This window comes from Bos mutus, chromosome 20, assembly GCF_027580195.1.
Source record: "Bos mutus isolate GX-2022 chromosome 20, NWIPB_WYAK_1.1, whole genome shotgun sequence".
NCBI lineage: Eukaryota > Metazoa > Chordata > Mammalia > Artiodactyla > Bovidae > Bos > Bos mutus.
Genome location: NC_091636.1, coordinates 57,850,175 through 57,922,263, shown reverse-complemented (window position 1 = coordinate 57,922,263; position 72,089 = coordinate 57,850,175).

The following is a 72,089-nucleotide window of genomic DNA, read 5'->3' as shown; positions in this document are numbered from 1 at the left end:
TTGCATAATATCCTCTAAGTCCACCCCTGTTATTGAAAATGGCATCAATTCTTTTTCTTTTAATTTTTGAGGAGTATTCCATATTCCATAGTGTGTAATATATGTGTATATACATATATATCACATCTTCTTTATCCAATCTTCTGTTGATGGACACATAGATTGCTTCCATATCTTGGTTATTATAAATAATGCTGCTAAGAACATGGGGGTGCATGTATCTTTTTGAATTAATTAAGCTTCCCTGATAGCTCAGTTGGTAAGAATCTGCCTGCAATGCAGGAGACCCCAGTTCAATTCCTGAGTCAGGAAGATCCGCTGGGGAAGGGATAGGCTACCCACTCCAGTATTCTTGGGCTTCCCTTGTGGCTCAGCTGGTAAAGAATCCACCTGCTATGTGGGAGACCTGGGTTCAATCCCTGGGTTGGAAAGACCCCCTGGAGAAGGGAAAGGCTACCCACTCCAGTATTCAGACCTGGAGAATTCCACAGACTGCATAGACCATGGGGTCACAAAGAATCAGACACGACTGTGTGACTTTCACTTTCACATATATTTTTAGTATATCTCAGGAGTAGAATTGCTCGGTCCTTGTGGCTCAGATGACAAAGCGTCTGCCTACAATGCGGGAGACCTGGGTTCGATCCCTGGGTTGGGAAGTTCTCCTGGAGAAGGAAATGGCAACCCACCCCAGTATTCTTGCCTGGAAAATCCCATGGATGGAGGAGCCTGGTAGGCTACAGTCCATGGGGTCGCAAAGAGTCGGACACGATTGAGCAACTTTGGTAATTCTACTTTTAGTTTTCTGAGAAACCTTCATAATGTTTTCCACAGGGGGTGCACCAATTTACAATCCCACCAACAGTGTATGAGGATTCCCTTTTCTCCATCCACATCCTTGCCAACACTTGTTATTTCTGTTCATTTTGATGATAGCCATTCTGACCGGTGTGAGGTGTATTTCATCGTGGCTTTGATTTGCATTTCCTTGATGATTAGCTATGTTGAGCATCTTTTCTTGTGCCTGTTGGCCATGTGGATTTCCTCTTTGAAAAAAATGTCTATTCTGCCCTGCTCATTTTTCAATTGGGTTGTCTGAGTTTTTTGATGTTTAGTTGTATGAGTTGTTTATATATGTTGGATATTAACTCCTTATTGGGCATATCATTTGCAGATATATTCTCCCATTCAATAGGTTGGTTTTTTTGTTTGTTTTCCTTTGTTGTGCAAAGCTAACTTTAATTATGCCTCATTTGCATATTTTTGCATTTACTTCCTTTGTTTTAAGAGACAAAAAATATTGCTATTATTTATTAATATGTCAAAGAGTGTTTTGTCTGTTTCCCTCTAGGAGTTTTACCGTATCCAGTCTTACACTTCGGTCTTTAGTCTATTTTATTTTTGTTAGATTTAGGTAAACTGAATTTTGACACATAAAATTTTTCATGACTTTCTTCAAAATTTATTTATAATCAGTATATATTGTTGTGTGAAAAGGATTTCTCGTTACTTTAAAGAAGCTTGTTATCATGGGTGAAATAAGACTGGACCCAACTCTTATTTATATGTAAATTTGTTTCCAAATCCTTTTCTACAGTCAAGCTATGAGTAAACTTTACTCCAAATCAATAATTCTGAATTAACAGCATGTGAATTAATGAAGATTTTGCCAACAGCCCTTTAGAGTTAATACACACACAAACTGAAATCAAGCCATGCATCATAACTCAAAATAAGCGACACTCATTTTTGAAAATGTTTCCACTAAAAAAAGGAATAAATATACAATTCTATCGAATGATTAACTATTGCCTCAAGTAAAAGAGCTATGCTGTTCTCAGATACTGTGGACTATGTTTATAAAAATAGCTATTTATTGGCCTAAGATGCCATTAATTCTGCTTTGGGTAGAGTACATGGGAAGAATCGACTAATGAGTTTTGCACAGGTTGGATGTACATAAACTTTCTTGAACTCTTGTTTTATCTAAACCTCAAAGTTTTTTACTTCTAAATCCTGTTTACTTTCAGCAGAACGTGACTCCTTTGCTTCAAAGTAAACAGGCTATAAAAAGCCTCATAAGTCATCTTGGGATTTAGAAAGCCCTTACCAAACAAAAATCTTAATGGGTTCAGCGTCTATGATTCAGAAACATACGGATTGAATTTCCCTTTAAAATACACATAAGCTTGAAAGTAAAGGGTGAAAGTGGTTGGCCAATTGCACTTGGGGTTTTCTGGGAGCCAAGACCTTCAGAAATGCACTTGAGATACTTTTCTATATCCTCAGATTCAACCAGGTTTTCCAACTCCGAGGGAGCTCCTTGTAATTACAAATTATGTGTGTATGCAGCTGAAAACGTTCCCATGGAAGTTGTGCAGCCTCTGTAAAGGCCAGAACATATGGCACATTATGTAATCAAGATAATGTGCTTCCTTTCTATAAAGATATCAACATACACCACTCACTATTTTTTATCTCCTAGATGAAACAGCTTTGCCTTGGATGCTCCAAGCACAATAAAATTATGATCCCTGGTAAGTAATTTAATGTAGGTGATAGGTATCACTAGTTCAGACAATTTTGTGAGTTGCTGTGACATCGTGATATCTATTCTTTTCTCCTTTGAAGAAGGGGCATATATAAAGTCCTTTGTTTTCCTGGAGTGCAGGCACAACCAGTCTTTGATTATGTGTGTATATGAGAGATTTCTCAATATATGACAGCATTCCTCAATATTATATGTACAAAATATTGAGACAAATTTTGAAAAGTGATTTGAGCACTTGATGCATTTTTTAGCCATTCTTGGTCATCTTTGAATTGATGAAAATAATTGTCTAGCACCAACAGCCAGCATCTCTCTATCTATCTATGTAACTTTGTGAGGTTTTAGGTTCTTTGGAATCTGGTGGGTGGTTTCTTCACTGCTAGGAAAGGGGAAATGCTAATTATGTTTTCTAGTTTAAGATGAGATCATTTATTTAAATGAAAATTTTAATGTGGTGGTGCTTTGCAATTGTTTTGGCTTGGTAAGCTTTGCTTGCAAGTTGATACTTAGTTTGGTATGGAATCACTTAAAGAATGCATTTTAAAAACCTGTGAATGTGATATGACTTGATACATATATAATCTGATAAGATACCATGCAAATGAAGAAGAGCTTTGCCTGTGACTCCCAGCTGGTCAGTGGACAAGGCCCAGAAACATTTACTCTTTCCAAATGAGCCAAGATGGTCCAATCTTTCTTCTTCAGTGTAAAGAGCCAAAAGGTGCTCTTTACACACAAAGGTTAGAAAGTTTTAGGTTATCCCACCTAAATGAGGTATTGTTCTGATACACATGTTCTCTCATTGGAAATTAAACTGTAAGATGAGATATGTTCTTTTCCAAGAGTATTTTCTTGGAAATCTTTTCTGTGTATTTTTTGAATACACAGAAAGCAGGCTAAGTGAAATCACTTCTTTAAAATCTCCTTTATTAAATTCTTATGGCTTCAAACACTTCAGAAAAGAGAAGATTTATGTGAGGGGTCTGGACAGAGACAGGAAATATTTTCACACAAAATGTTTCTCTATCACTTCTATAGATAACCATGTGAATGAGATAAAAAGCAACCCCTAAATCTCAGTGACTTAAAATAACAAAGGTTTATTTCCTGCCCCATTGAGGGATGTCTGATGGTCCTGCCTCCACCCTGACACTGACTTTCCCCTGTGAGTCAGTCTGGACTTGCACAAGCCAATTCTTCTGCTCAGATCAAATCACAAGGCTGTACTTCAAGTAACTGGTACAATTGTGCATGTGCCTGAAGGCAAGAGCTAGGATAATGGTGCAAAGCCCCAGTGGCTCTGACACTATTTTATATACTTACAGTCTACAGAATATCCTAGGTTGCAGGTTTTGTTTCCCTTTCAGTACTTTAAATAGATTATGCCACTCCTTTCTGGCCTGAAAATTTCTACAAAAAAATTAACTGATAGCCTTGCGGGAATTCCCTTGTATATGACTCTTTGCTTTTCTTTCCTCACCTCTAGAATTCTCTTTTTATCTTTAACTTTTACCATTTTAATTATGATATGTCTTGGCGTGGACCTGTTTCAGTTCATGTTGTCTGGGAACCTCTGTTATTCCTCCACCTGGATATCTGCTTCCTCACTCAGGTTCAGAAAGTTTTCAGCCATAATTTTATAAAATACATTTTCAGTACGTTTCTGTCTTCTCCTTCTGGTAACCTTATAATGTGAATGTTGATACAACTGATGTTGTTCCAGAGACCCCTTAAACTGCTCTCATTTTAAAAAAGTGTTTTTCTTTCTGCTATTCTGTTTCAGTGATTTCTATTTCTCTATATTTCAGGCTACTTATGTACCTTTCTGTATCATCTTGTTTACTGTTAATTCTTTCCAGTGTGTTTTTCATGTAAGTTTTTGTATTCTTCAGTTCTTCTTCTTCTTTTTATATATTTTTTAGTTCTGTGTGAAAATTCTCACTGTGTTTACCTTTTTTTTCCCTAATTCAATTAGCATTCTTATTACTAATGCTTGGAACTCTTTATTTGTAAATTGTTTCTATTTCATTAATATTTTTTCAGGAGTTTTCTCTTATTCTTTCAATAGAAATGTATTCTTCTTCCCCCTTTTTTTTCTTTTAACTTTCCCTGTCTCAATGAAATTAGGTGAACCAGTGACCTAATGTGGTCTTGAAGGGGTGTCACTTTGTAGGAGCATCGCTACATTGTCTGCTTTGGTGGGAGAGCTAGATCTGGTGTGAGTGTGATTCACACATTTCCCAGGGTATGCTGACAGCTGTTGCCTTGGTGAGAGGTGGGGTTGGAGATGAAGAGGCTGGGACCAGTTGTGAACTGGGCCTTCTCCTCTGTTCAGTGGCCAATATCACCATATTTGGAGTAAGGTCAGGTCCCAATCTGCTGAAGCAGAAGTCCTGAGGTTGGGTCTGAGCTAGTTCTGTTCTATTTAAGGGTGTGCTCTCCCCGCATGACAAAGAATGTTCAAACCACCCTACAATTACACACATGTCACATGCTAGTAAGTTTATGCTCAAAATCCTTCAAGCCGGGCTTCAACAGTATGTGAATCAAGAACTCCCAGATGTATAAGCTGGATTTAGAAGGCAGAGGAACCAGAGATTAAATTGCCAACATCCATTGGATCATTAAAAAAGCTAGAGAATTCCAGAAAAACATCTACTTCTGCTTCACTGACTACACTAAAGCCTTTGACCATGTGGATCACAACAAACTGGAAAATTCTTCAAGAGATGGGAATATCAGACCACCTTACCTGCCTCCTGAGAAATCTGTATGCAGGTCAAGAAGCAACAGTTAGAACTGGACATGGAATAGTGGACTGGGGTCGCTGAGAGTCGGACACGACTGAGCGACTTCACTTTCACTTTCAAAATTGGAAAAGGAGTACATCAAGGCTGTATATTGTCATCCTGCTTATTTAACTTATATGCAAAGTACATCATGTGAAATGCTGGGCTGGATGAAACACAAGCTGGAATCAAGATTGCCAGGAGAAGTATTAACACCATCAGATACGCAGATGATACCACCCATATGGCAGAAAGTGAAGAGGAACTAAAGAGCCTCTTGATGAAAGTGAAAAAGGAGAGTGAAAAAAACTGGCTTAAAACTCAACATTCACAAAACTAAGATCGTGGCATCCGGTCCCATCACTTCATGGCAAATAGATGGGGAAACAATGGAAACAGTGACAGACTTTATTTTCTTGGGCTCCAAAATCATTGCCAATGGTGACTACAGCCATGAAGTTAAAAGATGCTTGCTCCTTGGCAGAAAAGCTGTACAAACCGAGACTATATAGTAAAAAGCAGAGACATTACTTTGCCAACAAAGTTACATATAGTCAGAGTTATGGTTTTTCCAATAGTCATGTACAGACATGAGAGTTGGATTCTAAAGAAGGCTGAGCACCAAAGAATTTATGCTTTTGAATTATGGTGCTGGAGAAGACTCTTGAGAGTCCTTTGGACAGCAAGGATATCAAGCCAGTCAATCCTAAAGGAAACCAACCCTGAATATTCATTGGAAGGACTGATGCTGAAGCTGAAGCTCTAATACTTGGGCCACCTGATGCCAAGAGCCAACTTTTGGAAAAGATCCTGGTGCTGGGAAAGATTGGACATGAGTTTGAGATAGTGAAGGACAGGGAAGACTACTGTGCTGCAGTCCATGGGGTGGCAAAGAGCTGGACATAACTTAGTGACTGAACAACAACAATGATTTCAGAGACCTGAATAGCATACTAGGGAATTTTAGATAAAATGATAAGCCCCAGAGTGTGCTGTAGGGACTTTTGTACATCTCAAGGTTTTGAATTAAATGATTATGCATAATCATGGGTATTTACACGGCTCTTTCCTTTGATTCCAAGTTTCTGTGATAGATTGCAAATTAATGTTCCCTCCAAATGGTTTGACAGAGATCTAGGGGAAGAGGAAGGCGGTGTGCCAACATAATGGTTTGGGCTGCCTTTTTGGGTGGAAGCCTGCCTTGTTCCTACCAGCCTCAAGACACATCATGTGTCCAGGCTGTCATAATATTTATTCACAACAGCTGGCATGTGACAGAGTGAGGTCTGTGCCGTCATTCAAATTAGACCCATGACTTGGTTTATTTGAACTGGTACAGAAGAAGAACAATTTTTATACAAAATGACATCTGGGAAAAGAGGTACTTGCTTTTCAAAACACCAATGGCATCGTAAATTCATGAGTTTTGGGGGCCGCTGCAGATGTCTGAATGGGAAATAACACAAAGAGACTAAAACGAAAGAGGAATGGATTCAAAGGGTATTGTACCCTGGTTCCCTTGTTGTTTCCTGCAAAAACCTGAACTAACGACCGATTTTCTCTCATTCGAGCAGGGCCAGAGGAGAGCGTGTGGTATAATGAATCTAATGCTGTAGTGTCACCACTTAATGACTGTGGTCATTGATGAGAGAGTTGAGCTTTTGGAAAGTGGCTGGCTGGACAGGGAAGGCAGGAAGGGGACATCTCCCATCAGAATTCAAGACTCTTGTGTTGGGGGGTGCCATGACAGAAGTGTGATCGTTTGTGGACTGGATTCTGCTGGGGGGGTGGCTGGGTGTCCCTATGTTATCCACTTGAGGTCCCTGATGTCTATAATGTATATAATGTTGTGGAAGCCATAGATTCTTTCCTGTCCCTGCCCAACCTCATTGGTCAGACACAGCAGCTTTTCAGTTGAGACTAGACTAGGAGGGACATGGGTCACAGGAAGAATCAATCTCTGGTTCTTTCGAGTGCCAAGGAACCTTCCTGTCCTTCACTACTGAGCACTTTTAGGCAAATAATATTCCCTGATGCTAAACAATACACTTATCCATATTTCATAATACCTGGTCCTCTCCCAGTTCATCCAGAGACTTCCACTGCACAGGGGAGGTTATGATTATAGCAAAAATGCAAAGAGAATGAGTTAAGAGTTTTACCATTCCAAAGTAGACTCTTAATGTAAATTTCAGAGACAATAGTTATGAAAGAGAAAGGCAAAACCTGTTTTTAAGAGCTTTTTGAGAGAACTGTTAGAGGCGGTTTGTCTGATTTTAGTATATAAAGTGAGGATATTTAACTCTTTTTTTTTAATACCCTGGAACCTCCTTAGCAGTTTGGAGGAGCCTGTGGATAACTTCTAAGAATATATGTAGAGCATAAAATATAACACATTAGTTATAAAATTATAACTTTCTTGAAATACAGTTAGAGAAGAAAAATAAAAGCCTAGGGAGCGTAGTTACAGGGGATGGAGTGGTCAAATGCTGCTCAACTGTCAAGCAAACCGAGCTTTGAGGAGGGAACATTTCACCAAGAACAGAGGTCTTTAGGGAATTTGACAACTGTAGTTTCTTTGGAGTGGTAGGGAAGGCCTCAGACCACAGTTAGCTAAGAATGCCCGAAAGGGTAGGAGAATGGAGCAAAGTGTTCAAGTCACTGGCTGTGAAAGGAAATCAAGAGAGATAGGATAATGGCTGGAAGAGATTTGTTCAGAAGGAATCTTTAATTCCAAGAAACAGAAAACCTAAATCAAAGTGGCATAAACACAAATGGAACTTATTGCTCCATGTGGCTGGAATTAGATGGTGATGTCATCTGAAACTGAAGGGAACATGGCGAGACCATGTTTGCGAGGGAGTTGGGGGGCTCCTAGGGAGGGTGGGAGGGAAGGCCACCAGTGGAGAGGGAGTCACAGTTGACAGAAGGGCCCACTGGAGGTAGGAGGTCAGGGGTATGACTTAACAACTATTGCTTCCTCTAGTGCTTGAAGGTATAAATCATTCATTGCTGAAGGGTTTCTGTAATTTTGATAAATACTGCCATGCCCTTCCCACTGAGTTCATAATATTTTTTTATATTAATGTTATATCACTGCATAATGAATTATTGCCAATTTAGCAGCTTTAAAAACACCCATTTATGGTGTCACAGTTTCCATGCATCAGGACGCTGGGTGCAGGCTAACTGGGTCCTCTGCTCAGTGTCTGAACAGGCTGACATCAAGGTGCTGTCTGGGGCTGCAAACACGTGAGGTGTGGGTTCTTCTTCTAAGCTCATGAGTTGTTGGAAGAATTTAGTTTCCTGCTGTTGTAGGGTTGACTTCTGATTTTTCAGCTGGTTGTTGGATAGGGACTACTTTCCAGTCATTGCCATGTGGCTGATTCTCCCATGTAACCATTTACTTCTTAAAGGCCAGCAGGACAATCTCTTTGACTTCCTCTTGTTAGGGCTTACTTGATCAAGGCAGGCCCATCTAGGATAATCTGCCCGTCAATTAACTCAAAGTCAGCTGATTAGCAACCTAGTCATAGAAATGAAATCCCATCACATTCAAAAGTCTAGACAATACTTGAGGGGAGTGGATGATTCAGGGTATCAGGTGATAATCTTGAGGGTATTTTAGGATTCTGCCTATAGCATTTCTATAATTGCTTTTCTTTTTCTAAGGTAGTAGTGAAAGTGTTAGTCCCTCAGTCATGTCCAACTCTTTGCAACACCATGGACTGTACCCTGCCAGGTTGCTCTGTCCATGGAATTTTCCAGGCAAGAATATTGGAATGAGTATCCATTCTGTTCTTCAGGGGATCTTCCTGACTCAGGGATCGAAGTCAGATCTCCCACATTGCAGGCAGATTCTTAACAGAGCATGGCACCTTCATTTTACTACTGTTGTAAATTGAACAGTTGGTTCCCATGTTTCATTCCCCTGTCAGAGCATTATACATCTGCGTACCTGACATGACTTTAATGTGGGGAGAGGATAATTATCCACCCTTGGTTTTGACATTGACCAGGTGACTTGCTTGGAACAATTAAGGATATGGAACTAAGAAGGTGGCAAGTTTTCAGATCCAAGTGCAGACCTGGAAGGAACAGGAGAAGGAGAAGAAAGAAGGCTGGAGAAGAGACAGACTGCAGGGCAGTCCAAACAAAGTTTTGTCCAGATTCAAAAGCAGTCCTTGAGCCAAAGTCACCCAGTTAAGGGGCCCTGTATCTTTCAGGAATGGATCTGCATCGCAACATTTATTCCCGATCTCAGTCATTGGCCAGGAGTAACCAAAGGGAAGTGTGTCCCCATTATGAATGTGGAGGTCGACACACAACAGCAACAATGGACTCCTTCAGTCAGTTCATTTCCCTGCAGCAAGAAATCTGAGTGGTGCATTCTCATAACTCCCCTGGGCAGAGACATGTTACTAGATGTGATGTGGACAGGGGTTTTACAAAATGCTTCCTTGGTGAACCTGCCATCTGATATTGCTCTTGTTGCCACCTCTCCAGTAGCTAACATGAGATGCATGTAGCAGTGACACCCCTTCGAATCTGCAGAGTCATGACTGTATACCTCTGAGACTTTGTGGTTGTTATACAGCAATAGCTGACTAATACAATGGCTTAATGAAAAATGTCTTATAAAACATTCTTCAGCATGATAAACTAAAAAACGGTTAGATTTTATATTCTTAAGGCAAGAGAGGGAAGTAAAATGTGTGTAGAATCACACAATTAAAAGAACTCTGTATTTCTTTTTTTAATTAATTAATTTTAATTGGAGGCTAATTACTTTACAATATTGTAGTGGTTTTTGCCATACATTGACATGAATCAGCCATGGGTGTACATGTGTTCCCCATCCTGAACCCCCCTCCCATCTCCCTCCCCATTCCATCACTCAGGGTCATCCCCATGCACCAGCCCTGAGCGCCCTGTCTCATGCACTGAACCTGGAATGGCAATATATTTCACATATGGTAATATACATGTTTCAATGCTATTTTTTCAAATCATCCCACCCTTGCCTTCTCCCACAGAGTCCAAAAGTCTGTTCTTTACATCTGTGTCTCTTTTGCTGTCTCTCATATAGGGTCATCATTACCATCTTTCTAAATTCCATATATATGCATTAATATACTCTATTGGTGTTTTTCTCTTTGACTTACTTCACTCTGTATAATAGGCTCCAGTTTCATCCACCTCATTAGAATGGATTCAAATGCATTCTTTTTAATAGCTGAGTAATACTCCATTGTGTATATGTACCACAGCTTTCATATCCATTTGCCTGCTGATGGACATCTAGGTTGTTTCTATGTCCTAGCTATTATAAACAGTGCTGCGATGAACACTGGGGTACATGTGTCTCTTTCAATTCTGGTTTCCTCAGTGTGTATGCCCAGCAGTGGGATTGCTGGGTTGTATGGTAGTTCTATTTCCAGTTTTTTAAAGGAATCTCCACACTGTTCTCCATAGTGGCTGTACTAGTTTGCATTCCCACCAACAGTGTAAGAGGGTTCCCTTTTCTCTGCACCATCTCCAGCATTTATTGTTTGTAGACTTTTTGATAGGAGCCATTCTGACTAGTGTGAGATAGTACCTCATTGTGGTTTTGATTTGCATTTCTCTGATAATGAGTGATGTTGAGCATCTTTCCATGTGTTTGTTAGCCATCTGTATGTCTTCTTTGGAGAAATGTCTGTTTAGTTCTTTGGCCCATTTTTTTGATTGGGTTGTTTATTTTTCTGGTATTGAGCTCCATGAGCTGCTTGTATATTTTTGAGATTAATTTTTTGTCAGTTGCTTCGTTTGCTATTATTTTCTCCCATTATGAAGGCTGTCTTTTCACCTTGCTTAAGTTTCCTTCGTTGTGCAAAAGCTTTTAAGTTTAATTAGGTCTCATTTGTTTATTTTTGCTTTTATTTCCGTTACTCTGGGAGGTGGGTCATAGAGGATCCTGCTGTGATTTATGTGATTTATGACAGAGAGTGTCTTGCCTATGTTTTCCTCTAGGAGTTTTATTGTTTCTGGTCTTACGTTTAGATCTTTAATTCATTTTGAGTTTATTTTTGTGTATGGTGTTAGAAAGTGTTCTAGTTTCATTCTTTTACAAGTGGTTGGCCAGTTTTCCCAGCACCACTTGTTAAAGAGATTGTCATTTCTCCAGTGTATATTCTTGCCTCCTTTGTCAAAGATAAGTTGTCCATAGGTTCTTGGGTTTCTATTTTGTTCCATTGATCTATATTTCTGTCTTTATATCAGTACCATACTGTCTTGATGACTGTGGCTTTGTAGTAGAGCCTGAAGTCAGGCAGGTTGATTCCTCCAGTTCCATTCTTCTTTCTCAAGATTGCTTTGGCTATTCGAGGTTTTTTGTATTTCCATACAAATTGTGAAGTTATTTGTTCTAGTTCTGTGAAAAATACCATTGGTAACTTGATATTGAATCTATAGATTGCTTTAGTAGTATACTCATTTTCACTATATTGATTCTTCCGATCCATGAACACGGTATATTTCCCCATCTATTTGTGTCGTCTTTGATTTCTTTCATCAGTGTTTTATAGTTTTCTATATTTGGGTCTTCTGTTTCTTTAGGTAGATTTATTCCTAAGTATTTTATTCTTTTCTTCACAATGGTGAATGAAATTGTTTCTTTAATTTCTCTTTCTGTTTTCTCATTTTTAGTGTATAGGAATGCAAGGGATTTCTGTGTGTTAATTTTATATCCTGCAACTTTACTATATTCATTGATTAGCTCTAGAAATTTTCTGGTAGTGTCATTAGGGTTTTCTATGTAGAAGATCATGTCATCTGCAAACAGGAGAGTTTTACTTCTTTTCCAATATCGATTCCTTTTATTTCTTTTTCTTTTCTGATTGCTGTGGCTAAAACTTCCAAAACTATGTTGAATAGTAGTGGTGAGAGTGGGCACCCTTGTCTTGTTCCTGACTTTAGGAGAAATGCTTTTAATTTTTCACCATTGAGGATAATGTTTGCTGTGGGTTTATCATATATAGCTTTTATTATGTTGAGGTATGTTCCTTCTATGCCTGCTTTCTGGAGGATTTTTATCATAAATGGATGTTGAATTTTGTCAAAGGCTTTCTCTGCATCTATTGAGATAATCCTATGGTTTTATCTTTCAATTTGTTAACATGGTGTATTACATTGATTGACTTGTGAATATTGAAGAATCCTTGCATCCCTGGGATAAAGCCCACTTGGTCATGATGTATGATTCTTTTAATAAGTTGTTGGATTCTTTTGCTAGAATTTTCTTAAGGATTTTTTCATCAATATTCATCAGTGATATTGGCCTGTAGTTTTATTTTTTTTGTGGCATCTTTGTCTTGTTTTGGTATTAGGGTAATGGTGGCCTCATAGAATGAGTTTGGAAGTTTACCTTCCTCTGCAATTTTCTGGAAGAGTTTGAGTGGGATAGGTGTTAGCTCTTCTCTAAATTTTTGGTAGAATTCACCTGTGAAGCCATCTGGTCCTGGGCTTTTGTTTGTTGGAAGATTTTTAATTACAGTTTCAATTTCCATGCTTGTGCTGGTTTTGTTAGGATTTTCTATTTCTTCCTGGTTCAGTTTTGGAAGGTTATAGTTTTCTAAAAATTTGTCCATTTCTTCCAAGTTGTCCATTTTATTGGCATATAGTGGCTGATAGTAGTTTCTTATGATCCTTTGTATTTCTGTGTTGTCTGTTGTGATTTCTCCAATTTCATTTCTAATTTTGTTGATTTGATTCTTCTCCCTTTTTTTCTTGATGAGTCTGGCCAATGGTTTGTCTATTTTATTTATCTTCTCAAAGAATTAGCTTTTAGTTTTGTTAATTTTTGCTATAGTCTCCTTTGTTTCTTTTTCATTTATTTCTGCCCTAATTTTTATGATTTTTTTCCTTTTACTAACCCTGGGTTTCTTCATTTCTTCTTTTTCTAGTTGCTTTAGGTGTAAAGTTATCTTATTTATTTGATTTTTCTCTTGTTTCTTGAGGTAAGCTTGTATTGCTATGAACCTTTCCCTTAGCACTGCTTTTACTGAATCCCATAGGTTTTGGGTTGCTGTGTTTTCATTATCATTCATTTCTATGCATATTTTGATTTCTTTTTTGATTTCTTCTGTGATTTGTTGGTTATTCAGAAGCATGTTGTTTAGCCTCCAAATGTTTGTATTTTTAATAGTTTTTTTATTTTCCTGTAGTTGACATCTAATCTTACTGCATTGTGATCAGAAAAGATACTTGAGATGACTTCAAATTTTTTGAATTTACCAAGGCTAGATTTACGGCCCAGGATGTGATCTATCCTGGAGAATAAGAACTCAGTATTTCTTATATAGATGAGTAAACTAGGCTCTACAGAGGTTAAATGGTTCACACATTAATTTACAAATGAAAAATGAAGTTAGACTAGACTGAGTCTCCAGGTATACATCCATTGTCAATAAAGCAGATACTGGGAACTATTGTTTCCTACACATGAAATAGATTTTAAATCTCTTGAATAACACTTGATCATAACTGTTTTTAATTAGAACCTGAAATGGAATTACTTTAAAATGGAATGTCAATTTTATTAGAGTTGAGTCTAATTTTATAGTATTTTGACTTTCTGAGATAGGAAGATTGGAAAGAATTAAAAGCAGGAGGGAGAAAATATGGGTGTGTTGGAAAAGACATAGGATTACAGAGATCATCATGTGGAAGTTCAGAGCCTCTATGTGTGTTTTGTTTGGCAGAGAACTTCTCTAAATTGAACGTGATGCCTTAGTAAGGGTGGGTATTCTCCTGGTCCTCTCAATTCCAGCATCTTCTATTATTTTATATCTGGCCTACTTCACTCGTTGATTGCATGTCCCTGGACCCTGAGGGTATTTGAGTTCACAATGATCTAATATGATGTTATCCTTGTATCCATAGTGCCTCAATTAGTGGCTGCTACATTGTAATGCCTCAATTCACTAATTCATTTATATATTCATTCAAGAATATCTAGTCAGTGTCGATTTGGACAGATGCTACTCTAGGTTCTTGAACAAAATTAACAAGGATTCCTTTTCTCATGGAGTTTTCTTTAAATAGATAATATGCACAATAAGCAAATTATATACAGTATTAGAAGGCAACAAATAGTGTAGCAAAAGAGAGAGCATGGTGAAGGAGAAGAATCGATTTTGTACTTCTCAATCAGATGGTCTGTGTAGACCTCATTGAAAACATAACCCTTGGATATTTGAGCAAACACTTGATGGAAATGGGGGAGAGGATTTTAAAGAAATTTTTATTTGGGTACAGTTGATTTACAATATTGGGTTAATTTTAGTGGCACAGCAAAGTGAATCAGTTATACATACACATGTATCCACTCTTTTTAGGTTCTTTCCCATATAGGCCATTACAGAGTATTGTATAGCGTTCCCCATGCTGTACAGTAGGTCTTTATTAGTTATCTACATTCTCCATAGTAGAGGTAGAGGATTTTGGAAGTGAGAAAATGAGGAGATGAGTCATTCCTATGAATTGAAACACTTTTATATAAAACATCTCACAAAGATGATAGCTTTTCTGCTTCTGAAACAATAGAACATACATGATGCTTGTTTCTTACATTTTCAAAGTCCAAGTCTTCCCTGTTCCTACACTTTTCCTAATACTTCAGGCACCATCATAAGAAGTCAGCTTGCATCTGCCTCTTCCTAGAGTTTTGGTGTCACCCAGGCTTATCCTAGCATTCTGGAGTGACGTGTGGACTTTCTTTGGTAGAGAGAAAGTGGAATGAAGTGTTTTTTTTTTTTTTTTTAAGAGGAATCTGCAGGTAGAAAGAGGGAGATGGGCACCACGCCATCCAGAAGGCAGGATTGCTTCTGTTGTGCAAGGGGCATATTTTACCCATATGGATGGTTTCCATTAAACAGAGCTGGAGCTGAGCCACAGACAGTAAACAATTTATGTTGAAGGTGGTAGAATAAACCACGGACTATCTATTGAATCACAATCTCAGGCTTTGACCTGTGTAACCAAGTCCAATAGAAGCTTCCAATTCATTACTGGGAAGAACTTTCTTGGAGAAGCTGAGGTATGTATTATCAAAACAAACCTGATCCAGAACTCAGAATTTCAGAGCTGCAGAATTTGTTACGTTGGGGAAAGAAGGAAAAAAAAAAGCTTCTCCTTCAGACAGCTATATTGTAGTAAAAGACCCCAGGGATTAGAGATGATATCTGATCTGGCATTCAACACTGGAACACAGTATTTGTACCCAGACCCTGTGGCCTAATTCTTGAGATTCAAGGAGGTGGTTGCAATGTTTATGCTTCAGAGAAGGAGGCTATGAGAATGGGCACCATTTCAAAAATGTTGATTTTGGTAAGTAATCCTCAGTAAAAAGGCTTTTTGTTTCTGTCCCTTAAGAAGAAATGGCAATCTCCAGCCTCAGCGAGCCTGAGGCTGTATCGAGAGGACTGTTTTGTGTACATTTGCTCTCAGTTGTCAACACCAACACAAAATATAAAGAAAGTCTTGTCACTCCTCAGGAATTTCTGGGGTAGAGCTCGCATTTAACTTTTCTGGGCATGTTCATGTGCTTTGGGTAATATTTTGGTCATTTCTATCTAACGAATTGCTTTCTTTAAATCTGGTGGTGGGTGGAAAAGGAGGAGGGGGGATTGACAACTGGGTGTGGAGTGACGCTAAGCATTAAATTTTGTCTCTTTTGTGAATAAATCATGGCCCTCATCCATCAGGGTGAGGGGACCTAAGAGAGAAGGACCCACATCCAACCGAACGTTAGAGGAATGAAGTGATGGTTGAAGCCAAGGTACTGGTTTGAGTTTCGCCTGAAGCAGACCCGGCTTAAGGATCCTAGTGCATGTAATTTTCTTGGAACAGAGTAAAGATGTGGCTAATGAAAGGAAGGTGGCCAAGAAGACAAGCTACCCCTTTGGGTGATGGGTTTACATTTTGTGGGCGATTCTGGGAAATGACATAAAACAGAGCCAATCCATCTCCACACACTAAAATCTCATTGATCCATTTATTCAATGATTTTTTAAAGATTTTTTTTTTTTTTCTGATCTGGACCATTAAAAAAGAATCTTTATTGAATTTGTTACAATATTATTTCTGATTTATGTTTTTTTTTTGTTGTTGTTGTTTGTTTGTTTTCACTGAAAGGCACATGGGATCTAGCTCCTTGATTAGCAACTGAACCAGCACGCCCTGCATTGGAAGATAAAGTCTTAATCACTGGACCACCAGCGGAAAGTCCCATCAACAAATATTTTTGAGGGTTGCTCAGGCCAGACACTCTTCCAGGCACAGAGTGGATACATTAGTAAGCAAACCAAAAATCTATGTCCTTAGGTAGCTTTCATTCTGGAAGAAGAGAAAGACAAACAGGAAAATTTAGTGAAGTCTAGACCTGTGTTGTTCAACATGGTAGCATGTAGCCAAATGTGCCAGTCGAGCCTTTTAGATGCAGCCAGTCTAAACTGAGATGAAATGATAATAATTAAGATATATGGGGCTAGCTAAAATATGGTACCAAAATTAATGTCACTGATTTATTTTTGAAATGCAGCTACTAAGAATTTTGAACTGATGCTTTTGAACTGTGGTGTTGGAGTAGACTCTCGAGAGTCCTTTGGACTACTAGGATACCAAAGCAGTCCATCCTAAAGGAAATCAGTCCTGAATATTCGTTGGAAGGACTGATGCTGAAGCTGAAACTCCAATACTTTGGCCAGCTGATGTGAAGAGCTGACTCATTTGAAAAGACCCTGATGCTGGGAAAGATTGAGGGCAGGAGGAGAAGGGAACCACAGAGGATGAGATGGTTGGATGGCACCACCAACTCGATGGACATGGGTTTGGGTAGACTCCAGGAGTTGGTGATGGACAGGGAGGCCTGGTGTGCTGCCGTTCATGGGGTCATAAAGAGTTGGACACGCCTGAGTAACTGAACTGAACTAAAAATTTTAAATTTACACTATGTGGCCTATTCTAGCAGCATTAGCTTCAGCTGGAAGCTTGTTAGAAGTGCAGATTCTCTGGTTCCAGCCAGACCTGCCGAATTAAAGTCTAGTTTAGCAAGATCCCCAGGCAAGATGTAGGTATATCAATATTTGCAAATTAATGATCTATAGCGTATACCCGTTAAGCATTAAGGTGAAGAGAAGAACAGAGAAAGAGGATGGTAGCTAATGGTTTTGTTTCATCCGATTTTAGATGTGGTGAGAGTGTCCTTTCTCAGTCTAGGGTAAGTCCTCACTAGGAACATAATGCATCTAGAGGAAGGGATGGAGCAGTCATGCAAATATATTTGGAAATAGAAAGCCATGGGTGGATTTTGAGCAGAGGTATGGCATGATTTGACTCTCATTTCAATAGGAAGGCTCTGGCTGCATGTTGATAAGAGATCATAGTGGGTCAAGAGTTAAAAACAAAATTGACAGATTTTGATTGATATTGATACTACAATAGTCAAGAGATCATGGTGGCTTTAAAACAAGTGGGGTGGACATTCCTGGTAGTCTAGTGGCTAAGATTTAGGGGGCCTGGGTTCAATCCCTGGTCAGAGAACTAGATCCCACATGCTGTAACTAAAGACCCTGAGTGCTGCAACTAAGATGGAAGATCCTATGTGCTGCAACTAAGACCCGGTGCAGCCAAAATAAATAAATAAATGTTTTTAAAAAAGACATCACGATGGCTTGAACTCAATTAGTAGCAATAGAGATAATGAAAAGTGAACAGATATATTGATTATTTTGAAAGCAGATTCAGCAGAATTCTTAAAGTGTGTGCCAAGTCACTTCAGTTGTGTCTGACTCTTTGCGACTCTATGGACTGTAGCCCCAGCTCCCTCTGTCCATGAGGACTCTCCATGTAATCAATGGTAATTAAGATATTTTGGCCTGAACAAACGGAAGAACGCAGCTGTCACTTCATGGGATAGTAGGTAGTAGGGAAAGAGCAGATATAGGGGAAATACTAGAAGCCTGGTTTCAACAAAGGAAGATTGAAACAGTTACTGATGTTTAAGTAGAGTTTAGGTAAGATGGTAGATGTATGAATCTGGGATTCAAAGGAGTGATCTAAGCTACAGATATAAATTAGAAAGATTTTGCATATAGGTAATAATTCCACAAGACTGGAAGAGATCACAAGAGACTGAGAATAGATAGAAATAAGAAAAGGTGAAGGACTCAACTCCAGGCATTGAAATATTTGGATGACAGGTGGAAGAGAAGAACCAGTAATGGGTGGTCCAAGAGGTGGTAGGAAAACTGTCAGTCAAAACACTCTCTCACTTTCTTCCATAATCACAGAGTACGTAGGGAGATCATCCTGGCGTTGGGACTCCCTGTCTGAGGCTTCAGGAGACAGAGATGAGACATGCCTGCCACCCTGCCCAAATCACAGATTCAGGATGACAATGAATGACCATTGTTGTTCGAAGTCAGTGACTTGTTTTCCAGCCATAAAGAACTGAAACTTGATTATGTTAATATATTACATTGCTTGCTTTTGTGCTTGCTTCTACTGCTGCTTTTCAGCAGCCATCTGTCAATTTAGATTATGTTCTTATTCTCTTTCTTTGTGCTTTTATTTTGTATTCTTCATCTTTTGTGTTTTCCAGTTGCATTCTGTTGTATCTAGGTGTCAATTTATTTATATCCACTCTACTTGGGATTCATATGGCTTCTTAAAACTACACTTAGATCTTTCACTATATCTGGGAAAAGTTCAAATATTGCCTGAATTCCATCCTCTGCTCTCTCCTGGGACTCTGCATATTTGGATGTCAGTGAATATTTGCTAGTTCTAGAAATTAAACATTTAGAGTTTCAGGAACAGATAAAAATGGAGCATAAGCACTATTTCAAGTGACAATGGCTGAAAAATCTACAGATATATTCATGCTAATTTTCATGTTTCCTCCATTGCATACAATATGCTATTAAACCTGTCCACTTCCATTTTAATTTTCATTTATTCTTTGCATTTCTATATCAAAATTTATTTGCTTTCTGCACAAGTGTACATTGAAATTCTTTGTTGTTTCCTTTACTCTGCAGATATTCTCAAGCTTCCCTTTTAATTTTTCCTTTAAGCTGTTGGTTATTGTTCATGGTTCCTTATTCTTTGGAGAATTAATTATGAGAATCTTTGAGGTCTAGAATGAGGGCAAGTTCCTCTAAACAGAATTTGCCAGGTCCCTGTGAGCCATCCCCATTGGAACACTCTTTAAACTAAATAATGCACTGCTTGAATTTGCTTACGTGAATCTGGGCAAAAATTCTGCACAATCAGCTTGACATTGCTGTTTCTCCCTTCCTCTCCTCCTCTCTCCCTCCCACCCTCCATCCTTTTCTCCCTTTCTCTCTCTCTCTCTCCCTCCCTCACTTCCTCCCTTTCTTTTTCTCCCTTCTGCTTTTCTTATTGCCAAAGCAATAATGCACCTTGCCTTGAAGTCTTCACTGAGGAGGGTGATAAATATTCTTCCAATTAGTCCACAAATCAAAACTGGAATCCTTTGGGGTTCTAGCTTTACAAGAAGGCTTGTTACTAAACCACCCACTTTGTTTCTGTTCTAGATGCCCAAATGAGATCTTGAAAAGCACCTCTCAAGCTTTTCCTTTGGAAAATGCCCTTGTAGCAGTTAAGAAGCTGCTTTCCTGTTGGAGCTTCTAGCTTTCACTTAGATTTTGGCCTCGGACTTTCTAATTACCTCACCAATGCTTTTAGGAAGATGCCTTTTTTTTTTGGGGGGTTTATTTCTACCTGCATTTTAAATGATTTTTCATGAGAAATACCAAGCCATCATATTACCAGGAATGCCTCTCACCCTGTATGGCTTGGCCAGGCCTTCTCCCTGCTTTCAGGCATGATTAGGCCTTGTTCCATGTTCCATGTGGATTTTACAAACATGAATTTAGTCCAATGGCCAGATACTTAGTATGGACTAAAGACTCCCTCGTCCCTTTGACAGAACAGATGGGGTCTGCTTCACTTACCACCTCACCATGGGGGGAAATGGAAATAGCAAAATTAATTTTGGGAATTGAGGGAATTTCTAGAAAAGTAACCAACATATGTTACCTTCTTTTATGCACATGGTATGTTTAATCAGAAAGTAGAATTTAAATGCCATATGAATAGCCTGCAATAGTCTTCAGCTTTTGATTAGAGATTGAAAAAAAGGTTCCCAGTTGTGACCATTTGTTCATTCACTGGCACAGAGTTTCTAAGTGCCATCTCTGGCAATTGTGCACTTGTGGTCGGGTGGCCCAGTAGGAGTGCAGATGGCTTGTTAGATGGCCTTCATCTGTTAAATTTAAACCGATAAGGAATTGCCAACAGATAAGAAAATTAGATGGTAATTTAAAATGCCATAAAGAAAATTAGATTTGTTTTAGAGTATAAGTGTTTAAAGAGTATTTAAAAACATAGCCAGGCACAAATTTACCTAATTCTTTTTTTTTAACTTCTCACAATTGTGCATCTCACTCTGGAATCAATATTCATGATTGTGAATGCTTATGGATATTTTGCAGTCTTAAGAAATATGCAACATTTCCCAAGGGTATAATTTCACAAGAAAAAATACTACCCACAAAATTAGAATTTACTAATAGATGAAAGGAATCCTGTAATGATATTTGCAAAAAACCTTCAATTACCATGAATGTAATTGTAGATGCTTTGGGCTAGGGACAGAAAGGACTTAGCCTAGCTCCATACTGCATGGTGTATGCTTTTCCAGGTGCCTGCCACACTCACTCTGTTTCTGAGCAAAGAAACAAGAGTCTTTCAAAAAAACTTCTCCTTTTGTATTGGGATATAGCTGATTAACAAGGTTGTGATAGTTTCAGGTGAACAGCAAAGGGACTCAGCCATACATACACATGTACCTATTCTTCCCCCAATCTCCCCACCCATCCAGGCTGCCACATAACTTTGAGCAGAGTTCCCTGTGCTGTACAGTAGGTCCTTGTTGATTACCCATTTTAAATATGGCAGTGTGTACATGTCTATCCCAACTTCCTAAATATTCCTTCCCCTCATCCTCCCCCACTCCTCTCCCGGCAACCATAAGTTCGTTCTCTTAAGTCTGTGAGTCTCTTTCTGTTTTGCAAGTAAGTTCATTTGTATTGTTTCTTTTTAGATTCAACATGTAAGGAATGTCATATGACATTTCTCCTACTCTGTCTGACTTCACTCAGTGTAATTATCTCTAGGTCCATTCATGTTGCTGCGAATGGCATTATTTCATCCTTTTTAATAATAACCTATTTTTTAAAATGTAGATGTTCATAATTTAGACTAAAAAAACCCCATAAATTTGGTTACTACTGTTGGAACCAGGGATGATGTCTAGGCATGAGAAGTGTGGGTGGCTTACACAATGTAGTTTTGCATGAGTTGTACCTCGTAAGAAAGGTCATTCTGCTTCTCTTGGCGGTAACTTTCACAAATTAATAAGATCTTCTCTTTTGAGAAATTTGAAAGTAATACAAGAAAGACCAAAAGAGGCAGTAGAATAAAACAGAATTCAAGAGATGTAGAAAGAGTAGATTACAAGCAGAAAGTGATGAGGGCAGTAGAAACTATGAATTGGCAGAAACCATGAGGTAGAGCAGCAAGTAGAGAAAGGAAATTACAGAGGCCCCAAGGAAAAGAGGAAGGGGAAGCCAAGAGAAAAGTTGCTGGGTAACAGTGCATGGTAGGGATGCTGGTCTTGCTTTATCTTAAACTGCCTATGTATCATTTCAATAAGCTCTCATTGTACTAAGAAAATATGTTTCTGTGTCTTAATAATGGAAGGCTATTCATCAAACCAACTCTGATGGAAAACAATTCTTGTTCAGTCACTCAGTTGTATTCAACCCTTTGTGACCCCATGGACTGCAGCATGCCAGGCTTCCCTGTCCTTCACCATCTTCCAGAGCTTGCTCAAACTCATGTCCATCAAGTCAGTGATGCCATCCAACCATCTCATCCTCTGTTGTCCCTTTCTCCTCCTGCCTTCAATCTTTCACAGCATCAGGGTCTTTTCTAATGAGTTGGCTCTTTGCATCAGGTGGCCAAAGAATTGGAGCATCAGTTTCAGCATCAGTCCTTCTACTAATGGAAGGAAATGGCAATCCACTCTGGTATTCTTACTTGGGAAATCCAATGGAGAGAAAAGTCTGGTGGGCTCTAGTCCATGTGGTTGCAAAGAGTCAGACACTACTGAGTGACTGAGCATGCACACACGTAATATACATAGACACACACACATATGTGTGTGTGTGTGTATCTATCTATCTATCTATATATGTTTAGCTCCTTAGAAAGAAAGCTATGAAAAACCTAGACAGCATATAAAAAACAGAGACATTACTTTGCAGACAAAGGTCCATATAGTCAAAGCTATATTTTTTTCCAGTAGTCTTGTATGAATGTGAGAGTTGGACCATAAAGAAGACTGAGCACCCAAGAACTGATGCCTTTTATTTGTAGTGTTGGAGAAGATTCTTGAGAGTCCCTTGGACTGCAGCCCCCATAATACTGTGAGTCAATTTCTTAAAATAAATCAGCCAACCCTCAAGGAAATCAACTCTGTATATTCATTGGAAGGACTGATGCTGAAGCTGAAGCTCCAATCCTTTGGCCACCTGTGAAAAGCCAACTCATTGGAAAAGGCCTTGATGCTGGGAAAGATTGAAGACAAAAGGAGAAGAGGGCTGTAGAGGATAAGATGGTTAGAAGGCATCACTGACACAATGGACATGAATTTAAGCAAACTCTGGGAGATAGTGAAGGACAAGGAAGCCTAGCATGCTGCAGCTCATGGAGTTGCAAAGAGTCAGACATGACTTAGTGACTGAATAACAACAACATATATATAATATATATATTCTTTTAAAAATTCTTTCCATAATAGGTTATTACACCATAGCCTTGACTAGATGGACCTTTGTTGGCAAAGTAATGTCTTTGCTTTTTAACATGCTGTCTAGGTTGGTGATAACTTTCCTTCCAAGGAGTAAGCGTCTTTTAATTTCATGGCTGCAATCACCATCTGCAGTGATTCTGGAGCCCAAAAAAATTAAGTCTGACACTGTTTCCACTGTTTCCCCATCTATTTCCCATGAAGTGATGGGACCAGATGCCATGATCTTAGTTTTCTGAATGCTGAGCTTTAAGCCAACTTTTTCACTCTCCTCTTTCACTTTCATCAAGTGAAGTTCTTCTCCACTTTCTGCCATAAGGGTGGTAAGTAACTCAGAAGGAAGGAGCAGGAGACAAAGCAAAATAAAATCTCATGAACACAGGTTTCTAGGTCAATAAAATTTTGGTTGCAAAAACTAATTTTTATGTATAAAAAAGAGACAGTAAAGAATTCTATACAAAATAAAAGATGGCAGCCATCAATAAATGGGTGAATTGTGTTTAATTTTCTTGATTTTCATTGGAGAGTTATAGAGATACCAATTAACTTGAAAGGAAACTGAATTACACTGAAATTTTATATATTTAATTATACTCATTTACATATGAGTATATTATGCTCATTTAGAGCCATGCTAAATAAAAAAGCATACAGATGCTTGCACCTGTATGCCAACTTCCATGAGTGCCACTGCTACTAGTGCTGAATGTTATTTGTGTGTGTTTCTGGTGACTCAGGTATCATTAGCAGTGTTGCCTTCAGTAACCTGAGTTCCAAATATTGACCAACTTTTGACAAAGTCCTGAGTCAAAGGATAACTTTCCCTTGGTTTTCATTGTGTGTTTCTGAAAAATTCAGTGCAAATTAAAACTGTGCAAAAATGCTTTATGTATACTGTCAATTCTCATTATTCACAGATTCTATGTTTGCTAATTTTGCTATTTGCCAAAATTTATCTGTAACCTCACTGACACTTGAGTGCTTTTTCAGTCTTTGCTGGGTGTGGGCAGAGCAGTGAAAAATCTGAGTCACTAAAGCGCATGTCCCCCGTGGAGGTGTTACAACACAGCTCTGATTTTTTCCTTCAGCTCTCATGTTGAAATCCGGTGTGGCCATTTTGTGGTCTATTTGGTGCCATGCTTTTCACATTTTTGCGCTTTTTATTGATGATTGTGCTGTTTAAAATGCACTCAAAGCACAGTGCTGAAGTATGGTCTAGTGCTCTTAAGCACACTTGTGGAGAAAATATGTGAGTTAGCTAAACGTTGATCAGGCATGACTTACAGTGCAGTTGGCTGTAAGTTTGATGTTAACAAATCAACAATAAATGTCTTTAAACAGAAACAGACATAAAACAAGGTTAATATTGATGGGTTGATGAAAATATTGTGGTCAGAGGACTGTAGGAACCTAACTCTGTATTTCCCTTAGGAGCAATGACTTGTTGCAGTTGTTCAGTTATCCAGTCGTGTCCAACTCTTTATAACCCCATGGACTGCTGCACGCCAGGCCTCACTGTCCTTCACCATCTCCCAAAGTTTGCCCAAGTTCTTGTTCATTGCATCAGTGATGCCATCCAGCCATCTCATCCTCTGATGCCCTCTTCTCCTACTTCCCTCAAACTTTCCCAGCATCAGGGACTTTTCCAATGAGTCAGCTATTCGCATCAGATGACCAAAATACTGGAGTTTCAGTTTTAGCATCAGTCCTTCCAATGAGTATTCAGTTTTGATACTCCTTAAGATTGACAGGTTTGATCTCTTTGCTGTGCAATGGACTCTTAAGAGTCTTCTCCAGCACCACAGTTCAGAGGCATTAATTCTTCAGCATTCCACCTTCTTTACAGTCTAGCTCTCACAACCATACATGACCACTGGGAAGATCATAGCCTTGACTACATGGACCTTTGTTGGCAGAGTAACGTCTCTGCTTTTCAACACACAGTCTAGGTTGTCATAGCTTTCCTGCCAAGAAGCAAACATCTTCTGATTTCATGTCTGCATCATGTCTACAGTGATTTTAGAGCCCACGAAGAGGAAATCTGTCACTACTTCTACTTTTCCTCCTCTATTTGCCATGAAGTAATGGAGCTGGATGCCATGATCTTAGTTTTTTCAAATATTTAGTTTTAAGCAGGCTCTTTCACTCTTCTCCTTCACCCTCATCAAGAGGTTCTTTAGTTCCTCTTCACTTTCTGCCATTCAAGTGGTATCATCTGCATATCTGAGGTTGTTGATATTTCTCCCGCCTTTCTTGATTTCCACTTGTAACTCACACAGCCCATCATTTCTCGTGATGTGCTCAGAGTGTAGATTAAACAAACAGGGTGACAGCAGACAGCCTCACTGTACTCCTTTCTCAATCTTGAACCAATAAGTTGTTCCATACAGGGTTCTAACTGTTGCTTCTTGACCCACATACAGGTTTTTCAGGAGACAGGTAAGATGGTCTGGTCTTCCCATCTCTTTAAGAGCTTTCCACTGTTTATTATGATCCATACAGTCAATTGCTTTGGTTTAGTAGATGAAACAGAAGTAGACGTTTTTCTGGAATTCCCTAGCTTTCTCTATGATCCAGCAAATATTGGCAATTTGATTTCTGGTCCCTCTTCCTTTTCTAAACTCATCTTGGACATCTGGAGGTTCTCTGTTTACATAATGCTGAAACCTAGCATGCAAGTTTTAAGCATGACCTTACTAGCATGGGAGACAATGCAATTGTTTGGTGGTCTGCACATTCTTTAGTTTTACCCTTCTTGGGAACTAGGATGAAGATTATTGCGACCACTGCTGGGTCTTCCAGATTTGCTGACATATTGAATGCAACACCTTGATGTTTAGGGTTTTGAGTCCTTTAGGGTTTTGAATAATTCTACTGAAATTCCATCACATCCACTATCTTTTTCAACAGCAGTGCTTCCTAAGGCCCACTTGATTTCACTTTCCAGAATGTCTGGCTCTGGGTGTCTGACCAAACCATCATAGGAATCCAGTTCATTTGGATCTTTTTTGTACAATTCTTGTACAAAATGGCTTAGGAGTTGCTAATTCAGTCTTCACGCTGACTTTATAAAACAAAACTAGCACAAATTATGAGAACTGGATTTATAAGTAAAGTAGAGATGTCATTAGAATGAAGAGGAATTTTGCTTGGTCCCATCCATTTAATATGGGCTTTCTAGGTGGTGCTAGTGATAAAGAATCTGCATGCCAGTGCAGGAGATTCAAAAGAAGAGGGATCAATCCCTGGGTTGGGAAGATCCCCTGGAGTAGGAAATGGCACCCCACTCCAGTATTCTTGCCTGAAAAATTCCAAGGACAGAGGAGCCTGGTGGGCTATAGTCCATGGGGCTACAAAGAGTCAAACCTGACTAAGCAGCTAAAGACACACCCACTCAATGCCTGTAGCACCTTCTCTCCCTGGAGACTGTCACATCCAACAACTTCCTCTGTAACTTCCAAAATGCTGCCCAGTAGAGAACTACTCCAGAAAGAAATGCTTCGGAAATAGGGTAGGTCTTGAGATCTAGTGAGTCTGGGCCATACACTGAATTCTAATTTCTACTCAGCTCTCATGTCCAAAGTCTCTGGTTCCTGGTATGTTAGCACTTTTTCTTCAGAAAAATGAGATTCCCCATAAAGATATTCTCAGGTCAGTTCACTTGCTGGGAGTCTCTTTAACTTAGATTTTAGTCTGTGCTCAAAGCTACAACTCTAGTTCTCTTGTTGGTGAAGCAGTTGACTATTCCAGGAGACTCTGGTCTTGAGAGGAGAAGAGCCTGTGAAATCTTTGAGTCGAAGTGGAATCATCAGTTGGAGTTAGCATTAAATGGAAGTCTGCATGCGTGACTCTGTGCTCAGTCATGTCCCACTCTTTGTGACCCCATAGACTATAGCCTGAGAGGCTTCTCTGTCCATGGGATTCTCCAGGCAAGAATACTGGAGTGGGTTGCCATTTCCTTCTCTGGGGGATCTTTCTGACCCGAGGATCGGAACCCATGTCTCCTCTATCTCCTGCATTGGCAGGCAGATTCTTTACCAATGAGCCAGCTGGGAAGCCAGGAGGTTTCAAATGGAAGTCCAGGAAGTTTCAAAAGTCAGTGCTCACTGGATTAAACTGTTACGTTTGTGTTCAGTTGTCTTCTTTGATCTCCATGTTGACTCTTTTTCTTCCCCTCTCCAAGTGGAGAAGGAGAACACAAGCACCCAGTGAACACTACCAGAATTTGTATTTATTCCAAGGAGCATACTACCCTGCTGACTGGTAAGACAGGTCTGTAAATGGTGTAGGCTTAGGAGATTCATGAAGAACACACATGTAGGAAGACTTACAGTGGCACTAAATTAGGCAATGGGGATGCAAAGACATGGAATCAGTCCTGCCTTGAGAAACGTGCAGCCCTTCTGGGAAGACATCAGAGAATAGCACAAGGGGCTTCTATGGTGGTCTAGTGGTTTAGAAGCTGCCTGCCAATGCAGGGAATACGGGTTCAATCCCTGGTCAGGGAAGATTCCACACACCCTGGGACAACTAAACCTGTGAACCACAGTTGCTGAAGCCTGTGCCGTAGAGCCTGAGCTCTGCAACAAGAGAAGCCACTGCAACAAGGAGTCTATGCACCACAGCTATAGAGGAGCCCCTGCTTGCTGCAACTAGAGAAAGCCCACACACAGCAAGCAAGACATAGGACAGCCCCAAATAAATTGATTTTAAAAACTCTTTTGAAAAAGAGTGGCATATTTCATTGTAATGAGTTGACATGGCTAGTAGCCCCAAGGAAAGGCCCATTTATTCTTTGGAGGGAGGGAGGAAAGGTCTGTAAATCTTTCTAGAGAAGGTATTATATTTGAACTGATTCTTTAAGGAAGTCTAAGTGTTTTCCAGACTACCTATGCCGGCTCCCTTAAGGTGAAGGGTCACTTTTAAGTCACCTAAAAGTCCAACCAGTCTTGAGCCAGATTTATTCCATCTACAAATTCAACAGTTATTTTATAGCAGTGAATTGTGTAGTTGGAAGAGTTGAACACGTTGCTTCCAACCCATTAAGTTAGTCATGAAAACGCCCTAACAGTTCCAGCACATTTGCTGGATTGCTTTAACATCTTTATTTTATGTAGGTCCAAACTTTATGGACTGTTTCATTTATTCTCATATCAAATATCACTGAAAGGTTAAATTTGGTGTTCAGTGACATTCTCCAGGCAACCTTTCCAAAGCTAAAACTGAAAATAATGGATGTGACATTTCTTCCAGGAAATCTCCTCCACAATCCCCAGTCTTAAAACCCTTAGAAGACTTAGCAGTTTTGGAGTGTATCAAACCTGCCAGTTTCTTGTGATTGGAGCTCCAAATAGCTCAACAGGACAAGGTGTCAGGAGACATGAGTTCCTTTAGTTGGATGGAACTCAAAGGAGGGAGGAAGGAAGAGAGATAGAGAGAGGGAGAAGGAGGAAGGAATGGAGGGAGGGAAGGATAGGAGAGAGAGTGAGAAACAGAGAGAGAGAAAGAAAGTGATTGGACATCAAGAGAAGCCACATCCTCATCTTTGATGAAACATAATGACTAAAGTAATGTTACTAAATATTATATTTATATTATATACTTAGTCTATAAATTCCAGCTCTACTGTGAAGTTATATAGAGGGCTAGATACACATTTTCCTGTTATACTTCTCACAATTCTCTAAAATCAGTTTTGAACCTTGGTTATAAAGTTTTCATACTTCAGTATCTGATAGTTCCTATGGCTTGTACATAACTTTGTAAAAAGAAAAAAAACTTTTGTTCTGATTCTTTGAATATAGTTTTGGAAAGAGTTTGACTTTTTCCTCCCTCTCAGTCATTGCAGCATAGAGTGCATTATTTCACAATATGAGATTTTTTTTTGTCAATTAAATTATCTATTCTTTATCATGTAACTTTAACAATTGAGTTGATCTGTTTAAAATGTAAATCTGCTCAAGTTAATTAAAAATAAACTTTTCAAAAATGGATTATATTTGTAACAAATGTACCATCAATAGAATAAAGACATGCTATTTACTGTACTATATATATATATATATATATATATATATATATATTTGTATTACTAAATGTTACTGAAAGTAATAACTAAAGGAATTAAACAGTGGATCCATTTCTAAAGAGGAACTATGGTATAGTAGGAAAAGCTGGGAATAAAATCTGAAGTCAAGGCCATTTCCACCACATACTAACTGTGCTGTCACACGACATTGAACTGAGCTTAAGGGCTAGTTAAGTGAAGAAAAGCTGGCTTGATAAGAGCATCTAATTCACAACATTGTTGTGAGGATTGTGCATTAATTGCTCCGTTGTGTCCGGCTCTTTGTGACCACATGAACTGTGCTTGGCAGGCTCATTTGTCCATGGGATTCTCCAGGCAAGAATACTGGAGTAGATTGCCATTTCCTCCTCCAGGGGATCTTCCCCACCCAGGGATCGAACCTGGGTCTCCCTCATTGCAGGCGGATTCTCTACTGCTGAGCCACCAGGAAAGCCCATTGTGAGGGTGAAATGATGTAAAAGAAGTAGAGTACTTAGAAAAATTGCCACTTAATAAATACATTATAATAAAATAGTTATCATTATTTATGGTATTATATTATTGTAATTATTAGTAGTGGTAGTACAATTTTAACTTTATGGAAAGAAACACAGAAGGGAAAGTGAGTGCAGTTAACATTCATTTGGGTAATAGATCTACTGAAAATCTTAAATTTGTTGAGATTACTGGAAGAGACAATCATATATTCATTTCCCAGGGTTGTTGTAACAAGTGACAACAAACGGGGTGCCTTAAAGCAACAGAGCTTTATCCTTAAGTTCCGGAGGCCAGAGGTCAGAAACCAAGGTGTGAGCAGGCCCGCGCTCCTTCCCAAGGCTCTAGGGCAGGTCCTGTTTTTTGTCTCTTCCAGCTTCTCCTGTCTTCAGGTGCTCCTTGGCTTGTGGCTTCATCTTTCCAACTTCTGCCTCCATAGCCACAACCTTTCTCTTCATCTTTGTCTTTTCCTCTGTTTATCAATAACCTCAGATATGCAGATGACACCACCCTTATGGCAGAAAGTGAAGAGGAACTCAAAAGCCTCTTGATGAAAGTGAAAGTGGAGAGTGAAAAAGTTGGCTTAAAGCTCAACATTCAGAAAACGAAGATCACGGCATCCGGTCCCATCACTTCATGGGAAATAGATGGGGAAACAGTGGAAACAGTGTCAGATTTTATTTTTCTGGGCTCCAAAATCACTGCAGATGGTGACTGTAGCCATGAAATTAAAAGACAGTTACTCCTTGGAAGGAAAGTTATGACCAACCTAGATAGCATATTGAAAAGCAGAGACATTACTTTGCCAACAAAGGTCCGCCTAGTCAAGGCTATGGTTTTCCCAGTAGTCATGTATGGATGTGAGAGTTGGACTGTGAAGAAAACTGAGTGCTGAAAAATTGATGCTTTTGAACTGTGGTGTTGGAGAAGACTCTTGAGAGTCCCTTGGACTGCAAAGAGATCCAACCAGTCCATTCTGAAGGAGATCAGCCCTGGGATTTCTTTGGAAGGAATGATGCTAAAGCTGAAACTCCAATATTTTGGCCACCTCATGTGAAGAGTTGACTCATTGGAAAAGACTCTGATGCTGGGAGGGATTGGGGGCAAAAGGAGAAGGGGACGACAGAGGATGAGATGGCTGAATGGCATCACTGACTCGATGGACGTGAGTCTGAGTGAACTCCGGGAGTTGATGATGGACAGGGAGGCCTGGTGTGCTGCGATTCATGGGGTCGCAAAGAGTCGGACACGACTGAGCGACTGATCTGATCTGATCTGATCTGTCTTCTCCTATGAAGACAGGTGTCTTCTGATTTAGGCCCAATTGGATTGTCCAAGAAGATCTCATCTCAAAATGATTAACTTAATTTTGTCTGCAAAGGCAGTTTTCCTAAATAAATTAACATTCACAGGTCCCAGGGATGAGGACATGGATATATATTTTTTGGCCTAAGAGGGGCGGGGGTGGAGGGGGGAGCTTCCCAGGTGGCTTAGCAGTAAAGAATCTGGCTGCCAGTGCAGGGGACGAGGGTTAAATCCCTCATCAGGAAGATCCCCTGGAGAAGGCAATGGCAACTGACTCCAGTATTCTTGCCTGGAGAATCCCATGGACAGAGGAGCCTGACAGGCTACAGTTCATGGGATCATAACAGTCAGACATGACTTAGTGACTTACCAACAACAAATACCTTTTTGGGGGTGGGGCTACTATACACATATATTTGTATATATGATACATGTGGAGTTTAAGCCACATCTTTGTTTTCAGAGGACAACGGTGTGCAATTAAAAGTCAGAGACAGAGTCTGTCATACAGAGTGAAGTTAATCAGAAAAAGAAAAACAAATATTGTATATTAGTGCCTATACGTGGAATCTAGAAAAATGGTATGCTGCTGCTAAGCCACTTCAGTCTTGTTTGACTCTGTGTGACCCCATAGACGGCAGCCCACTAGGCTCCTCTGTCCCTGGGATCCTCCAGGCAAGAACACTGGAGTGGGTTTCCATTTCCTTCTCCAATGCATGAAAGTGAAAAGTGAAAGTGAAGTTGCTCAGTTGTGTCCGACTCTTCGGGACCCCATGGACTACAGCCTACCAGCTCCTCCTTCCATGGGAGTTTCCAGGCAAGATACTGGAGTGGGTTGCCTTTGCCTTCTCCGAGAAAAATGGTATAGGTGATCTTATTTACAAAGCAAAAGTAGAGACATAGATATAGGGAACAAATGAATGGATATCAAGGGGAAAATGGGCTTATGGATTGGGAAATTAGGATTGACACATAGATAGTATTGATACCATGCATAAAATAAATAACAGATGAGAACCGACTGTGTAGCACAGGGAACTCTGCTCAGTGCTCTGTGGTGACCTAAATGGGGAGGAAATCCAGAAAAGAGGAGATATATGTATAGCTAATACACTTTGCTCTACAATAGAAACTAACACAACATTGTAAAGTAACTATACTCCAATAAAAATTTTAAAATAAAATAAAAGTTGGAGGCAGTCCCCAGCAGTGAGTTATGTACGATGGATTAGCTGTGAGGAACAAGCTAAAGTGAATGGGCACATGGAGAACACATTGCCATCAAGACTTGGAATTTACTTCAGGGTCTTTCACTAACCAGTTACTCACTTTTACCTGTTTACCCTTCCTGAGTGTCAGCTTTCTTTAAAATGGGGTGATTTGTTCTTGATACCCAGGATGTTATAAGTATCAAAATAGACAGTCTACAGGGAAATGCTTTGATAACCACAAGAAATCCCTTCCTTGTCCATACTGTTCTCCTCCTCCTTCTTTACTCAAGTGTCTCAGCCTCAGGAAGACTTCCCTGCTCTCCATTCAGCCAGGCTCCTGGCACCCCCTCTCAGGACACTCTGCACTTGGCACACAGGGTGAATGTCTTTGTGTATCATGTCAGCAGCCTTAATCTCTATGCCGCACCCCTGAGCCCTGAGCTTCCTAAAGTAGAGACTGCATTTACCCAGGATCCAGGAGAGCCCTTGGTACACAGAAGTCACTCAATACTCAGAATGTTGACAGGAATAAATACTTCTCAAGTGCATGCAACTCAGTGATGCTCATTTGTGAAAAACGAAACATACACACCGTGAAACTTGCTGATATAGTATAGTTTTGGAATAGTTAAGTTGAAGAAATGAAGGACTAAGTGAATGAATAACCAGCCTGATTAAGTTAAAAGTAATAAATGAATAATAAACTAAGATCCCGTGGTGGAAATGTGCTTTCTGAATAATTTAATATCCAAACAAGATGTCTATTTTTTTCTAATAATTAACCATTCTTAAGGCACAATAATAACATAATGTTAAATGTTAAATGACATTTATAAAGCACCTGGTATTTTCCCAAAGACTTCTCAGATTTTTTCTATGTATGTTTGTCAATGTATGAGGCCACTGGTTAATATTTGAAATTTTAAAAAGACATGTCACTTATTGCTGAATATGGGAAGACAGCTAAGCTGGTCAGAGACAGTTCCTCCTTCAGAGACTGGTGACTTCCAGAGGTGTAAGTGGGCTCATGTCACCAGCAGAAGTATGGTTAAACAGAAGATGCCATTGATTTGTGGGCACTTAGAGGTGTGGACAGGCTTGCCTAACAGGTCAGTTGGTAAAGAATCTGCCTGTAAATGCAGGAGACCCCGCTTTGATTCCTGGGTCAGGAAGATCCACTGGAGAAGGGATAGGCTACCCACTCCAGTATTCTTGGACTTTCCTGGTGGCTCAGCTGGTACAGAATCTGCCTGCAATGATCGAGACCTGTGTTTGATCCCTGGGTTGGGAAGATCCACTGGAGAAGGGAAGGGCTACCCACTCCAGTATTCTGGCCTGGAGAATTCCATGGACTGTATCGTCCATGGGGTGGCAAAGGATCAGACACGACTGAGTGACTTTCACTTCATTTAGGGATGTGTCTCTGGAGGAGGGCATGGCAACCCACTCCAATATTCTTGCCTGGAGAAGACTGTGGACAGAGGAGCCTGGTGGGCTACAGTCCGTGGAGTCACAAAGAGTCAGACATAACTGAAGTGACTTAGCAGGCATGCAGGGATGTGGTCAATGAAGGAGTCCGTTTCTGACTGGCTAAACTTTTTCAGAAGCAATGAGCTGTTGATGATTAGTTGATGAGCAAAAGTAAGTTTCTGGAAAGTAAGTGGTCCTTATCATTGAACAGGTTTAATAATAAATAATAATTAATAAATAAAATAAATTTTATTATGGTTAAAATATTTTAAAAGTATTAAATATTAAAATAAAAATTTTAAATAAATATTATATTTATTTATTAAAAATAAATAAAATGACTCTGATTATTATTTATTATCATGACTACTAGAAGATCAGTCTTTCCCTAAGCTAGGAAACTTTAAAAAGCAGGCCACCTTATGCTTGTTCAGATTCATTCATTTATTTGCTCAATAGCTATTTATTGAGTGCTCATTAAGTCTTAAGAAAATTAGAGTGGATAGAACAGTGTCTCTGTTCTTACAGTCAGTGAGGGAAACAAACATAAATAGAGAATACATTGTGATGGTATGAGCTAAGGAGGTGAAACAGACAAGTGATGTGGAGGGCACTCTGATGGATGCATTGAAGATACTCTGATGGATGCATTGAAGATATTCTGATGGTTGGTGTTATGGTGTAAATTGTGTCCCCTCCCAAAAGATATACTAAAGATCTAATCCCTAGTATCTGTAATTATGACATTTGGAAATTGGGTCTTTGAAGATACAATCAAGGTAAGATAATGTCATTAGATTTAGCCCTTTTTGATTAGATCTAATATGCCTGATCTATATGAAGAGAGAAACATGGTCACAGACAAACAAAGAGAATGCCAAGTGAGGATAGCGACAGGCAGGAGTGAGCAATGCTGCTCTAAGCCAAGGACTGCAGGACGTATAGTCAAAGCTATGGTTTTTCCAGTAGTCATGTAAGGATGAGAGAGTTGGACCATAAAGAAGACTGAGCACTGAAGAACTGATGCTTTCAAACTGTGTTGCTGGAGAAGACTCTTGAGAGTCCCTTGGACTGCAAGGAGATCAAGTCAGTCCATCCTAAAGGAAATCAACCCTGAATATTCATTTAAATAACTGATGCTGAAGCTAAAGCTCCAATACTTTGATATGAAGCGTCGATTCATTGGAAGACTCTGATGCTGGAAAAGATTGAAGGCAGGAGGAGAAGCGGGTGACAGAGGATGAGATGGCTGGACGGCATTACTGACTCAATGGACATGAGTTTGAGCAAACTCAGGGAGATAATAAAGGACAGGGAAGCCTGGTGTGCTGCAGTCCATAGGGTCACAAAGAGTTGGACACAACTTAGCAAATGAATGATAACAACAACAACCAGAAGCTAGCAAGAGGCAAAGAAGGATTCTGTTCAGAGACTCAGAGAGAACAAAGCTTTGCTGACACCTTGAATTTGGATTTCTAGCCTCCAAAACTGTGAGCCAATACATTTCTATTTCTTCAAGCCACAGGAAACAGATATGGTTTGCAGGGGTAAAAGAGGACAGACCCTTCAGCAGACTCATGCAATGGTCACATGAGAGATGTAGATGGCTCAGATCAGACTGTTAGAAATGGAGTTGGTAAGAAGTGGCTGGAATCTGCATATATTTTGAAGGTAGAACCAACAGGTTTTTCTGGTGGATAGAATGTGAAATGTGAGAAGACAGGAATGAAGAATGAGTCTAGGTTTTTGGTCTGAGCAACTGGAGTTGCTCATACTATTTACTAAAACAAAAGCTATTCTAGGTAGTTGTATGTGTGCTTCCAATTGTGTCCGACTCTGCAACCCCATGGACTGTAGCCCGCCAGGCTTCTCTGTCCATGGAATTTTCCAGGCAAGAATACGGAAGTGGGTTGCCATTTCCTCTTCCGATAGGTAATGGGGAGAGCCTTGATTCAGGAATTTGGTTTTTAAATTTGAGATGTCTAGTAGACATCAATACTGAGATGCCAAACTCAGAATCAGATGTATGTGTTTGGAGGATAAGGAAAACTCCAGATGGGAGAATGAAGTTTTGAGTTGTTCATGTATTTTTTATTGTTGTTCCGTTGCTAAACTGTGTCGACTCTGTGACCCCATGGACTGCAGCACACCAGGCTCCTCTGTCCTCCACTATCTTTTGGAGTTTGTTCAAATTCATGTCCATTGAGTTGGTGATAGATGGCATTTAAAAGTATGAAACTCAGTAAGATCTATCAGGTGCCAAATATTTAATGAAAACAAAAATGAGTCCAGAATTGAGCCTTGCGTGGTAAAGACAGGTATCACATGCTAAAAACAAGAAAACTGAGACTCAGAAAAATTAAGAAACTTGCCCAAAGAGAAACCTCAGAAATAATACCAGAATTTCAAATTGGATGTTTTTACTTCCAAATTCTTTCTTGTTTCTAATATATGTAGTGTCTGCCATGTAAAATTTTCTGTAATAGGAAGTTTGATCAATACAAATGGATTCTAAACCTCTTCTTTTTCCTACTGTACCCCTTTGAAAGATGTAGTAATCAAAATCGATCTAAGTTTTAATTATTTTATAGACATATGACTTTGTCTCTGATCTTCCATAATAGGCTACATTGTCAGTTTTCAACCACACATTGAACATCAGAAATATGTTTGTGCTTGAGATAATCAAAGTTAACTTCAATAGTTACAGACCTAATTCTGGACTTTATTAAAATGGAGTTACACTTTGAAAGTTTTATCTAATGGCACCTTATTGATGTTCTTATTTCCATTTTGCAATGGATAACTTATGATTGGCTTGCTGTATATCATCTTACACAATTGCTGTTCTGAAATATTTTTGGTTAGGTGATTGACAAAGTTTTGTTGAATCAAATGTATTTCATATTCCTATTTGGTACAGTAATTATATAGTTTTTAAAGTTGGACACTACCCAGCACAATTAAAACAAAAACTTTTCTTTCAAAGACGGAAAGAGTGGATTCCAAAAGCATTACTCCATGAATGTGAGAATGGAAAGAGGTTTTATGAATCATGGATTTTAACCCTTTCTCTTTAGAGCTAACTGGATCTTCACTTTGTAGAAGTCAAGGTCTAGAGGAGTTTGGATGACCTGCTGGCTGCCACAGGCTAGAGTGGAATTCCAGCCTTCTTCCCAATGCTGGGGTCCTATTTCCCAACTGAGAGAAAAGAAAGATAGGTCAATGCCTATGGCTGATAACCTCCATGATAGCCTAGATTTAGAGGAGAAAAGAAAACCAGGTAAGAAAGGAACAGGACCAGTTTTCTGTAGAAAAAGTGTTTTGATAAGCAAACGGCCAAAGCATGTGAAGCAAACGTCGGTGTTCACCACTGAACATGTTACTTTAGAGTCCCCTGCTTCAGTTTCCTTTTCTGTAAACTAGGGATAAACATAAGGGGCTTATTTTGAGAACTGTGTGTAATCACACATGGGAAGTGTTTTGAAAAGTGCTCTGCATAGAGCGAAAAGCTGAACAAATGCTAGTTATCATTTGTAATAATTTTAAATAATAAAACCAGAACCCAGGCTGACACCCTACCTCATCCACTAGTCCTGCAAGCTCAGCAAGTCACTGAACTTTTCTGCATCTCAATTTCTTCACTACAAACTGGGGTCATAATGCTTTATCTGCTGACTTTATGGTGATAACAGGGATAAAGATGAAAGGAGAAATAAGTGTAAAGATCCTGAAAGTGAGAATTGCTTTTAATGAATCCTTTTGTCCATGTCCTCTCTGTATTATTCTTTCCTCAAATGCATTATCCGAACACATCTTAAATCTCAACGTTTGCATGGTTACTACTATATTAGTTGAAAGAATTAAGAGACAGCAGCTTGTTTTGATATTGGAGGGAAGCAGAAAAGATACTGTTAAAGAAGAAATTAAAGTCTAAAGAATCTGGCCTAATAAATTATTTTATATCAAATGAGATCTCCCTAAAATTATTAGCAAAAAAGTACCCAGGTGGCACTAGTGGTAAAAACAAACAAACAAACAAAAAACCACCTGCCAGCGCAGGAGACCTAAGAGCCACAAGTTCAGTCTCTGGGTTGGGAAGATCCCCTGGAGGAGGGCATGGCAATGCACTCCAATATTTCTACGTGGAGAATTCCATGGATAGAGGAGCCTGGTGGGCTACAGTCCATAAGGTTGCAAAGAGTCGGGCACTACTGAAGTGACTTAGCAAACACACAAACCCATTCAGATAGTTTTCCAGGCACACTGACAAGTTTAATCAGCATGCTCTTTTTTTGAGCGGTTGGATGGATTTTTAAAAATGTTAAAAATTAAGCATTCTGAAAGAAACTAGTAATTGTGAAATGTTTCCTTGCAGTTCCATTTAAAATAAAAAAATGGGACAGGAAAAGATCTTTATTCCCTAGTGGATAGTTGGAAATCGGAAGCTGTGACACTTGTTTTTCAGTGGCATTCAAATTTTCTCCAGGCAATTTCTTCATTTATGCCTCATTTACTTCCTCTTCTAAGGTACTGTAGATTTTCAGCTCTTCAATCCACAACACGCAATTATGAGACAGTTCCCCTGATCTAGGAACAGGATGCTAACTGTTTTGAGATTATTATCTTTGTGAAAATGCTATTTTAATTGAACAAAGGAAAATGTTTAAAATTACAACATACAGGATATAGTGTGGCATAATTTTATATATTTATATCTTAGTTTTCTGTAATATGCTCATTATCTTTCTGTGTGTGCTCTTTACAATTAAAAAAATTAGTAGCTTTATAAATCAGGTTACTGGTACCTAACAAAAAATTTCACATGAAAGTTTAATTAAAAGAAGTAAATATCGGTTCTCTTCTGTCTTTTTTAAAAATTTATTTTTTAATTGAAGGACAATTGCTTTACAGAATTTTGTTGTTTTCTGTCAAACCTCAACGTGAATCAGCCATAGGTATACATATATCCCCTCCCTTTGGAACCTCCCTCCCCATCCTCTAGGTTGATACAGAGCTCCTGTTTGAGTTTCCTGAGCCATACAGCAAATTCTGGTTGTCTATCTATTTTACATATGGTAATGTAAGTTTCCATGTTATTCTTTCCATACATCTCATCATCTCCTCCCCCTCCCCAAGTCGTAAGTCTGTTTTCTATGTCTGTTTCTCCATTGCTACCCTGTAAATAAATTCTTCAGTGCCATTTTTCTAGATTCTGTATATATGTGTTAGAATACAATATTTATCTTTCTCTTTCTGACTTACTTCACTCTGTATAATAGGTTCTAGGTTCATCGATCTCATCAGAACTGACTCAAATGTGTTCCTTTTTATGGCTGAGTAATATTCCATTGTATATACGTACCACAACTTCTTTATCCATTCATCTGATGATGGGCATCTAGGTTGCTTCCATGTTCTAGCTATTGTAAATAATGCTGCAATGAACAGTGGGATACATGTGTCTTTTTCAATTTTGGTTTCCTCAGGGTATATGCCTAGGAGTGAGATTACTGGGTCATATGGTGGTTTTGTTCCTAGTTTTTAAAGGAATCTCCATACCATCTTCCATAGTGTCTGTATCAATTTACATTCCCACCAGCAGTGCAAGAGCATTCCCTTTTCTCCACACCCTTTCCAGCATTTACTGTTTGTAGGCTTTTTAATGACGGCCATTCTGACTGGTGTGAGGTGATATCTCATTGTAGTTTTGATTTGCATTTCTCTAATAATGAGCAATGTTGAGTATCTTTTCATGTGTTTACTAGCCATCAGTTCTCTTCTGTCTTGTCAAACCTCAGACACATTACGTTTCAGTATCAATTTTCTATTCTAGAAGGAGTGCTGAGATAAATGACAATAAAACAGGCTGCTTAGTGGGTTGTCCTCAAGATTAAACTGTGATACAAGTAAGTTCTCTGAAAGCTGGGTCCAGAGATGTCCCTGGTGGCCTTGTGGTTAAGACTTTGCCTTCCATTGCAGAGAATGTGAGCTCCATCCTGGATGGGGGATCTAAGATCCTACATGCCTCCAGGCTAAAACACTAGAACATAAATACCAGAAGTAATACTGTAACAAATTCAGTAAAGACTTTTAAAATGGTCCACATCAAAAAAAAAAAAAAAAAGAAGAAGGAGTAAAGTTGGGTCCAGATGCTCACTGCTCAAAAGCCACCCCTTAAAAGGCAAGGTTGGTAGAAAGGAAAGTTTGCTTTATTTCAGAGGCTGGCAACCAGAGGAGTGAGCAGACTCTTGTTCAAAGGCCGACTCTCCCACTGACAATCAGTGTGCAAGAGTTTTTAAAGAGAAGTTTCAGGGCTGTATGAGCAGAGGGAAAGGGCTATAGGCAGAAACAGCACAGTCAGTTCTGACAGTCATCTTGATCATTTTGAGTAGAGTTAATCTTCAGTTCCAGGGTTAGTTTGTTCCCATTTCTTTGAGGTCAGCTTATGTCATGGCTACAGTCTGGCCATCCTGTAGTTAACTTCTTCTACCTGATGGGAGTTTCAGTATATACCAAACAGCTCAAAAACATGGCTCAGAAAATTATCTGTAGCACTTGAATAGGGACTAAAGGTCCTCGACTCTGCGTAATGACTATATTATTATTTGGTCTTGTTTGACTTTCTTTGCTTCTTCATTTTCTCATTTCTCTGTTACATTTATCTATTGACTAAAGATTTTCTACAGGCAAAAGGAAGCTGGAGGACATAGAGGGGAAGGATCATAGAGTCCTGCTCTATTTCATCTTGGCATCAGCCCATTTCTGATTCTGGGTTGTTTTCCATTATATTGGTTTCTTCCTCAACTCCCCCCTGGCAGGTGGAATTTTTCTCTCAGCCTTTCCTGCCTCTGAGTTTTATCAAAACATATGCTAAGGAAGGGATGTGGTTTCATTCAATTCTTCTCTAAGTGAACTGAAACCACTAAATCATTTCACCCATGCTTTTGGCATTTTAAGTCTCAGCAATAAATGGTGAAGAAAATGCTTACTTCCAGGTAACCTATTTTTCAATTCCTAACAAGTGGAAGAAGTATATTTTAAAGAAAAAAAGCAAGTCTCTTTAGTTCTTCACTGATTATATATTTAATGCTGAAAATCGGTCTTTAAGACCAGGACAGGAACAAGCATTCTAATTCAAAAATACCTGTGGGATAAAGAAAGTAGTCAATCCTAAAGGAAATCAACCCTGAATATTCATTGGAAGGACTGATGCTGATTCTGAAGCTCCAATACTTTGGCCACCTGATGGAAGGAGCCAACTCATTGGAAAAGACCCTGATGCTGGGAAAGATTGAAGGCAGGAGGAGAAGGAGGTGACAGAGCATGAGATGATTGGATGGCATCACTGACTCAAAGGACATGAGTTTGAACAAACTCTGGGAGATAGTGAAGGACAGGGAGCCTGAAATGCTGCAGTTCATGAGGTTGCAAAGAGTCAGACATGACTGAACGACTGAACAACAACAGGAGAAAGAAGCTATGTGATGAATTTTGCCTTTGAGAACCAGAGTCATATTTGAGAAAGTGTCTGAAAGTCTTTGAGAAAGCAGCTTATTTAGCCTGCTTACAACTCTCAAGCTTCCAAGCTTCCTCTGAGGTTTTGTTCTCTTTTGAATTTTATCCTTCTTTTGACAAAAAAAGAATAAAGAAAAAAAGAAAAACACTGAGGTCTGTATTCTCATTAGTTGCTTAGTTTATGGAAAAAAATCATACTCATGTGCTCATTTTTCACAGAGACCAAGAACAGTGAGTGAAATTTAGATAATATTTAAATGAGAAATATTCAAGAGCAAGAATCAAAATTGTAAATATGGACTATTTCTAAAGTACAACTATTATCTCATTAGCTAGACTGTTTCTTGTAGACAAGTATGTTTCAGTGGAAAGTTAAAACACTCTACAAAGAAAACGATTATTATAAATCAAATAAGAAATCTGAAATATTTGAAACCAGGAAGCTCAGGGTCTGTGTTCTCACCTCTAGTTTAACTCTGCCCCCTTGTGTGTACATGATGCATTGAGATGGGGCCAAGAAATTCCATAGGAAACAAGGCAGGAAAACGTAAAAAATGTATTAAAATCATATTTAGGAAGAGAATATCTCTCAAAATCAGTATAAACTTTCCGATCTGTGGTAAAAATGATACCCTAAGACTCAACTGGTACAACAGACTAAATGGTGGGAAAAAAAATGACGTAACTCTACACCTGTGTGATCCTTAGAATGACTCCCTCCTGTGCCTCTATTTACATTCTGTTAAGACTGTACTTATTTAAAAAGAAAACACATGCTTTAAACTTCAAATTCCAACTTATCAAAAGAGGATTGGTTTTCTTATAATAAATTCACTGCAGTTACTTTAAGTACAAACAACTCAAACTCTTATAAAGTCAATTGACCTCTAACAGCAAAAAAATATTAATTATATAATATTTAATATTATATAAATATAATATTGAGGGTTTGTGATAGTTGTAGACATAAAATATACAATAATATCAAAAAGATGGAAGAAGATATATTGTGAGATTCATAAATTATATGGGAAGTCATATAGTATTAGTTCAAAGTTGACTGTGATAAGTTAAAGATGCATAGTATGATCCCTGATAATCACTAAATATATGCATATGTCTCCATATATATGTGTATATATATATATATATATATATATATATATATATAAAAAAAGAAAGAGAAAGACAGAGGTGTCAATACAAAGCCAATAGAAGGCACAGAATGGAATACTTAAGAAACACTGCTGCTGCTGCTAAGTCGCTTCAGTCATGTCCAACTCTATGCGACCCCATAGACGGCAGCCCACCAGGCTTCCCCGTCCCTGGGATTCTCCAGGCAAGAACACTGGAGTGGGTTGCCATTTCCTTCTCCAATGCATGAAAGTGAAAAGTGAAAGTGAAGTTGCTCAGTCCTGTCCGACTCTAGCGACCCCATGGACTGCAGCCTACCCAGGCTCCTTTGTCCATGGGATTTTCTAGGCAAAAGTACTGGAGTGGGGTGCCATTGCGGAAACACTAAATCAATCCAAAAGAGAGTAGAAATGACGATCAAAAATTTAAACAGCAACACAAACAGAAATAATGGCTAGACGACATTTAGTAAGATAACAAATTAAATAAATTCTGTCAATAATTGTTTTAAAAGTAAATGTGCTAAAAATTCTATGTAGAAGGCAAGGTTTCAGACTAAATAAAAAAAGCAATATTCAACCTCTGTTTATGAGAAATTCCCAGTAAATATAAAAAGACAGACTGAATGGAAATAAGAAATTAAAAGCAAAGTTATAGGAGAAAAGAAATAATAAACATGAATGTAGAAATAAAAAACAATGAAGTAAATCAATAAATTTCATATGAAAAATATAGTGAAAAATATAACCCACTAGCTACATTCACACTTAATCCCCTTTAAAAAAAAAAAACCCATACAACAAAACTAAGAAAACACAAATTACTGATATCAGGAATAAATAAGTTCCCTAACAACAAATCCTACAGTCACTGCAAAAGCAGTAAAAGAGTATTATGAATAATTTTGTGGAAGTAAGTTAACAACTTAAATGAAATGGGAAAATTTCCAAAACAATTACAGGAAAAAAATAGAAAAATTTTATAGCTCTGTTTATTAAATAAATTGAATTTTTAATTAAAAATAATTCTAGATATTTACCAGTCCCTTCTGGCATTACTGATTAATTATATCAAATATTTAAGTAAGAAGTAATATTTCTCTTACACAAATTATTCCTGGAAATAGAGGAGAAAGAACATTATTAACTCTTTTAAAGAGGCCAGTGTATGCTGTGTGCTTAGTCACTCAGTCCTGTCTGACTCTTTGTGACCCCATGGACTGTAGCCTGCCAGGCTCCTCTGTTCATGGAGATTTTACAGGCAAGAATACTGGAGTGGATTGCCATGCCCTCCTCCAGGAGATCTTCCAAATCCAGGGATCGAACCTAGGTCTCCCACATTGCAGGCAGATTCTTTACTGTCTGAGCCACCAGGGAAGCCAAAGAATACTGGAGTGGGTAGCCTATCCCTTCTCCAGTGGAACTTCCTAACCCAGGAATCGAAACAAGGTCTCCTGCATTGCAAGTGGATTCTTTACAGTTGAGCTACCAGGGAAACCTGAGGGCAGTGTATACTTGATACCAAAACCTGACAAAGACATTACAGCGAAACAAAATTTTAGACCAACCTCTGTTCTGAACTTAGACTCAAAAATTCTCATTAGGTACAAGTCAAATCCAGCAATATTAATAAATGAACAATTCATCATTACCAGGTCAGTTCTATCCCAGGAATATAAGATTGGTTTAATAAGTGAAAAATCATTAAATGTAATTTGCCACGTTAATAAATATAGAAAAAGGAATGTATACAAAATTTCTATGTTTGCAATGAAAGTTTGACAAATTTCAGTACACATTCCTGATTAGAACAGCAGCAAAACCTCTCAGCAAGACAGGAATTGAAGAGAACTATCCTAATTCAGTAGAACACATATATGCCATGCCTATAGATGACATTATACATAGTACATGTACATACTCCATGATACATGTACATGTGTATTATATATACTTATGAAAGATGGGAAGAGCAAATGTGCAATTTCCTGACATCATGAGTTTCCCAAAAGGCCCACCAAGATCACTGCAATCATGCTCCAAATGGAAAAGCCCTTTCCACATGTTCAGCGTTTCCAAGTATATTTTTATTTTCTCACTGAGAATCAGGAGCAAACAACCAATTGTGAGCAGGCATCTAAGGAAGGCTACTAAAGTTAGAGATCCAAACAATAAAATAGAAAATACAAGCAACCTGGAGATACAGAAAATAAAAAGGAAAACTTCTAACCAACTTTAACCTCTTTAGGGGTGAGAGAATATCTTGCACCCACAAAGTAAGACTAGAATGTATTTAAATTTTATTTTTATAAAATAAATAAATAAATATCTTATTTTTATACAAGAAAAAAAATCAGGTAACAAAATATTGTTCTTGGGACTTGAAAACTTGACAGCAGAAATAAAAAATATTTGGAAGAGTTAAAAGATGAAGCTGAGGGACTCTGGCAGAAGAAAGTAGATCAAAGAGCTGGACAATAAGAGAGAAATGCTGAGAAAATTAGAGAAGCAGTCAAAGAAGCTTAACATTTGTGAGTAAGAGTAGTTCTAGAAGGGAGAACATGCATGGGGAATAAATCATGAAAAAATAGTTCAAGAACATTTCAGCAAGTGAAGGACATAGTCTTCACTTCTTCTATTCTCATGCTACCAACCTTAAGAGATTTTATCTCCTTTCTGTGGCTTGTCTTCTATCAGCTTTATATGGATCTTCCACTCATACTTCTCTCTTGTATGTCAAAATGAAATTTTATTGCTACCAGATATTTGCACTGGAGGCATAATTGTAAAGCAAGTTGATGGACAAGGCAACTCTAAAGAAAGCTGTGGAGGACAGATTAGAGAGCTTGGGTAGAGCTTCTGAAGAAGTGAAATGAGTTGAACCTTGAAGACTTTTGTGTTAGTTTCCCATTGCTGCTATAACAAATTGCCACAAACTTAGAGGCTTAAAACACGATTTTATTCTTATAGTTCTGAGACCAGAAATCCAAAATCCAAAATATCAAAGTGTTAGCAGGCTTGTACTTCTCCTGGAGACTCTAAGGGAGAATCCATTTCCATGCTTTTTCCAGCTTCTAGAAGCTGCCTACATTCCTTGGCTCATTCAAAGTCAGAAATTATCTCTACTTCTGATCATGACCATGGTATCTGGTCCCATCACTTCATGACAGATAGATGGGGAAGCAATGGAGATAGTGACAGACTTTCTTTTCCTGGGATCCAAAATCACTGCAGATGGTAACTATAGCCATGAAAGAAAAGCTATGACCAACATACACAACATATTAAAAAGGAGAGACATTACTTTGCCAACAAAGGTCCATCTATTCAAAGCTATGGTTTTTCCAGTAGTCATGTATGGATGTGAGAGTTGGATCCTAAAGAAAGCTGAGTACTGAAGAATTGATGCTTTTGAACCTTGGTGCTGGAGAAGACTCTTGAGAGTCCCTTGGACTTCAAAGAGATCAAACCAGTCAATAGTAAAGGAAATAGGTCCTGAATATTCATTGGAAGGACTGATACTGAAGCTGAAGCTCCAATACTTTGACCACCTGATGCGAAGAACTGACTCATTAGAAAAGGACACTGATGCTGGAAAAGATTGAAGGCAGGAGGAGAAGGGGATGACAGAGGACAAGATGGCTGGATGGCATCACCGACTCAATGGACATGAGTTTGGGTGAACTTCGGGAGTTGGTGATGGACAGGGAGGCCTGGTGTGCTGCAGTCCATGGGGTTGCAAAGAGTCAGACACGACTGAGTGACTGAACCGAACTGAATCGAGATAATCCAGGATAATCTCTCCATCTCAAGACAATTAATCTAACCACTTTTTCAATTGCCCTTTAGCCATGTCAGATAAATTAGTAACAGTTTCCAGGGATTGGGGCTATTATTCTGCTTATTACAGGTGGGTAGAATTGGGATGGTTAGAGAGGAATAAGTTTCCATATTATAAAAAAACGAATACAATATGTTTAAGGGCAATGAGGAAGTTTTCTGGCTGGTTTAGTCTTATGTTGGGATGTACTGAGAGAATGGATAGCTGAGAGGTGCAGTGGGGGAACCATAGTGTAAAGAATGTTGGTTCCCAGAAACATTGTATTTTGACTTTTCCTGAAGTCAGTGGGAAAATTCTGAAGTTGTTTAACCATAGAATGAAAGGCTCTAGAGCTGTAGAGACTCTTAGGAGAAGTTCTGGCACCATGTCTTGCCTGCAGGAATGTAAAGTGGAACAAAGCCCATTTTGAAGATTAGATCACAGAAGTCCAGCTGAGACACAGTTTTGGAGTATTAGCCAGCTTTCTTCTCTTTCTTACTGAAGAGTAATTCTGCTTTGGAAGTGGTAATACAAATTCTCTATGCATCACCTTGCAGTCATTGATTTATTAACTTTTCTTTTGGCCTCATGGAGAAGAGCTGGAATATGTCTGAGCTCTTCTGCCAATCAAAACTTCTTGGAGTTAGAGATACCAGTTTCAAAATAATACCATGATAATCAATTAGCATGTAATATCAATATTTTTACATTCCATGGGAGGTGACATTGAACCTATGAAATCCATCTGGATTCCAGGGAGATTTTCATAGACAAACTTAAAAAGAATATATTTGTGGTTATCAAACCAGAAAAGAATTTAATTCTAGTGAATATTCATAGCTTTCCATTTTATCTAACAAATTCTTTCTAAATGGTTCTCTTGTACCTATCTAAACATCCCACCCTTAGAATTCCTTACACCAACATAAATTATTAGGAAGGCCAAGGAATGTATTAATGGCTAGGGCTTTCCTGATAGCTCAGTGGGTAAAGAATCTGCCTGCAAGGCAGGAGACCCTGGTTTGATTCCTGGGTCGGGAAGTTCCCTTGGAGAAGGGAAAGGCTACCCACTCTAGTATTTTGGCTTAGAGAATTCCATGAACTGTATAGTCAATGGGGTTGCAGAGTCAGACACGATTGAATGACTTTCACTTCACAGCATTTCATTTGGTAAAAATGGGGTCAGAAATACAAGGTCATGGGAATCCCCTGGAGGTCCAGTGGTTAGGAGTCCTGAGTTCAATTCCTGGTAGATGAATTAAGATCCTGCAGGCCACAGGGATTGAAGCTGTGTCTTCTGCATTGGCAGGCAGATTCTTTAGCCCCGGGGCACCAGGGAAACGCTTATATAAAAGTAACCAATGATAAAATTATTTTAATATGACACTGCTCACCTATAACATATATAAAGTATTCAAACTCTGATGGAAACAGTTTTCTTGCTGCCACAGGTTAAATGGAAACTCCACAGAACTGCAAAAGCCCAATGTAGAGGCAGAGGTTTATAGCAACAGTAAAAAATGTGACTGAGGGGGATAAAAAAAAAAAGCTCAAAAGCTTAATTAGATTTCATGCATGCATGCATACTAAGTCGCTTCAGTCGTATCCTACTCTGTGCAACCCCATGGACAGCAGCCCACCAGGCTCCTCTGTCCACAGGATTCTCTAGGCAAGAATACTGGAGTGGGTTGCCATTTCTTTCTCCCCTAGAATCATCAGGTAATTTAAATTTTGATAAAATCTCTGCCACTGGAGGGCCCTAAGTAATAACAGAAATCTCATCATCCTACCCACTAATATTTCATCTGGAGCAAACTTTAATTGGCTGAAGATTTTAAGCTCATCAAAGTTATGCCTAGTGCATCTAGCAACTTCATGCTTTTGCAATATATACTTTTAAAATAAATGTTTTATCCTTCAATTGGGTTTCTAAATTTTCCACTTGGAAGACATAGTTTATAGGAGAAAATCATGTTAGTACCAGGTCTTCTGATTGTTAATGTACTTAATATATTTATATCAATTACTAAGCTTAAGTTGCAAACTTCAAGGGAGGAAAATCCTTACTTACAAAATCCATGAAAATTGGTACACTTTGGCTATGTCAGGAGATGGAGTTAATGAAAATTTAACTTTTCTGGGAGTTCCAAGTTTGCATAGGCAGATTTCAGATTATCAAAGATTCTCTTGTATTTTGTTAAACATGTGTCAGCAATTTCCAGCTCTTTCCTAAAAACTCATATATGTGATTATATATGATATACAAACTTATACATATACATATGTGTAATATACATATGTGCATGCATATTTAATATTAGGGATTTGATTGACATTTAACTTTTCTGATGACTCTAGACTCTGTATTGACCCTGGAATTTGTGCAGTTGATGTGATGAGATCATTTTTTCCATGACTGCTTGAGGATCCCTTTAAGGGGGAAATTAAATGTAAAGTTTTGGAAGTGCTTTTTAAATATTTTTTCAGGAGTTTTAAACAAATATGTAATTCTATAATGGAAGTCTTTAAGGCTCTTGACTCAGAAATCTGCTTAGTGCGTGCTAAGTTGCTTCAGTCATGTCCAACTCTGTGCGACACTATGGAGTGTAGCCTGCCAGCTGTCCATGAGATTCTCCAGCAAGATTATTAGAGTGGGTTGCCATGCCCTCCTCCAGGGGATCTTTGAAACCCAGGGAGTGAACCCAGGTCTCTTACATCTCCTGCACTGGCAGATGGGTTCTTTACCGCTAGCACCACTTGGGAAGCCCTCTTGCTTAGGGAAAACAGCAAAAGTCAAAGATTTTAAGCAACAGAAGAAATAAGAAATTTTATGACAGCCTTGTGGGAGCCAACCCAGGTTGGGTGAGTTGAGGTTGGTGTTAGGATGGCCCTAGGTAAGCAGGTAAGGTTCTGTATATTTCTGCTTATGCCCAGGGTGCAAGAGAGACACCACGAATGGAAAAACCTTAGCTTTGAGAGACAAGGACATTACAAAGAAAGAAACCCTGTACTGCACCATGGACCTTCTTGATTGCGAGAGCCTTTCTGTGGGAAGGAGGCAGGGCCAGAATGGCTCGTGTCACCTCTGATGACCCCAGGTATCTTTCGTATCACTCCTGCTGTTCACCATGCCTGGGTGTTTTCCTATGCTTCTCTCCACTTTGAGGTGCCTACATTACTGTAATCTTTTTGCTAGTGGAGGGTCTTACCTTGATGTTGGCAGCGACTTCTCTGTAGCATGCAATGCTATTTTATCCACAAAATTGGAGTTAATCTTCTCAGATCTTCCCATTACATTATCAACCAAGATTATGTAATATTCTAAGCCCTGTGTCGTTCTCTCATCAATCATAATAACATCTTCACCAGAATTAGATTTCTTCTCAAGAAACCACTTACTTTGCTCATCCTTAAGAAGCAGTTCCTCATTTTTTATGGTTTAATAATGTTTGCAGCAATTCATGTATATCTTCAGGCTCCACGTCTTGTTTTCTTGCTATTTCCACCACTTTCATAGTTACTTCCTCCTCTGAAGTCTTGAGCCCTTCAATATTATCCATGAGGATTGGAATCCACTTCTTAGAAACCCCTGCTAATATTGACATTTTGACCTCTTCTGGCTCAGATGGTAAAGAGTTTGCCTGCAATGCAGGAGACCTGGGTTTGAACCCTAAGTTGGGAAGATTTCCTGGAGAAGGGCATGGCAACCCACTTCAGTATTCTTGCCTAGGAAATCCCATGGAAAGAGAAGGCTAGTGGGCTAGAGTTCATGGAGTCATAAAGAGTTGGACATGACTGAGTGACTTTCATGAATCACAAATATCTTTAATGGCATCTAGAATAGCGGATCATTTCCAGAAGATTTTCAATTTACTTTTCCCAGATTCATGAGTGGAATCACTATTTACAACAGATCTTGCCTTCCAAAATGTATTAAATAACAAGACTTGAAAGTCAAAATCTCCTTGATTCATGGGCTGCAGAATAGATGTTGTGTTTGCAAAGAAAATAACATTAATCTCATTGTATATTTCTGTCAGTGCATTGTCAATTAGCAGTGATATTTTGAAAGGAATCTTTTTCTGAGAAGTTACTCTCAACAGTGGGCTGCAAGTGTTCAGTAAATCATGTTGTAAACAGATGTGTTCTCATCCAGACTGTTGTTCTATTTAGAGAGCAAAAACAGAATAGAATTGGATTAATTCTTAAGGACTCTAAGTTTTGCAGAATGGTAAATGAGCACTGGTGTTAACTTAAAGTCACTAGTTGCATTACCCCTAACAAGAGAGTCAGCCTGTCCTTAGAAATTTTGAAGCCAAGCATTGACTTCTCCTCTCTAACTATAAAGCCCTAGATGGCATCTTCTTTCAAGAGAAAGCTAATTCATCTACAATGAAAGTCTGTTGTTAATGTTCAGTTCAGTTCAGTTCAGTTGCTCAGTCGTGTCTGACTCTTTGTGACCCCATGAATCGCAGCATGCCAGGCCTCCCTGTCCATCACCAACTTCCGGAGTTCACTCAGACTCACGTCCATTGAGTCAGTGATGCCATCCAGCCATCTCCTCCTCTGTCATCCCCTTCTCCTCCTGCCCCCAATCCCTCCCAGCATCACAGTCTTTTCCATTGATTCAACTCTTTGCATTAGGTGGTCAAAGTATTGGAGTTTCCCTGTAGCATCAGTCCTTCCAATGAACACTCAAGACTGATCTCCTTTAGGATGGACTGGTTGGATCTCCTTGCAGTCCAAGGGACTCTCAAGAGTCTTCTCCAGCACCACGGTTTAAAATAATCAATTCTTCGGTGCTTAGCTTTCTTCACAGTCCAGCTCTCACATCCATACATGACCACAGGAAAAACCATAGCCTTGACTAGATGGACATTTGTTGGCAAAGTAATGTCTCTGCTTTTGAATATGCTATCTAGGTTGGTCATAAATTTCCTTCCAAGGAGTAAGCATCTTTTAATTTCATGGCTGCAGTCACCATCTGCAGTGATTTTGGAGGCCCCAAAAATAAAGTCTGACACTGCTTCCACCAGATGCCATGATCTTAATTTTCTGAATCTTGAGCTTTAAGCCAACTTTTTCACTGTCCTCTTTCATCAAGAGACTTTTTAGTTCCTTTTCACTTTCTGCCATAAGGGTAGTGTCATCTGCATATCTGAGGTTATTGATATGTCTCCTGGCAATCTTGATTACAGCTTGTGCTTCCTCCCGCCAGCGTTTCTCATGATGTACTCTGCATATAAGTTGAATAAGCAGGGTGACAATATACAGTCTTGACATACTCCTTTTCCTATTTGGAACCAGTTTGTTGTTCCATGTCCAGTTCTAACTGTTGCTTCCTGACCTGCATACAGGTTTCTCAAGAGGCAGGTCAGGTGGTCTGGTATTCCCATCTCTTTCAGAATTTTCCACAGTTTATTGTGATCCACACAGTCAAAGGCTTTGGCATAGTCAATAAAGCAGAAATAGATGTTTTTCTGGAACTCTCTTGCTTTTTCCATGATCCAGTGGATGTTGGCAATTTGATCTCTGGTTCCTCTGCCTTTTCTAAAACCAGCTTGCACATCTGGAAGTTCATGCTTCACGTATTGCTGAAGCCTGGCTTGGAGAATTTTGAGCATTACTTTACTAGAGTGTGAGATGAGTGCGATTGTGCGGTAGTTTGAGCATTCTTTGGCATTGCCTTTCTTTGGGATTGGAATGAAAACTGACCCTTTCCAGCCCTGTGGCCACTGTTGAGTTTTCCTAATTTGCTGGCATATTGAGTGCAGCACTTTCACAGCATCATCTTTCATGATTTGAAATAGCTCAACTGGAATTCCATCACCTCCACTAGCTTCGTTCGTAGTGATGTTTTCTAAGGCCCACTTGACTTCACATTCCAGGATGTCTGGCTCTAGGTGAGTGATCACACCATCGTGATTATCTGGGTCGTGAAGATCTTTTTTGTATGGTTCTTCTGTGTATTCTTGCCACCTCTTCTTAATATCTTCTGCTTCTGTTATGTCCGTACCATTTCTGTCCTTTATTGAGTCCATCTTTGCATGAAATATTCCCGTGGTATCTCTAATTTTTTTGAAGAGATCTTTAGTCTTTCCCATTCTGTTGTTTTCCTCTATTTCTTTGCATTGATTGCTGAAGAAGGCTTTCTTATCTCTCCTTCCTATTCTTTGGAACTCTGCATTCAGATGCTTATATCTTTCCTTTTCTCCTTTGCTTTTCACTTATCTTCTTTTCACAGCTATGTGTAAGGCCTCCCCAGACAGCCATTTTGCTTTTTTGCATTTCTTTTCCATGAGAATGGTCTTGATCCCTGTCTCCTGTACAATGTCATGAACCTCATTCCATAGTTCATCAGGCACTCTATCTATCAGATCTAGGCCCTTAAATCTATTTTTCACTTCCACTGTATCGTCATAAGGGGTTTGATTTAGGTCATACCTGAATGGTCTAGTGGTTTTCCCTACTTTCTTCAGTTTCACTCTGAATTTGGCAATAAGGAGTTCATGATCTGAGCCACAGTCAGCTCCAGGTCTTGTTTTTGCTGACTGTATAGAGCTTCTCCATCTTTGGCTGCAAAGAATATAATCAATCTGATTTCGGTGTTGACCATCTGGTGATGTCCATGTGTAGAGTCTTCTCTTGTGTTGTTGGAAGAGGGTGTTTGCTATGACCACTGTGTTCTCTTGGCAAAACTCTATTAGCCTTTGCCCTGCTTCATTCCATATTCCAAGGCCAAATTTGCCTGTTACTCCAGGTGTTTCTTGACTTCCTACTTTTTCATTCCAGTCCCATATAATGAAAATGACATCTTTTTCAGGTGTTAGTTCTAAAAGGTCTTGTAGGTCTTCATGGAATCATTCAACTTCAGCTTCTTCAGCGTTACTGGTTGGGGCATAGGCTTGGATTACTGTGATATTGAATGGTTTGCCTTGGAAACAAACAGAGATCATTCTGTCGTTTTTGAGATTGCATCCAAGTATGGCATTTTGGACTCTTTTGTTGACCATGATGGCCACTCCATTTCTTCTGAGGGATTCCTGCCCACAGTAGTAGATATAATGGTCATCTGAGTTAAATTCACCCATTCCGGTCCATTTCAGTTCGCTGATTCCTAGAATGTCGACATTCATTCTTGCCATCTCTTGTTTGACCACTTCCAATTTGCCTTGATTCATGGACCTGACATTCCATGTTCCTATGCAATATTTCTCTTTACAGCATTGGACCTTGCTTCTATCACCAGTCACATCCACAGCTGGGCATTGTTCTTGCTTTGGCTCCATCCTTTCATTCTTTCTGGAGTTATTTCTCCACTGATCTCCAGTAGCATATTGGGCACCTACTGACCTGGGGAGTTCCTCTTTCAGTATCCTATCATTTTGCCTTTTCATACTGTTCATGGGGTTTTCAAGGCAAGAATACTGAAGTGGCTTGCCATTCCCTTCTCCAGTGGACCACATTCTGTCAGACCTCTCCACTATGGCCCGCCTGTCTTGGGTGGCCCCACATGGCCTCGGCTACCCCCGAGGTCAGGGGAGGTGGCCAATAGGAGCAACCCCATGTTCAAGGAGCTGCAGCTGCACAGGTGCAGGAGGGCTGAGAGGAGCTATTCCACGTTCAAGGTCAGGAGGGGCGGCAGTGAGGAGATACCCCTTGTCCAAGGTAAGGAGCAGTGGCTGCACTTTGCTGGAGCAGCCGTGAAGAGATACCCCAAGTCCAAGGTAAGAGAAACCCCAGTAAGATGGTAGGTGTTGCGAGAGAGCATCAGAGGGCAGACATACTGAAACCATACTCACAGAAAACTAGCCAATCTGATCACACGGACTACAGCCTTGTTGGTAATGTGGCCACCCTCATTATCTCAGTTAGATCTTCTGGATAATTTGCTATAACCTCTACATCAGCATTTCTGCTTCACCTTGCACTTTTACATTATGGAGACAACTTCTTTCCTTAAACCTTATGAACCAACCTCTGCCAGCTTCACATTTTTCTTCTGTTGTTCAGTCATTGTTTCCTATGCTTTTACAACCCACGGATTGACTGGTTTGATCTTGCTATCCAAGGAACTCTCAAGAGTCTTCTCCAGCACCACAATTCAAAAGCATCAGTTCTTTGGCCTTCTTCATGGTCCAACTCTCATATCCATACATGACAACTGGAAAACCCACAGCTTTCACTATATGGACCTTTGTCAGCAAAGTGATGTCTCTGCTTTGTAACATGCTGTCTAGGTTTGTCATAGCTCAGCCTTCATAGAGTTGAAGAGTGGAAGGGTCTTGCTCTGAATTAGGCCTTGACTTAAAAATCCTGAAAGATGATGCTGTGAAAGTGCTGCACTCAATATGCCAGCAAATTTGGAAAACTCAGCAGTGGCCACAGGGCTGGAAAAGGTCAGTTTTCATTCCAGTTGCAAAGAAAGGCAATGCCAAAGAATGCTCAAACTACCGCACAATTGCACTCATCTCACATGCTAGTAAAGTAATGCCAGTAAAGTAAATTCTCCAAGCCAGGCTTCAGCAATACGTGAAGCGTGAACTTCCAGATGTTCAAGCTGGTTTTAGAAAAGGCAGAGGAACCAGAGATCAAATTGCCAACATCTGCTGGATCATGGAAAAAGCAAAAGAGTTCCAGAAAAACATTTATTTCTGCTTTATTGACTTTGCCAAAGCCTTTGACTGTGTGGATCACAATAAACTGTGGGAAATTCTGAAAGAGATGGGAATACCAGACCACCTGACCTGCCTCTTGAGAAATCTGTATGCAGGTCAAGAAGCAACAGTTAGAACTGGACATGGAACAACAGACTGGTTCCAAATAGGAAAAGGAGTACGTCAAGGCTGTATATTGTCACCCTGCTTATTTAACTTATATGTAGAGTACATCATGAGAAACACTGGACTGGAAGAAACACAAGCTGGAATCAAGATTGCCGGGAGACATATCAATAACCTCAGATATGCAGATGACACTACCCTTATGGCAGAAAGTGAAGAGGAACTAAAAAGCCTCTTGATGAAAGTGAAAGAGGAGAGTGAAAAAGTTGGCTTAAAGCTCAACATGCAGAAAATTAAGATCATGGCATCTGGTCCCATCACTTCATGGGAAATAGATGGGGAAAGAGTGGAAACAGTGTCAGACTTTATTTTTGGGGGCTCCAAAATCACTGCAGATGGTGATTGCAGCCATGAAATTAAAAGACGCTTACTACTTGGAAGGAAAGTTATGACCAACCTAGATAGCATATTCAAAAGCAGAGACATTACTTTGCCAACAAAGGTTTGTCTAGTCAAGGCTATGGTTTTTCCTGTGGTCATGTATGGATATAAGAGTTGGACTGTGAAGAAGACTGAGCGCTGAAGAATTGATGCTTTTGAACTGTGGTGTTGGATAAGACTCTTGAGAGTCCCTTGGACTGCAGGGAGATCCAACCAGTCCATTCTGAAGGAGATCAACCCTGGGATTTCTTTGGAAGGAATGATGCTAAAGCTGAAACTCCAGTACTTTGGCCACCTCATGCGAAGAGTTGACTCATTGGAAAAGTCTCTGATGCTGGGAGGGATTGAGGGCAGGAGGAGAAGGGGACGACAGAGGAGATGGCTGGATGGCATCACTGACTCGTTGGACGTGAGTCTGAGTGAACTCCAGGAGTTGGTGATGGACAGGGAGGCCTGGCGTGCTGTGATTCATGGGGTCGCAGAGTCGGACAGGACTGAGCGACTGAACTGAACTGAACTGAGGGAATACTGGGCTGATTTTATCTTATCTTAGTGGCTTCCCAGGTGGTGAAGTGGTAAAGAAAGCAGGATGTTTGCATTCTTATCACTCTTGCATTCACTGGGGTTCTAGCATTTTTTCTTCCTTCAAGCACTAGTTCTTTTGTATCCATACTTTGGCTAAATGTTTGGTGCCAGAGGCCTAGCTTTCAGCCTATATTGACTTGTTTGACATGCCTTCCTCACTAAGCTTACTGATTCCTAGCTTTTGATTTAAAGTCAGAGATGTGTGACTCTTCCTTCCCCTTGAATGCTTAGAGGACATTGTAGTGTTATTAAATGGCATAATTTAAATATTGTTGTGTCTAGGGGAAAAGAAAGGCCAAAGAGAGAGAGAGAGAGATGGGAGAATGGCCTGTTTATGGAACAGTCAGAGCACACACAACATTTATGGGTAAAGTTTGCTGTCTTACATGAGTGTAATTCATAGTGCCCCAATACAGTTACTATAGTAACATCAAAGATCACTCATCACAGGTCAATATAACAAATATACTGACAATTAAAATGTTTGAAATATTGTTAGAATTGTCAAAACGTGATACAAAGTGAGTAAATGCTGTTGGAAAAATGGTGCTCATAGACTTACTTAATGGGGGGGTTGCCACAAACCTTCAATTTGTAAAAAAAAAAAAAAAAAAAAACAAACAAAAACAAACAAACAAAAAAACTCTGACGTGCAATAAAATGAAGTATTGCCTGTACATAGAACCACTATGTCATAAATAGGTCTAAGTTATGATGAGTTAAAAAAGTGAGTTAAGGAGCCATTTGCTACAGATGATGAGAATGTAGGGTTCTCCCTCTTCATGTCTACCCTTCCAAACAGATCTGTACAAAAAAACCATTTTTTTCACCATTCCTCTACCCTGCTACCCTGTTAAAACAAGCAGGGATTTATGACCCACTCCTCACTACACATAAAATTTGTACAAAAATATTTTCTATGAAAATGATTTGTAATCTGTAGACTTAATATTTGGGAGACGTTTTGAGATATAAAATCCCATCCTTGAGGTTGTGGGGTATTTTTGTTTTCTCCAAATAAATATGATCACTAAAGTTCAAAAAAATGGAGTTAATGATTCCCTGTTTGGTTTTATTTCATTTGCTCTCACTTCTCCCCTGGGGAAAAGACCATGATAGCTGATTAGGATTTCAAAATGCTTTATTTCCTTCTCAGATTTGTTTTAAAAGAAAGGGACAAGAAAGCAGGATGACTATTTTGAAATCAGAGATAAAATTTACCCAGAGATCAAGTCTGAAGTGATACAGATGGTTTAAGGCAAAAAGAAAGGGTTAGGGCAAACCCTCCGTGTCTCCAGATTTTTTTTAGCATCTCAGAATTTTGTCAGTTCTTTTTTAGTCTCCACCGTGTATAGCTTTCAGTTGGATATATTTTTCCTTTTCTTCTTTTCCTTTTGCTTCTCTTCTTTTCTCAGCTATTTGTAAGGCCTCCTGAAACACCCAATTTGTCTTCTTGCATTTCTTTTTCTTGGCAATGGTTTTGGTCACTGCCTCCTGTATAATATTACGAACCTCTGTCCATAGTTCTTCAGGTACTCTGTCTACCAGATATAGTCCCTTGAATCTATTCATCAGTTCCACTATATAATCATAAGAAATTTGATTTAGGTCATACCTGAATGGCTTACTGGTTTTCCTACTTCCTTAGTTTGAGTCTGAATTTGGCAATAAGGAGTTCATGATCTGAGCCACAGTTGTCAGCTCCAGGTCTTGTTTTTGCTGACGGTATAGAGCTTCTTCATCTTTGGCTACAAAGGATATAATCAATCTGATTTCAGTACTGACCATCTGGTGATGTCCATGTGTAGAGTCATCTCTTGTGTTGTTGGAAGAGGATGTTTGCTATGGCCAATGTGTTCTCTTGACAAAACTGTTAGCTGTTGCCCTGCTTCATTTTGTACTCTAAGGCCAAACTTGCCTGTTATTCCAGGTATCTCTTGACTTCCCACTTTTGCATTCCAATCTCCTATGATGAAAAGGACATCTTTTCTTGGTGTTAGTTCTAGGAGGTCCTGTAGGTCTTCATAGAATCATTCAACCTCAGCTTCTTCAGCATTACTGGTCGGGCCATAGACTTGGATTACTGTGATATTGAATGGCTTGTTTTGGAAATGAACTGAGATCATTCTGTCATTTTTGAGATTGCACCCAAGTATTGCATTCAGACTCTTTTGTTAAGCCAGACATCTTGAAGTGTGAAGTCAAATGGGCCTTAAGGAATCATTACTATGAACAAAGCTAGTAGAGGGGGTGTAATTCCAGCTAAGCTATTTCAAATCCAAAAAGATGATGCTGTTTAAGTGCTGCGCTCATTATGCCAGCAAATTTTGAAAACTCAGCAGTGGCCACAGGACTGGAAAAGGTCAGTTTTCATTCCAATCCAAAAGAAAGGCAATGCCAAAGAATGTTCAAATTACATTGTACACAATTGCACTCATTTTACATGCCAGCAAAATTATGCTAAAATCCTCCAAGCTAGGCTTCCCCAGTAAGTGAACCAAGAACTTTCAGATGTAAAAGTTATATTTAGAGAAAGCAGAGGAACCAGAGATTAAATTGCCAGCATACACTAGATCACTGAAAAAGGAAGGGAATTCCAAATAAACATCTACTTCTGCTTCATTGACTATGCAAAAGCCCTTGGCTGTGTAGATCACAACAAACTGTGAAACAGTCTTAATGAGATGGGAATACCAGACCACATTACCTGCCTCCTGAGAAACCTGTATGTAGGACAAGAAACAACAGTTAGAACTAGACATGGAACAATGGACTTATTCAAAATTGGGAAAGAAGACATCAAGGTTGTATATTGTCACCCTGCTTATATAACTTATATGCAGAGTACATCAAGTGAAATGCCAGGCTGGATGAATCACAAGCTGGAATCAAGATTTCCCAGAGAAATATCAACAACCTCAGATATGCAGATGATACCACTTTAATGGCAGAAACTGAAGAGGAACTAAAGAGCCTCTTGATGAAGGTGAAAGAGGAGAGTGAAAAAGCTGGTTTAAGACTCAACATTCAAAAAAATGAAGATCATGGCATCTGGTCCCATCACTTCATGGCAAATAGATGGGGAAAATGTGGAAACAGCATCAGATTTCATTTTCTTGGGCTCCAAAAGTGATCCAGATGGTAACCACAGCCATGAAATTAGAAGACACTTGCTCCCTGGAAGGAAAGTTATGACAAATCTAGACAGTGTATTAAAAAGCAGAGACATCACTTTGCCAACAAAGGTCTGTATAGTCAAAGCTATGGTTTTTCCAGTAGTCATGTATGGATTTGAGAGTTGGACCATAAAGAAAGCTGAGTGCCAAAGAATTGATGCTTTCAAATTGTGTTGCTGGAGAAGACTCTTGAGAGTCTCTTGGACTGCAAGGAGATCAAATCAGTCAATCTTAAAGGGAATCTATCCTGAATATTCATTGGAAGGGCTGGTGCTGAAGCTGAAACTTCAATACTTTGGCCCCCTGATGCAAAGAGCTGACTCATTGGAAAAGACCTTGGTGCTGGGAAAGACTGAGGGCAGGGGGAGAAGGAGGTGACAGAAGATGAGATGGTTGGATGGCATCACTGACTTAATGGACCTAATTTGAGCAAACTCCAAGAGATAGTGAAGGACAGGGAAGCCTGGTATGCTGCAGTTCACGGGGTTGCAAAGAGTTGGATATGACTTAGCAACTGAACAACAGCAACAATATGTAAAGCTTACTAGTCTGTCAGTAAATCCTGGTACACATTTGGACCAAAATAAGTATGCATATGATTCATCCTGGGATTAATCTGTATAAGAATCAATGTCACATAAAAGTGGGCATATGTCTGCTGAGCTGACTACATATTTATCCCTCAATGTCTAAAAAAGCAAAATGTTAAGTGAAATTACAGTGTGCAATGCGTATTAATATACCCAGGGTTGTTTGAAATGCTCTAGAGCAGTGGTTTTCAAATTATCTGAGGCAGAGACTCCTTTTATGAAATTTCTACCCCATCCATATAGAATACATATTCATACTGCACATGATTAATAGGCAGCTTACACTACACAGGATTCATCACAAAAGTTTGACCATTCCCAAAATATTTCTTACCTGCTCACAAGGTGATCCCACTGATCATACACTTCGATGATCTGGCAATGGAAAATTGTTTTAAAAAACTCTCTAGGTACTTACTCATTGCACTTATCTCATTGCAGTGACAAATGGATCACAGACTGGCAGCCACGAAAAAAAAGACATGCTCTCCCCTGGGTGAACCAATCATTTTGTTGGGAAGGTAACAATTAAGGAAGGGAAGTCATTATCCTAAGACAGCATATAAGAAAGTATGAGCAAGTCCCCATGTCAAGGGAAGAAGAATGCTTTCAGAGAGGGGCAAAGGAGCTTGGGAGGGCTATAGTCAATAAAGAATCCACAGCTTTTATTGGCTGCATCCTCGCCAGGAAAGGTCTTTCTCTTATTGGGCTCTGCAGAGTGTGAGAGCTCCCCCTTCTGGCCTCCTCAGTTCAGTTCAGGTCATTTCAGTCGCTCAGTCCGGTCAGACTCTTTGGGACCCCATGGACTGCAGCACGACAGGCTTCGCTGTCCATCACCAACTCCTGCTGCTGCTGCTGCCTCTCTTTAGTCGTGTCCGACTCTGTGCGACCCCATAGACGGCAGCCAACCAGGCTTCCCATCCCTGGGATTCTCCAGGCAAGAACACTGGAGTGGGTTGCCATTTCCTTCTCCAATGCATGAAAGTGAAAAGTGAAAGTGAAGTCGCTCAGTCCTGTCCGACTCTAGCGACCCCATAGACTGCAGCCTACCAGGCTCCTCCGTACATGGGACTTTCTAGGCAAAAGTATTGGAGTGGGGTGCCATTACCTTCTCTGCACCAACTCCTAACTGTATTTAATTGAAGCTTCCCTTCATTCATTTTTGCAGTACTGACTGAGGATGTCATGAATGAAAGATAAATAATAAAATATGATTATATTTGCTGATATGTTGTAGCTATATATATGTTTATTACTGTGCTGAGAGCCCTGTATTTTCATTTTATTATCTTTTATTATGTAGCATGCATGCAATTTTATTCCATAACATCTTGGTATAAGAAATTCCACATTAAAAGAAAATCTCCAGATCAATTCAAATCTGTCCCTGGGATACTGTGATTTATAACTATATATATATATATATATATTTTTTTTTATATTTTTTTTTTTTTTCTGCACAGAGCTCCTAAAACCCTTGGAATTTTCCAATTGATTAGGGACATAAAAGCATCTTTAGGAGGTGACTTTTGGACCCCGCCTAGGTATTGGGGCTGTTTGCCAGGAAAACCAACTCTGTAACTGGAGGGTTAGAATGACTCAGCCCTCCCCACACCTCCAGAGAAGGGAGAGAAACAGAAGGTGAATAATTTGCTGGTGACTGAAGGCTGAGCACCAAAGAATTGATGCTTTTGAACTGTGGTGTTGGAGAAGACTCTTGAGAGTCCCTTCGACTGCAAGGAGATCCAACCAGTCCATTCTGAAGGAGATCAGCCCTGGGATTTCTTTGGAAGGAATGATGCTAAAGCTGAAACTCCAGTACTTTGGCCACCTCATGCGAAGAGTTGACTCATTGGAAAAGTCTCTGACGCTGGGAGGGATTGGGGGCAGGAGGAGAAGGGGACAACAGAGGATAAGATGGCTGGATGGCATCACTGACTCAATGGACATGAGTCTGAGTGAACTCCGGGAGCTGGTAATGGACAGGGAGGCCTGGCGTGCTGTGATTCATGGGGTCGCAAAGAGTCGGACACGACTGAGCGACTGAACTGAACTGAACTGATCATCTAATCAACCCTGTCTATGTAATTAAAGCCTCATATCTGAAGGAATAGATTCAAAGAGTTACCAGGTTGGTGGGCACATGGGGGTGCTGGGAGCATGACAGAGTTTTGAGAGAGCATGGAAGCCCCCCACTCTTTCCCCACACTTTGCCATATGAATCTCTTCTGGCTGTTTCCAAGTTATATTAATGTATGTGTCTGTGTGTGCTCAGTTACCCAGTTGTGTCTTTCTCTTTGGGACCCCATGGACTGTATTCCACCAGGCTCCTCTGTCCATGGAATTTTCCAGAGAAGAATACTAGAGTGGGTAGCCATTTCTTTATCCAGAGGATCTTCCTTACCCTGGGATGGAACCTAGGTCTCTTGTATTGCCAGCAGATTCTTTACTATTTAAGCCACCAGGGAAGCCCCAATCCTAAAGGAAACCAACCCTGAATATTCATTGGAAGGACTGGTGCTGAAGCTGAAACTCCATCCTTTGGCCACCTGATGCAAAGAGCTGGTTCACTGGAAAAGAACCTGATGCCGGGAAAGATTGAGGGCAGGAGGAGAAGAGGGCAACAGAGGTTGAGATGGTTGGATGGCATCACCGATTCAACTGACATGAGTTTGAGCAAACTGTGGGAAATAGTGAAGAACAGGGAAGCCTGGTGTGCTGCAGTCCATGAGGTTGCAGAGTCAGACACGACTTAGTGACTGAACAGCAATAACCAGGTACCTCGTATAAGTGGAATCAAACACTATTTGTCTGTATCCAGTGTATATTGCACTTGTGAATGCAGTTTTGACTGGTGTGTGAAATCCAAGGAGGGCATTCTTGGAAGCTCTAATCTATAGTCAATGGGTCAGAAGCACCCAGGCCCCTGATTGGCATTCAGAGTATGGGGGATGGGTTGTCTAATAGGCCTGTAGAATCTGGTGCTGTCTCCTGATAAAATGGAGTTGAATTGTGAGACACCCAGCTAGGATCTGACAATGGCTTGGAGGTGTGGAAAAACTATGCTCCCCAACTTTGGAATTAGTACCAGAACACTCAATTTTGTTCTCTGTTCCTACTCACACAGCTGATGGAATGTTCTCTCTTGATTGTTTAATGGGGACTTTTCTCTCCCTTGGACCATGCTGAGCACCAGGCCTGAATGTTTTAGAGATGAGTCCACTGGCCTGAGTTAACCTTGATATGCTTAGTTTTTGAGTTCATGGAGTTTTTTGAAGGCAAGTGGCTCTGAATCAAGCGTGGGCATAAGTAAGCACCTACCAGCTTTTACTATTTAAAATTGTAAGTATTCCTCAAGCTACTTGGGGAAACCAGGCACTGGTCTCACCATCCATGAGCCTGAAATGTCCCAGTTAACTACCTCCTATGACTATGATTGTTGTTGTTGTTCAGTCACTCAGTTGTGTCCAACTCTTTGCAACCCCATGGACTGCAGCACACCAGGCTTGCCTGTTCTTAGTATCTCCTGGAGCTTGCTCAAACTCGTGTCCATTGAGTAGATGATGCTATCCAACCATTTCATCCTCTGTCACTCACTTCTCTTCCTGCCTTCAATCTTTCCCAGCATCAGGGTCTTTTCCAACAAGTTGACTCTTCGCATCAGGTGGCCAAAGTATCGGAGCTTCAGCTTCAGCATCAGTCCTTCCAAAGAATATTCAGGGTTGATTTCCTTTAGGATTGACTGGTTTGATCTCCTTGCTGTCCAATGGACTCTCAAGGGTCTTCTCCATCTCCACAGTTTGAGATCATCAAGTCTTCTGCACTCAGCCTTCTTTATGGCCCAACCTCACATCCATACATGACTACTGGAAAAACCATAGCTTTGATTATACAGACCTTTGTCAGCAAAGTGATGTCTCTGCTTTTTAATATTCTGTCTAGGTTTGCCATTGATTTTCTGGAGCAACAGTCTTTTAATTTCATGGCTTCAGTCAACATCCACAGTAATTTTGGATCCCAAGAAAATAAGTCTGTCACTGTTTCCATGTTTCCCCATCTATTTGCCATGAAGTGATGGGATGAGATGCCAACATTTTCATTTTTTGAATGTTGAGTTTTAAGCTAACTTTTTCACTCTCCTCTTTCAGTTTCATCAAGAAATGCTGTCAAAATCTCTCATTTCTAAGCTGGCTACTGATGCCCTCTGAGACAATGAGATGATTAAAGGCTTGGGATGTTATGGATTCTTGAAAATTTCTATCTTCTTCTTTATGATCCAAATCTTGAGGCTAGAAATTCATAACTCAAAACACAATTTCTGTCTAGCTTCTTGGGATGTTAAAAGACTCTCTTTTATTCTTTTTAGTGTTCTAGGTCCATGAACACAAAAACTTGTTAATATTTCTATTGACTATTCTGGGGCATTTCATTGTCACAACAACCCTATGAGGTAATATTATAATGCTCATTAAGGAGGAGGAAGTTGAGGCTTAGTGACATTCTAGAAATATATCCAAGATGACATTGTTAGTGGTTTTGCTCAGTTGCTCAGTCTTATCTGACTCTTTGAGACCCCATGGACTGTAGCTTGCCAGGCTCCTCTGTCCATGGGATTCTCCAGGCAAGAATACTGGAATGGGTAGCCATTTCCTCCTCCTGGGGATCTTCCTCAACCTGGTATCGAACTCACATCCTGCACTGGCAGGTGAATTCTTTACCACTGAGCCACCTGGAAAGCAATTATTAGTGGGGAGTCTGCCAACTTCATGGTTATAGCATTCTAAGACTATCCGACTATCTGGTCATTTAGATTTGATTTGATAGTCAACTGCAGATCTTTGCAAATTTAAACTCTTGTGCAAGTTTAAAAAAGCAGTCTTTTGAATGTTTGGGAGAACTGAAAGAACAGAAACTTTTGAAGACACTGGTTTAACAATACACAGGATGAGGATTAAAACCATCACTGAGGATGAGGCATTGATTACTTTGAGGGACAGGAGGAAGAGGAAGAGAAGTTGAAAGGAAACAAAGACGAAGTCAGGTTTCAACATCTGTTCTCCCTACACTACTGAATGTCTTATTAGAATATTTAAGTTTTCCTTATGTAACCATCACACAAATTGCTACACAGTGTGGTTAAAATCTAAAAATATCGCTGTCATGGTCCCAAGTGAAAGTTTCTTTGTCATGTCCGACTCTTTGCGACCCCATGGACTATACAGTCCTGGAATTCTCCACGCCAGTATACTGGAGTGGGTAGCCTTTTCCTTCTCCAGAGGATCTTCCCAACCCAAAGATTGAACCCAGGTCTCCCACACTGCAGGCAGATTCTCTACCAACTGAGCTATGAGGGAAGCCCTGTGGTCCCAAAGCAATTTACTTGTGATTAATACTGAATCTGAACATTAAATCTTTCTGATGACCTTTAAATTCAATTTGTCAATAGAACAAATCCTTTGAAACGATCATTAACATTGTATTAAGTTTATAGAATGCATTTTTGATGAGTTGGCAGGATTGTACTATTAAGATTGTCCAGGTTGGAATGTGATATGTTTGTCTATCTTTTCAATCTTTCTTTTTTGACCTCTGATAAAGTTAAAAAATTTTTCTTTATATCAATCTTGCTCATTTCTCATAAAGTTAATTTTTATACATTTTATACTAACTGTTGCTAATATAAATGGTTTTTTCATTATGTTATTGAGCTGGTTATTGCTAATATAAAATAAAACTATTATTTTAGTATATTTATCCTATATTAGATCAATCTTAATAGATCTTAGGGGTTTCAACAGTGTTAATTATTTTGAGAGATATTCTAGGTGGAGAAATCATTTAATGGGCAAATAATAATTACTTTCTAAGAATAACACCTTTCCCCCACTTTGTTTAGTGTATTGGCAGGAAACACAGACAATGTTAGTGGTAGTTGAAAAACTTTCAAACTTTTAGAGCAAGTGGTATGAGTCAGATGAAACTAAATTCTAAATCATCTAATACTTAAAATCATTGCTTTGGAGTAGAATCTTTGAATAAAGGGCTGTAGTTGTTTATTCAATGAACTGTAATTCTGAGGGAGATCTCTTCTTTTAAAGGAAACTCATCATGAATGGGAAATGACTGAACTCCAACAAGACACTAATGCCTGCATGAGGCAAGGTCTTGGCACCTGAAATATTTCATATATGACATATGGTTGAGTGGTTCTTTTCCAGAGCATTTTTCATTCACTCAAATGCAGCTCTAAGACTTGGGAAAATGTCTCCTTTGGGTGAAGGGCACATGGGGAAGTTTATACCAAATACTAGTCTATATCGAAAGCAGCTGTGAATCAACATATTGTTTGTTGGTACAGGGATTTGGAAATTTATTCCTGTTGGATGCTTATTTCAAGCAGGGATGTATGACTGTTCACTTTTACTCTTTGCCATGGGCTCAAATAAAATGAAATCATTAAAAATCATCTGAAAATAATTAGGATTGTGTCACTACTTGGATTCTGAGTGGGAACAAATAGGCACTTTGGCAGAGAAAGTGATCAGAGGCAATGCTAGGGAAACATTAAGCGTTGGAATAGACAAAGATCTTACGATATGGCCTGCAGTGGGGTCTTGTGCCCAGGGGAGGATGCTGGAGAAGTGAACCCAGGGGGGGATTACAGACCCTGGCCAGGAAATAAAACAGGTGTCCAAAATTTAAAAAAGAAAAAGCTGGCTGTTAGGTTGCAACAGGGATCAAATCCCACAACACAGTAAAGAAAAGTGTCATAACCACCAAGACCAAAGCTCCAAAGCTAATGTAAAATGGATAATCAGAACAATTTTGCCTAATGTTTTTCCTTTATTTTGCCAGGCACATGTTTTAGTGGTGATCTTACAAAGTTACAAATACCTCAGAATTAGCAGTCAAGGGTTCTTATCTGATTGATTCTTCATGTTAGTCACTCAGTGGTGTCCAGCTCTTTGTGACTCCATGGATTATAGCCTGCCAGGATTTTCTGTCCATGGGATTCTCCAGGCAAGAATACTGGAGTGGGTTGCTATTCCTTTCCCCAGGGGATCTTGCAAACCCAGGGATTGAACCTAGGTCTCCCGCACTGCAGGCAGATTATCTTACCATCTGAGCCACCAGGAACCTTGGTCCTTAATAAAATCTTTTCCTTGGTTTTAGATATGAACTCCTGAATAAGAGAGTAGTGATCAAGAGTAGAGCTCTGGCTATGGGTCTCAGTTCAGTTCAGTCGCTCAGTCATGTCTGACTCTTTGAGACCACATGGACTGCAGCACGCCAGACCTCCCTGTCCATCACCAACTCCTAGAGTTTACCCAAACTCATGTCCATTGAGTCGGTGATGCCATCCAACCATCTCATCCTGTCATCCCCTTCTCACTATGAGTCTACACTGACACAATCCCTTATTTTTCTCCAAATTTTCTCTGCAAAGATCTGCTTTGTAGAAAAATTGGCATGAGAAAATTAAGATAAAGGGGGTGGATTATCCAATATAAGAACAATAACAACAAAAATGGTATAAGTACACATAGTAGATATTAAAGAAATAATGAATGCACATAATTGAATTAATGATGGCATATGACATACAATCCTGCCTTGCTTTTCACTAAACAGATACTCTGAAGTACTTGGATATTGGCTATGAAATCTACTTTTTCTGATCTGTAGGATCAAAAATGCACCTCACTCAGGTTTCCTTGGTGGCTCAGTGATAAAGAATCTGCCTGAAATGTGGGGACCTCGGTTCGATCCCTGGGTCAGGAAGATCCCCTGGAGAAGGGCATGACAACCCACTCTAGTACTCTTACCTAGAGAATCCCATGGACAGAGAAGCCTGGCAGCCTGCAGCCCATAGGGTTGCACAGAGTTGGACATGACTGAAGTGACTACGCAGAGTTTTTCCAATAAAAAATCTGTAAAAGAGTTAGTGCACTCTGTGGTCCATACAAATGTTTCCACCATTTTGGTCCTTAATAAGACATCTGTTGTTGTTGTTGCTTAGTCACTGAGTTGTGTCCAAATTTTCTGTGACCCCATGGACTGTAGCCTGCTAGGCTTCTCTGTCTATGGGATTTTTCAGGCAAGAACACTGGAGTGGGTTTCCACTTCCTTCTCCAGGGGATCTTCCCAACATAGGGATTGAACTCCCATCTCCTGAATTGTCAGATGGATTCTTCATCACTGAGCCACCAGGGAAGACTTGATAAGACATTAACTTGCTGTTATATAGTAACATTTCTTTGACAATATAACAAAAAGAATGATACTAATGGTATTTAAATAAAAGTATAGAAAACTTTCACTTTTTCAGGATATGAAAATTAATTGGTAAGCCAATTATTGATGTTATTTGAAGATTAAGTATTTGGAATGCATACACCAAATAAAAATAGTATGATTTAGTCAGTTTCTGATAGTTCACAAGGACTGTGTCATTCCTTATGATCCTTATTTTCAGTAGTAAGCATTTATAATTACATTTAACTGTCACTTAAATTTTAAGCAACTAGAAGTTTCAATACATAATTCTGAATTAATTTCTTGAGGGTTAAGAAATGTCCTTGAAAGAGACATATTCTTCAAGTGACTTTGCTGTATAGGAAGTATATTTCCTGGAAGGTATATGTCTCAGTGAACTTTATAGCACAGAGACGTTATTTATGATCAGAATGTTTGTAAGAAAAGTATCATAATGATGGACTGTGGAGCTTCAATTCGGTAAAATGAAAGTTGAAGACACACAGATGAATATGGATAGTGAAACGTGTGTATGGTCCATGGGTTTTACATTTTGTTTAGAGGAATGAAATGGTAGAATTAAGTGATGAGCTGGAATAATTGAATGTCATTATTGCTGAATGAGAAGCTTGAAACTGAGGATTTCAAGATAATGTAAGAACAAGAAATGAGGAAGGCAAGTAGATGACTGTGAGGTTGCTAATGGGAGGTGAAAAATAAAGATCCCTAGAGGTGAGGAGCTGAAAAGGCAGAGAGGTAAATTGTTGGGGGATCATTTTTGTAGAAGCTGTAGCCAAATGAAATGATGGAAGAGGACTGAAAATAGAGGCAGTGATGCAGGTGTGATAGTCATCATCAGAGAATGAAGGATGTGGTTGGGATGTTGGTAGATGATGACTGAAGAATGTCTATTGAGCAGCAAAATCATATTCACATGGTGTGAATGTCCCAGAAAGTGCAAAGTTTGAATTAAGAAGTGAAGTGATTTTAGCTTCCCTCCCACCATACCCCCATCCTACCCCTCTGTCTACATACAGCTGCGCCACTCTCTTGTACAGCAGAAACTTACACAACATTGCAAAGCAATTATCCTCCAATTTAAAATAATCAATTAAAAATAAGTGAGATGATTTGGAAGCAGCAGTGAACAGTCTGGAGGATACTGCATCTCCAGGGCTTGAACGAGGCAAACAGTTATGGAACAGTATCCCAAGGAGAAGGCAACAGGAATCAGTATTACAGGCACGAAGGTGAAGGAGATGTTCAGAGAAGTTAAAGGTCATAAGGGTTTGTTGATGACAGAGTGCTCAGAAAGCACAATTCAAGGGCCAAAATAAGGGCGGTTGGGAAGATGGATCGGGCTCACATGTACAGAGGTCCGGGGGACCATGGCAGGCCTGGGAAACTCAGGCTTATTGGACTGATGGGATGCAGGTAGGTTTAATGCAGAGACCTTGCGGGAAGGCAGGTAGGAGCCAGGGCTGTAACCACTACATGTTCCTGTTGTGTGCAGGGCCGCCTGGGGAGATGGGTGCAAAGCTCTGCAGAGGGCTAATCTCTGAGAACATGAGACAGTCGGGGTCTCTTGTTTCCTACAGAAGAGTGGTTCACAGACTCTGCTTCTCCAGCCTCACCTGGAGAAAGCAGCTTTGAAACGGCCTCTCCTCTCCTCTCCGTGTGTTTTCAGAGCACCAAAATGACAAAGGTTTCTGACAAACCTTGAGAAATTTGAGCCCCTGGAAAGCCAGAGCTTCACTCTCTCCAGATCTCCATACATGGCGCCGTCCGTCAGGTCTCTGCCTCCGAGGCACACGGACGCTACCTCCCCCCAGAATCCTTTGCGTTTTTTCTCTCTCAGAGATCCTCTCCCTGAGGAAACATGGGCCTCTCTTGTCAAGTTTATTTAGATCTTAATGTCTTTCAGACAAAGGCTGTGTATGTTTTGTCTGTTGTAGAGATTGCTGAGGTAAATCATTTTTTTTTTTTTTTTTGCTCAACGCTAGCAAGAATTAGTGAGAGAAAGTGTTAAAAAAATATATATATATATGAGAGAAAGGCAAGTCAGCCAGGAAGATAATCGCTGGGTGGGGAATTCCTTCCTCTGTCTGGGAGAAGTAAAGAAATGGTGATGGAAGGGAAATGACAGAAGCCTAGGAGTGGCCGTGAAACAGGCAGTAACCTTGCTGAGGTTGCTTACGTGCTGCTAATCACACATCACTCAGTCCTAGGGCGCATGGCCAAGTGGCATAGCTGGGTGACCTTTCTTGCTTATGTTTCAGGAGAGGAAAATCTTATATTATCATGTGTGCCTGAAAAGGCCATGCCTCTGAACTCTGAACATAACTCTGGAACTCTCTGTCCTTGAGTTTCCCATGCTGCTCCTCAAAGGACCCATCCACATTTGTTCAGGTTCTCAAAGAGCTGCTATTTGTAAGGACCCTGACCTGACTAATAATGCAAGTATTTTCTAAACCATTCTCCCATTATATGAACTTTAAAATGATAACCCCTTTTCAATTGGTGTAACGGAAAGAAAGCTGGTCTTTGGACCAAATGTCTCCTTATTCTGGTCCCAGTCCTGCTACAAATTGGAGATGACTTACAAAAGACATTTTGCCTTGCTAGCCTCAGTCTTCTCCTCTGTAAAATGAGAGGATTGACCTCTTGCCAGTTCTAACATCCTGTGAACCACAAAATAGAATTCCAAGAGGAGAGAGCACGTTGTATAACTTCTCGCTTAGCCAGTAAAGTTGTACCCTACTGGTCATCAAGGAAATGGAAATCTCAAAGCAGTGTCATTTTTAACTATTGCTCATTAAGATAACAAAAGTAAAAGAAATGAGTGTCTGGTGCTAGACTGTGATTGCAGAAAAACAGACCTTCTCAAGCCTTGCTGATGAGAGGTGAAGTGGCATATTAGATCAGAAAGTGATCTAACAACAGTATCAAGAAATTTAAAAGCATATAAATCCAACAAGTCAATGTCCGAAATACTTATGTTTTCTACAATAAAGATCTATTAATTAACTATAAGGAAAGAAAAAGAACTTGGAGGAAGGAAGGAAGACGGAAGAAAGGAAGAAAACAGGAAGGAAGAAGAGGAAGAGGAAAAGGCTGCTATTTCTTATTTACTGAGCTAAGAATGTTATTAGTTCCTTCTTTCTCTCTTTTCAGAGAGAATCAGGAGTTCAGTTTTTGGCATGTTGCATTTGAGATGGATATTAGACACAGAAGTAGATTAACTGAATATGTTTTAAGATATAAATTAAACATACTCCATTCTTTTATTCTAGTATCTCTTTTGCTTCATGGCATGGCTTATAACTTGGTTGAGGTTTTGGATTATGTATTAATAGTAGAATTTAAATATGATAGGATGACCTAGGTCCTATGGGATTCAGTCTTCAATTGATAGTTGGTAACTTACTGGTAAAAATCAGCATCCTTTAAGATTGACTTGCTGCTGCTGCGGCTGCTAAGTCGCTTCAGTCGTTTCCGACTCTGTGTGACCCCATAGCCCACCAGGCTCCCCCGTCCCGGGATTCTCCAGGCAAGAACACTGGAGTGGGTTGCCATTTCCTTCTCCAATGCATGAAAGTGAAAAGTGAAAGTCAAGTTGCTCAGTCGTGTCGGACTCTTCGAGACCCCATGGACTGTAGCCTACTAGGCTCCTCCGCCCATGGGATTTTCCAGGCAAGAGTACTGGAGTGGGGTGCCATTGCCTTCTCCGTAAGATTGACTTATGTTGGTACAAATAAAATTTTTAATAACACAAGCTTCTCCTTGTTTGAGAAAGTCTATATTTCTATAGGCTACTTCTAGAAGAAGCACTTCTACTTCCAAGGTTCCTTTAGGGAAGGATGGGGGAATCAATGACTATGTGCCACAGGATTGTTTGTTCTGTATTCAGAGGAGACACCGCAGACACTCACAGTATACTGCAGAGTTGAGAGTAAAA